We start from the raw sequence: 60,147 nt of genomic DNA, 5'->3' as shown, positions 1-60,147 counted from the left end.
TAAGAAGAGCAGATCCATGCTGCACAATTAGTTATTATGATTTGGTGTTTAAATTTTAGCATGGAAAATACCTATGGAATTGTGCCCGAGTAGGCAGTCAAAATTAGACTACCAAGAAAATAATCATTATAACTAGCAATTTAACGGTATTCTGCGCTATAATAGAACTTATTTTAACGATTCTATCAGTTCTTTTTCTGATTTTTAAGAGATACGGGATGATTATGATGACATTTCTTACAGGTCCCAACGAGACTCGAACTCGTGATCTCCTGCTTACTAGGCAGGCGCTTTGCCATCTAGGCCATAGGACCACAAAACGGCTTCATAGGACAACAATCTCAAAAGTGGTCATGACGTCACAACAGCAGTTTTACAATTGATTACCTTTATTTTAAAGTTCCCAACTGTTCCACAGCACAAAGAACAATTTACAAAAATATCAACGAGATTTTCAACGATACTACGAGTCCTGGTCTCTTACTAGGAAGAGCAGATCCATGCTGCACAATTAGTTATTATGATTTGGTGTTTAAATTTTAGCATGGAAAATACCTTTGGAATTGTGCCCGAGTAGGCAGTCAAAATTAGACTACCAAGAAAATAATCATTATAACTAGCAATTTAACGGTATTCTGCGCTATAATAGAAATTATTTTAACGATTCTATCAGTTCTTTTTCTGATTACTAAGACACGGGATGATTATGATGACATTTCTTACAGGTCCCAACGAGACTCGAACTCGTGATCTCCTGCTTACTAGGTTGGCGCTTTGCCATCTAAGCCATAGGACCACAAAACTGCTTCATAGGACAACAATATAAAAATTGGTCATGACGTCACAACAGCAGTTTTACAATTGATTACTTCTATTTTAAAGTTCCCAACTGTTCCACAGCATAAAAACAATTTACAAAAAAATCTACGAGATTTTCAACGATACTACGAGTCCTGGTCTCTTACTAGGAAGAGCAGATCCATGCTGCACAATTAGTTATTATGGTTTCGTGTTTAAATTTCAGCATGGAAAATACCTTTGGAATTGTGCCCGAGTAGGCAGTCAAAATTAGACTACCAAGAAAATAGTCATTATAACTAGCAATTTAACGGTATTCTGCGCTAAAATAGAACTTATTTTAACGATTCTATCAGTTCTTTTTCTGAATTCGAAGAGACACGGGATGATTATGATGACATTTCTTACAGGTCCCAACGAGACTCGAACTCGTGATCTCCTGCTTACTAGGCAGGCGCTTTGCCATCTAAGCCATAGGACCACAAAACGGCTTCATAGGACAACAATTTAAAAAGTGGTCATGACGTCACAACAGCAGTTTTACAATTGATTACTTCTATTTTAAAGTTCCCAACTGTTCCACAGCACAAAAACAATTTACAAAAAAATCAACGAGATTTTCAACGATACTACGAGTCCTGGTCTCTTACTAGGAAGAGCAGATCCATGCTGCACAATTAGTTATTATGATTTGGTGTTTAAATTTCAGCATGGAAAATACCTTTGGAATTGTGCCCGAGTAGGCAGTCAAAATTAGACTACCAAGAAAATAATCATTATAACTAGCAATTTAACGGTATTCTGCGCTAAAATAGATCTTATTTTAACGATTCTATCAGTTCTTTTTCTGAATTCTAAGAGACACGGGATGATTATGATGACATTTCTTACAGGTCCCAATGAGACTCGAACTCGTGATTTTCTGCTTACTAGGCAGGCGCTTTGCCATCTAAGCCATAGGACCACAAAACGGCTTCATAGGACAACAATTTAAAAAGTTGTCATGACGTCACAACAGAAGTTTTACAATTGATTACTTCTATTTTAAAGTTCCCAACTGTTCCAAACAATTTACAAAAAAATCAACGAGATTTTCAACGATACTACGAGTCCTGGTCTCTTACTAGGAAGAGCAGATCCATGCTGCACAATTAGTTATTATGATTTGGTGTTTAAATTTCAGCATGGAAAATACCTTTGGAATTGTGCCCGAGTAGGCAATCAAAATTAGACTACCAAGAAAATAATCATTATAACTAGCAATTTAACAGTATTCTGCGCTAAAATATAACTTATTTTAACGATTCTATCAGTTCGTTTTCTGAATTCTAAGAGACACGGGATGATTATGATGACATTTCTTACAGGTCCCAACGAGACTCGAACTCGTGATCTTCTGCTTACTAGGCAGGCGCTTTGCCATCTAAGCCATAGGACCACAAAACGGCTTCATAGGACAACAATCTCAAAAGTGGTCATGACGTCACAACAGCAGTTTTACAATTGATTACTTTTATTTTAAAGTTCCCAACTGTTCCACAGCACAAAGAACAATTTACAAAAATATCAACGAGATTTTCAACGATACTACGAGTCCTGGTCTCTTACTAAGAAGAGCAGATCCATGCTGCACAATTAGTTATTATGATTTGGTGTTTAAATTTTAGCATGGAAAATACCTATGGAATTGTGCCCGAGTAGGCAGTCAAAATTAGACTACCAAGAAAATAATCATTATAACTAGCAATTTAACGGTATTCTGCGCTATAATAGAACTTATTTTAACGATTCTATCAGTTTTTTTTCTGATTTCTAAGAGATACGGGATGATTATGATGACATTTCTTACAGGTCCCAACGAGACTCGAACTCGTGATCTCCTGCTTACTAGGCAGGCGCTTTGCCATCTAAGCCATAGGACCACAAAACGGCTTCATAGGACAACAATCTCAAAAGTGGTCATGACGTCACAACAGCAGTTTTACAATTGATTACTTTTATTTTAAAGTTCCCAACTGTTCCACAGCACAAAGAACAATTTACAAAAATATCAACGAGATTTTCAACGATACTACGAGTCCTGGTCTCTTACTAAGAAGAGCAGATCCATGCTGCACAATTAGTTATTATGATTTGGTGTTTAAATTTTAGCATGGAAAATACCTATGGAATTGTGCCCGAGTAGGCAGTCAAAATTAGACTACCAAGAAAATAATCATTATAACTAGCAATTTAACGGTATTCTGCGCTATAATAGAACTTATTTTAACGATTCTATCAGTTTTTTTTCTGATTTCTAAGAGATACGGGATGATTATGATGACATTTCTTACAGGTCCCAACGAGACTCGAACTCGTGATCTCCTGCTTACTAGGCAGGCGCTTTGCCATCTAGGCCATAGGACCACAATACGGCTTCATAGGACAACAATCTCAAAAGTGGTCATGACGTCACAACAGCAGTTTTACAATTGATTACTTTTATTTTAAAGTTTCCAACTGTTCCACAGCACAAAGAACAATTTACAAAAATATCAACGAGATTTTCAACGATACTACGAGTCCTGGTCTCTTACTAAGAAGAGCAGATCCACGCTGCACAATTAGTTATTATGATTTGGTGTTTAAATTTTAGCATGGAAAATACCTATGGAATTGTGCCCGAGTAGGCAGTCAAAATTAGACTACCAAGAAAATAATCATTATAACTAGCAATTTAACGGTATTCTGCGCTAAAATAGATCTTATTTTAACGATTCTATCAGTTCTTTTTCTGAAGTCTAAGAGACACGGGATGATTATGATGACATTTCTTACAGGTCCCAATGAGACTCGAACTCGTGATTTTCTGCTTACTAGGCAGGCGCTTTGCCATCTAAGCCATAGGACCACAAAACGGCTTCATAGGGCAACAATTTAAAAAGTTGTCATGACGTCACAACAGCAGTTTTACAATTGATTACTTCTATTTTAAAGTTCCCAACTGTTCCAAACAATTTACAAAAAAATCAACGAGATTTTCAACGATACTTCGAGTCCTGGTCTCTTACTAGGAAGAGCAGATCCATGCTGCACAATTAGTTATTATGATTTGGTGTTTAAATTTTAGCATGGAAAATACCTTTGGAATTGTGCCCGAGTAGGCAGTCAAAATTAGACTACCAAAAAAATAATCATTATAACTAGCAATTTAACGGTATTCTGCGCTAAAATAGATCTTATTTTAACGATTCTATCAGTTCTTTTTCTGAATTCTAAGAGACACGGGATGATTATAATGACATTTCTTACAGGTCCCAATGAGACTCGAACTCGTGATTTTCTGCTTACTAGGCAGGCGCTTTGCCATCTAAGCCATAGGACCACAAAACGGCTTCATAGGACAACAATTTAAAAAGTGGTCATGACGTCACTACAGCAGTTTTACAATTGATTACTTCTATTTTAAAGTTCCCAACTGTTCCACAGCACAAAAACAATTTACAAAAAAATCAACGAGATTTTCAACGATACTACGAATCCTGGTCTCTTACTAGGAAGAGCAGATCCATGCTGCACAATTAGTTATTATGATTTGGTGTTTAAATTTTAGCATGGAAAATACCTATGGAATTGTGCCCGCGTAGGCAGTCAAAATTAGACTACCAAGAAAATAATCATTATAACTAGCAATTTAACGGTATTCTGCGCTATAATAGAACTTATTTTAACGATTCTATTAGTTCTTTTTTTTATTTCTAAGAGACACGGGATGATTATGATGACATTTCTGACAGGTCCCAACGAGACTCGAACTCGTGATCTCCTGCTTACTAGGCAGGCGCTTTGCCATCTAAGCCATAGGACCACAAAACGGCTTCATAGGACAACAATCTCAAAAGTGGTAATGACGTCACAACAGCAGTTTTACAATTGATTACCTTTATTTTAAAGTTCCCAACTGTTCCACAGCACAAAGAACAATTTACAAAAAAATCAACGAGATTTTCAACGATACTACGAGTCATGGTCTCTTACTAGGAAGAGCAGATCCATGCTGCACAATTAGTTATTATGATTTGGTGTTTAAATTTCAGCATGGAAAATACCTTTGGAATTGTGCCCGAGTAGGCAGTCAAAATTAGACTACCAAGAAAATAATCATTATAACTAGCAATTTAACGGTATTCTGCGCTAAAATAGATCTTATTTTAACGATTCTATCAGTTCTTTTTCTGAATTCTAAGAGACACGGGATGATTATGATGACATTTCTTACAGGTCCCAATGAGACTCAAACTCGTGATTTTCTGCTTACTAGGCAGGCGCTTTGCCATCTAAGCCATAGGACCACATAACGGCTTCATAGGACAACAATTTAAAAAGTTGTCATGACGTCACAACAGCAGTTTTACAATTGATTACTTCTATTTTAAAGTTCCCAACTGTTCCAAACAATTTACAAAAAAATCAACGAGATTTTCAACGATACTACGAGTCCTGGTCTCTTACTAGGAAGAGCAGATCCATGCTGCACAATTAGTTATTATGATTTGGTGTTTAAATTTTAGCATGGAAAATACCTTTGGAATTGTGCCCGAGTAGGCAGTCAAAATTAGACTACCAAGAAAATAATCATTATAACTAGCAATTTAACGGTATTCTGCGCTAAAATAGAACTTATTTTAACGATTATATCAGTTCTTTTTCTGATTTCTAAGAGACACGGGATGATTATGATGACATTTCTTACAGGTCCCAACGAGACTCGAACTCGTGATCTCCTGCTTACTAGGCAGGCGCTTTGCCATCTAAGCCATAGGACCACAAAACGGCTTCATAGGACAACAATTTAAAAAATGGTCATGACGTCACAACAGCAGTTTTACAATTGATTACTTCTATTTTAAAGTTCCCAACTGTTCCACAGCACAAAAACAATTTACAAAAAAATCAACGAGATTTTCAACGATACTACGAGTCCTGGTCTCTTACTAGGAAGAGCAGATCCATGCTGCACAATTAGTTATTATGATTTGGTGTTTAAATTTCAGCATGGAAAATACCTTTGGAATTGTGCCCGAGTAGGCAGTCAAAATTAGACTACCAAGAAAATAATCATTATAACTAGCAATTTAACGGTATTCTGCGCTAAAATAGAACTTATTTTAACGATTCTATCAGTTCTTTTTCTGATTTCTAAGAGACACGGGATGATTATGATGACATTTCTTACAGGTCCCAACGAGACTCGAACTCGTGATCTCCTGCTTACTAGGCAGGCGCTTTGCCATCTAAGCCATAGGACCACAAAACGGCTTCATAGGACAACAATTTAAAAAATGGTCATGACGTCACAACAGCAGTTTTACAATTGATTACTTCTATTTTAAAGTTCCCAACTGTTCCACAGCACAAAAACAATTTACAAAAAAATCAACGAGATTTTCAACGATACTACGAGTCCTGGTCTCTTACTAGGAAGAGCAGATCCATGCTGCACAATTAGTTATTATGATTTGGTGTTTAAATTTCAGCATGGAAAATACCTTTGGAATTGTGCCCGAGTAGGCAGTCAAAATAAGACTACCAAGAAAATAATCATTATAACTAGCAATTTAACGGTATTCTGCGCTAAAATTGATGTTAATTTAACGATTCTATCAGTTCTTTTTCTGAATTCTAAGAGACACGGGATGATTATGATGACATTTCTTACAGGTCCCAATGAGACTCGAACTCGTGATTTCCTGCTTACTAGGCAGGCGCTTTGCCATCTAAGCCATAGGACCACAAAACGGCTTCATAGGACAACAATTTAAAAAGTGGTCATGACGTCACAACAGCAGTTTTACAATTGATTACTTCTATTTTAAAGTTCCCAACTGTTCCACAGCACAAAAACAATTTACAAAAAAATCAACGAGATTTTCAACGATACTACGAGTCCTGGTCTCTTACTAGGAAGAGCAGATCCATGCTGCACAATTAGTTATTATGATTTGGTGTTTAAATTTCAGCATGGAAAATACCTTTGGAATTGTGCCCGAGTAGGCAGTCAAAATTAGACTACCAAGAAAATAATCATTATAACTAGCAATTTAACGGTATTCTGCGATAAAATAGATCTTATTTCAACGATTCTATCAGTTCTTTTTCTGAATTCTAAGAGACACGGGATGATTATGATGACATTTCTTACAGGTCCCAATGAGACTCGAACTCGTGATTTTCTGCTTACTAGGCAGGCGCTTTGCCATCTAAGCCATAGGACCACAAAACGGCTTCATAGGACAACAACTTAAAAAGTTGTCATGACGTCACAACAGCAGTTTTACAATTGATTACTTCTATTTTAAAGTTCCCAACTGTTCCAAACAATTTACAAAAAAATCAACGAGATTTTCAACGATACTACGAGTCCTGGTCTCTTACTAGGAAGAGCAGATCCATGCTGCACAATTAGTTATTATGATTTGGTGTTTTAATTTTAGCATGGAAAATACCTATGGAATTGTGCCCTAGTAGGCAGTCAAAATTAGACTACCAAGAAAATAATCATTATAACTAGCAATTTAACGGTATTCTGCGCTATAATAGAACTTATTTTAACGATTCTATCAGTTCTTTTTCTGATTTCTAAGAGACACGGGATGATTATGATGACATTTTTTACAGGTCCCAACGAGACTCGAACTCGTGATCTCCTGCTTACTAGGCAGGCGCTTTGCCATCTAGGCCATAGGCCCACAAAACGGCTTCATAGGACAACAATTTAAAAAGTGGTCATGACGTCACAACAGCAGTTTTACAATTGATTACCTTTATTTTAAAGTTCCCAACTGTTCCACAGCACAAAGAACAATTTACAAAAATATCAACGAAATTTTCAACGATACTACGAGTCCTGGTCTCTTACTAGGAAGAGCAGATCCATGCTGCACAATTAGTTATTATGATTTGGTGTTTAAATTTTAGCATGGAAAATACCTATGGAATTGTGCCCGAGTAGGCAGTCAAAATTAGACTACCAAGAAAATAATCATTATAACTAGCAATTTAACGGTACTCTGCGCTATAATAGAACTTATTTTAACGATTCTATCAGTTCTTTTTCTGATTTCTAAGAGACACGGGATGATTATGATGACATTTCTTACAGGTCCCAATGAGACTCGAACTCGTGATTTTCTGCTTACTAGGCAGGCGCTTTGCCATCTAAGCCATAGGACCACAAAACAGCTTCATAGGACAACAATTTAAAAAGTTGTCATGACGTCACAACAGCAGTTTTACAATTGATTACTTCTATTTTAAAGTTCCCAACTGTTCCAAACAATTTACAAAAAAATCTACGAGATTTTCAACGATGCTACGAGTCCTGGTCTCTTACTAGGAAGAGCAGATCCATGCTGCACAATTAGTTATTATGGTTTCGTGTTTAAATTTCAGCATGGAAAATACCTTTGGAATTGTGCCCGAGTAGGCAGTCAAAATTAGACTACCAAGAAAATAATCATTATAACTAGCAATTTAACGGTATTTTGCGCTAAAATAGATCTTATTTTAACGATTCTATCAGTTCTTTTTCTTAATTCTAAGGGACACGGGATGATTATGATGACATTTCTTACAGGTCCCTACGAGACTCGAACTCGTGATCTCCTGCTTACTAGGCAGGCGCTTTGCCATCTAAGCCATAGGACCACAAAACGGCTTCATAGGACAACAATTTAAAAAGTGGTCATGACGTCACAACAGCAGTTTTACAATTGATTACTTCTATTTTAAAGTTCCCAACTGTTCCACAGCACAAAAACAATTTACAAAAAAATCTACGAGATTTTCAACGATGCTACGAGTCCTGGTCTCTTACTAGGAAGAGCAGATCCATGCTGCACAATTAGTTATTATGGTTTCGTGTTTAAATTTCAGAATGGAAAATACCTTTGGAATTGTGCCCGAGTAGGCAGTCAAAATTAGACTACCAAGAAAATAATCATTATAACTAGCAATTTAACGGTATTTTGCGCTAAAATAGATCTTATTTTAACGATTCTATCAGTTCTTTTTCTTAATTCTATGGGACACGGGATGATTAAGATGACATTTCTTACAGGTCCCAACGAGACTCGAACTCGTGATCTCCTGCTTACTAGGCAGGCGCTTTGCCATCTAAGCCATAGAACCACAAAACGGCTTCATAGGACAACAATATCAAAAGTGGTCATGACGTCACAACAGCAGTTTTACAATTGATTACTTCTATTTTAAAGTTCCCAACTGTTCCACAGCACAAAAACAATTTACAAAAAAATCTACGAGATTTTCAACGATACTACGAGTCCTGGTCTCTTACTGGGAAGAGCAGATCCATGCTGCTCAATTAGTTATTATGATTTGGTGTTTAAATTTTAGCATGGAAAATACCTTTGGAATTGTGCCCGAGTAGGCAGTCAAAATTAGACTTCCAAGAAAATAATCATTATAACTAGCAATTTAACGGTATTCTGCGCTATAATAGAACTTATTTTAACGATTCTATCAGTTCTTTTTCTGATTTCTAAGAGACACGGGATGATTATGATGACACTTCATACAGGTCCCAACGAGACTCGAACTCGTGATCTCCTGCTTACTAGGCAGGCGCTTTGCCATCTAAGCCATAGGACCACAAAACGGCTTCATAGGACAACAATTTAAAAAGTGGTCATGACGTCACAACAGCAGTTTTACAATTGATTACTTCTATTTTAAAGTTCCCAACTGTTCCACAGCACAAAAACAATTTACAAAAAAATCTACGAGATTTTCAACGATACTACGAGTCCTGGTCTCTTACTAGGAAGAGCAGATCCATGCTGCACAATTAGTTATTATGGTTTCGTGTTTAAATTTCAGCATGGAAAATACCTTTGGAATTGTGCCCGAGTAGGCAGTCAAAATTAGACTACCAAGAAAATAGTCATTATAACTAGCAATTTAACGGTATTCTGCGCTAAAATAGATCTTATTTTAACGATTCTATCAGTTCTTTTTCTGAATTCGAAGAGACACGGGATGATTATGATGACATTTCTTACAGGTCCCAACGAGATTCGAACTCGTGATCTCCTGCTTACTAGGCAGGCGCTTTGCCATCTAAGCCATAGGACCACAATACGGCTTCATAGGACAACAATCTCAAAAGTGGTCATGACGTCACAACAACAGTTTTACAATTGATTACCTTTATTTTAAAGTTCCCAACTGTTCCACAGCACAAAGAACAATTTACAAAAATATCAACGAGATTTTCAACGATACTACGAGTCCTGGTCTCTTACTAGGAAGAGCAGATCCATGCTGCACAATTAGTTATTATGATTTGGTGTTTAAATTTTAGCATGGAAAATACCTATGGAATTGTGCCCGAGTAGGCAGTCAAAATTAGACTACCAAGAAAATAATCATTATAACTAGCAATTTAACGGTACTCTGCGCTATAATAGAACTTATTTTAACGATTCTATCAGTTCTTTTTCTGATTTCTAAGAGACACGGGATGATTATGATGACATTTCTTACAGGTCCCAACGAGACTCGAACTCGTGATCTCCTGCTTACTAGGCAGGCGCTTTGCCATCTAAGCCATAGGACCACAAACCGGCTTCATAGGACAACAATTTAAAAAGTGGTCATGACGTCACAACAGCAGTTTTACAATTGATTACTTCTATTTTAAAGTTCCCAACTGTTCCAAACAATTTACAAAAAAATCAACGAGATTTTCAACGATACTACGAGTCCTGGTCTCTTACTAGGAAGAGCAGATCCATGCTGCACAATTAGTTATTATGATTTGGTGTTTAAATTTCAGCATGGAAGATACCTATGGAATTGTGCCCGAGTAGGCAGTCAAAATTAGACTACCAAGAAAATAATCATTATAACTAGCAATTTAACGGTATTCTGCGCTAAAATAGAACTTTTCAATAGTTATTACACTTATGAAAAGTTTACTTTTCTATTACATTCATTAATGTAATACATTTATGAATTAAATTCATTAATGTAATACACGTAATTACACATGACATTGTGTAATTACGGAACTATTTTCTTTCAGATAAATAGGTTCCAAGCAAGCAAGCAGAGCTATAGACTCCGCTGGGAGTCTACAGCTCTGAAGCGGGTGTTTTAGCACCCTAACCACTCTGTCTAAGGAAACGTGTGCTTTTGCACCCCGAACACTCTTAAGCAAGCGGGTGTTTTATAAGTACCCTGGCAATTTCGATTGTGTTCCGTATTTGGTACTATTTTCTTTCAGATAAATGAATAAACCTTTCTAAAAGAAGGTGTCGCCCTATTTGTTCTCTGGAAAATTCCGTTTTTCCCGAACTTTCTGCAGGGTGGGTGGGTGGGTAGTTATGTGAAACGTACACTGACAGAATTTTCACATGACTTTTCCTTTCTGTTACTTGCTTGTGAATGGTTGTCTGCTAGGCAACACCGTTGCCAAATGGTTTACAACCATTCACTCCATAGAAAATTATTTACTTTTCGATAGTGATTACACTTATGAAAAGTTTACTTTTCTATTACATTCATTAATGTAATACATTTATGAATTACATTCATTAATGTAATACACGTAATTACACATGACATTGTGTAATTACGGAACTATTTTCTTTCAGATAAATAGGTTCCAAGCAAGTAAGCAGAGCTATAGACTCCGCTGGGAGTCTACAGCTCTGAAGCGGGTGTTTTAGCACCCTAACCACTCTGTCTAAGGAAACGTGTGCTTTTGCACCCCGAACACTCTTAAGCAAGCGGGTGTTTTATAAGTACCCTGGCAATTTCGATTGTGTTCTGTTATGATCTAACGAGGATCGACAAACAAACTGAGGTCCGAGTTAACCAAACTGTATTGAACGACGGGATGGGAGTACTGTACAGGCAGAACACTAAGGCAAGACTGACTGGCCCATGGCCGGAAGGAAGTAGGGCCGACATGAGCCGCAAGGGGGCTCAGATGTCGAGCTACGACAGAGGGGGAGACAGGGCCTAGGCGGAGACTATAACAGCTCCCCACCAAGTTTTCATTACATGACAACTTAACAAACACAAAATTTTCGCGATCAGGATCGAATGACAATAGGGAAATCAATTTAAGCATCGTGAGGCACTTTGGGGTGTCTGTTACGGTTGCTGCGACGAGGGGGGAGATCAAAGTTAACCCGACGGCGGCGCTGGTTTGACGAATGATCCGGCGGAGGCAGTGGACCGGGCTCCTCCGGATTCGTGTCGATTGCGGGTGACGGGGCAGCTGGGTCGGCATCGGTGGCGAGCGGGGGGTAAACAAGGCGGAGGAATTTTCTGTTTCGCCAGTAAATCCGGCCACTTTGCATTTTGACGCGGTAGTCGCGGCTTTCGCCGACTGACACAATGATGCCTTGCTTGTCCCAGCGCTTAGAATCAGCGTCTTGGACACGGACAGAGTCACCAACTCGTAGCGGACGTAATGGGCGTGCATGCTGGTCGTATGCGGCTTTCACACGTTCGGCTTGATCGTCCAGGCGGTCCGATAAGTCCATCAGCTCGCGCCACTTGTTGGCAAAAGCGGTGTGATGTGCCGGCAGAATGGATCGGATGGGATGGCCGAAGACAATTTCGGCCGGCGATAGACCAGCTTCACGGGGGGTGTTGCGCCACTCCAATAGGCCCTGTTGGAAGGCGTCGGTGTCCAGATGGCCGTTTGGGGCTGCTTTTTGGACCAGATTCTTCATAGCCTTGACGGCCGCTTCTGCATGGCCATTAGATTGAGGGTAATGGGGTGTCGAATTGACGGAAATTACGCCCCAGTTCTTGAAAAAATTTAGGATTTCAGCCGATGTCAGGTTGGTGCCACCATCAGAACGTACTCGGACGGGAACACCGAAATCAGCGAAGCACCGCATGCACGACCGAATCACGTCGCGGGAACAAAGATCACGTTTCACGAATTCGAACACTGCCGGCCAACCCGATAACCGATCAGCATAGATCAAATAATGGTTGCCGGCGTGACAAAAAATGTCGACGGAGACGTCCTCAAACACGCGCGTTGGGCTGGGATCAGACATGAGAGGTTCGCGTTGGAGGCTTGGTAACGCCTTTTGGCATGTTTCACACGCTCTCACCATGTTGGTGATGTCGCTGGTTAGGCCTGGCCAATAGACGAGTTGACGGGCACGACGTTTTGTGCGCTCTATGCCCTGATGCGCAGAATGTAATTTGCGTAATGTTTCGGCACGTTTGGAGGGGGGGATCACTATACGGCTGTTGTATAACACTAGGCCGTCATCGGTCCACAGATCGTTGCGGATCTTCCAGAATCCGCGGATTGAAATCGGCCACTCTTCTTGGCGCGAAGGGAACACGTCCTGGACTGCGGCTATCAAGGCGCAATATTCATCGTCTGACGACGCTGCGGAACGTAGATCGGCCAGCAGGGGATCTGGCAAGTGTGAGGCTGGTTCAACGTCTTCATCTGACTCGATAGCTGCAACGATGTTGAAAATTGTGACGCGTGCCTGGTCGTCAAGACTTCGAATTAACATATCGTCGGGCATTGGGTCAGCAACGGGCGCGCGGGAAAGCGCGTCAGGGATGGCGTGGTCTTTACCACGGCGCCAAACGGTTTGGAAGACGTAGCGCTGTAACTTCTCCTTTAGACGCTGCAGACGGGGGTTCTCGACACAATCCAGTGTATAACGGTCCAAGATCGTTACTAACGGCTGATGATCGACGACGAGGGTAAATTTCGGGAGGCCGACCAGGTAAAGATGGCACTTTTTTGTAGCCCAAACAACCGCCAACAGCTCCAGTTCGACCATAGCATAGCGGCTCTCGGTATCTGAAACAAATCTCGAACCACACTGAATGAGCTTCCAATGGTCGCCCTGGCGCTGTAACAAAACGTATCCGAGGCCATTTTTTCTTGATGCGTCCGTCTGCAGAACTGTTTCAGCTGATGGGTCGAAGTTCGCCAAGACGGGAGGGGATATTAAAGCGCGTTTGACGGTCTCAAAAGCTTTTTCTTGGTCAGCTGACCACACAAATTGATTGCCTTGGCGTAGGAGCGGCCGCAATGGACCGGCGGCAGCTGAAATTTCATCGGAAAAGTCGGCCAGCTGACCGACCAAACCAAGAAATGATCGCAGCTGAGTGATATTGACCGGGCGTGGAAAATCAGCAATCGCCGATAGCTTTTCTGGGTCAGCAGCAATGCCGTCACTGCCTACAACATATCCGGCGAAAGGTACCGAGTTGGCCGCGAACTTGAATTTGGCCGCGCCGAGGGTGATTTTATTTTCTCGGCATGCGGTCAGAATCTCCCGGACAGCATTGTAGTGAGTCGGTAGATCAGCATGGGCGGCTAACAAATCGTCGACGACGCAATGAAGATTTGGCAAATGACCTAGTGCCGCTGCCATCCTACGGCAGAACTCGTCGCCTGTTGATGAGAGGCCCATCGGTCCACGTAAGAATTTGTATCGCCCCCACGGGGTGATAAAGGTGGTCAGGAGTTGGCTCTCTTCATCCAGCGGAATCTGCCAATATCCATGTCGGGCGTCAAACGTGCTAAAAACTTTTGCACCGCTGGCGATGCTTGATACAGCGTCTTTTGGCGAAACTAACGGGTAATAAGGGCGTTTCACGTACTGGTTGAGTTTCGTCAGGTCAGCACAGAACCGCAATTTTCCGTTCGGCTCTTCGACGATTACCATTGGATGAGTCCACAGCGTTGGTTCGGTGACCGGGGCAATGATTTGGTTGGCTTCCATGTCATCCAGCATTTGCTTAGCCCTATTACGCAAGGCATATGGAATTGGTCTAGCACCGCTTACTGCAAAAGGAACGGCGTCCGGCAGTAATTCAATTGACATTGGCGGGCCCGCCATCGTTTTCAACGGGCCTTCCTCGTCGAAGACATCTTCAAAGTCAGACAAGAGCTTTTGTTCCAAAGCTGGGATATCTGACATGTCGATTGGAGGTGGAGAGGCGGTGACAATTGTATTTATCATGATGGGTTCCGGATAGCAGGGTGGAAGAAGGCCTAGTTCTACACACACGAACCAAGAAAGCAGCATTCCGTCATGCTCGGGGCTGAACAAGATGGATGTAGTAACTGATCGGCCTCTGTAGTGTAACTGCAGTTCGAGACGACCGGCACATTCCAGTGACGAATTATTGGCCGCTGTCAGGCTATCGACACCGTTCTGCAACAGATTATTGACGTCTTCACCCATCAATCGAAGAATTGCCATACTGGCTACCGTTGCTTCCGCGCCGCTGTCCGGAATAGCGGTGGCGGTGTAGAGGTGTCCACCCGACCGATTATGAATACCGATCTGGATGGTTGGGGCACGACGTGCAGCTGCGACGTGTGCGAGGCGAATGCTTGCGAGTTTCTTGACGCTTGAGTCCTGTTTCTCGCTCCTAGCTTTATGCTTGTCACAAACCGTCGAAAAATGACCCGGCTTGCCGCAATTATGACATTCTCTACCTTTAGCTGGGCAATCTTTGCCAGAATCATGAGGGGGGTGGCCACAATTTCCGCACCTGAGTCCATCCCTGTGTTCTCCACGGCGGTGAAAATGCGTGCGGGATCGATTTCCCTTTTCCTCCGGCTGTTTTACCACGTTCACTGAAGTCGCACCAGAACGGCTCAACAAAGATTCGTTTTTGCCGGCCGCTTCTTCACTGCGGCATAGATCAACTGCGGTCTGTAGCGATGGGAACGGTGTGATAGCGAGCAGTTTTTTACGCACCTCCTGGTCACAGATGCCACTCATGACACGCGTTGTCATACGCTGATCAAAGCAATGTTGGCATAAATCAGCACACTTGGCGATGCGTTGCAGTCCAATATAAAACTCGTCGAAAGTGGCGCCGTGGTCTTGACGGTATTCTTCAAACTCGACGCGATCTAAGGCTACACTGCGTTTCTTCCGAATGTAATGTGCGATCTGTGCAAGAATTTCATCTGCCGATAAGAGGTCGTAAGGAGAGATATCAAGTACCATCTCGACCGTCTGCAGCATTTCCAAGGACAGAGTCATACGCAATGCAGCAGCTTGTTCACGTATCGGATATTCAGCAATCCGTTGAAGATAACAAAAATCGTCCCACTTGTTGCGCCAAGTCAAAAAGTCACGGTAAGAAATATCACCCGCCATTTTATCGATGCACGACACGTTGATTGGGCGGCGACGTTCGCGATGGCGATCACGGTCAAGTTCGTCCGGCACTTCACTATGGCTTCTGGGACGAACATCGGATCGACGAAGGCGATCTTCTTCCATGTGAGCCTCAAGCTCTGAGTCATGAGCCGACCTTTCGCGTTCCATGGCCGTTCGGAATTTCTGACTTTGCTCGTGCACTAAAGCGATGAGTTGGGCGTGAGAGAGGTGCTGGATTTCATCGTCGGGAATGTCAATGATCATATAGTCTCGTGGCATATCGCCAATACTGCCGATGACAGACATTTTGGCAGATAAGGACGGATAAACCACACAGGGGACACGAGATCAAAAACTGTCTAAGATGGCGGCCAACACGTGAGCCACGAGGGGAAAATGCTCTCAGAAAGCACCCACTTTAGCAAAGTAGAATTGTAGCACTCGAGTCGAAATAAGTGGTTAAGTTATCAACTGCGCCATGTTATGATCTAACGAGGATCGACAAACAAACTGAGGTCCGAGTTAACCAAACTGTATTGAACGACGGGATGGGAGTACTGTACAGGCAGAACACTAAGGCAAGACTGACTGGCCCATGGCCGGAAGGAAGTAGGGCCGACATGAGCCGCAAGGGGGCTCAGATGTCGAGCTACGACAGAGGGGGAGACAGGGCCTAGGCGGAGACTATAACATGTTCCGTATTTGGTACTATTTTCTTTCAGATAAATGAATAAACCTTTCTAAAAGAAGGTGTCGCCCTATTTGTTCTCTGGAAAATTCCGTTTTTCCCGAATTTTCTGCAGGGTGGGTGGGTGGGTAGTTATGTGAAACTTACACTGACAGAATTTTCACATGACTTTTCCTTTCTGTTACTTGCTTGTGAATGGTTGTCTGCTAGGCAACACCGTTGCCAAATGGTTTACAACCATTCACTCCATAGAAAATTATTTACTTTTCGATAGTGATTACACTTATGAAAAGTTTACTTTTCTATTACATTCATTAATGTAATACATTTATGAATTACATTCATTAATGTAATACACGTAATTACACATGACATTGTGTAATTACGGAACTATTTTCTTTCAGATAAATAGGTTCCAAGCAAGTAAGCAGAGCTATAGACTCCGCTGGGAGTCTACAGCTCTGAAGCGGGTGTTTTAGCACCCTAACCACTCTGAATGAAACGTGGCAGCAATGAAACCCATTTTTTCTCATAGTTCATATGTCTGTTTATGTAATGGTAACTAAGCTCATGTCTGGTTACATGCGGCTGTCTTCTTAGCTCATGCCTGGTTACATGCAGCTAACCTGAAGCTCATGACTGGTGACATGCAGCTATACCTAAAGCTCATGACTGGTTACTTGCAGCTTTACCTGAAGCTCATGACTGGTTACATGCAGCTATACTCGTAGTTCATGAATGGTTACATGCAACTGAATTCGTAGCTCATGACTGGTTACATGCAGCTATACCTGAAGCTCATGACTGGTTACATGCAACTTAACTCGTAGCTCATGACTGGTTACATGCAGCTAAACCTGATTAACTTGTAGCTCATGACTGGTTACATGAAGCTAAACCTGAAGCTCATGACTGGTTACATGCAGCTTTACCTGAAGCTCATGACTGGTTACATGCAGCTTTGCCTGAAGCTCATGACTGGTTACATGCAGCTATACTCGTAGTTCATCAATGGTTACATGCAACTGAACTCGTAGTCAAAATGTCTGGTTACATTGGATTACGTGCAGCTGTACCTGCAGCTCATGTCTGATTACAATGTAAAAATGTAACGATACCTGAAGCTCATATCTGATAAATGAAGCTGTACTGGTAGTCCAGGGCTGGTTACCTACTACTAAACTTATAGCTAATGTCTGGTTACATTCAACTGTCTTCGTAGCTCATGTCTGGCTACATGCAGCTATAACTACTTGCAGTCCATGACTGGTTACCTGCAACGATAAACTACTGTAGTAAATGAAAGCACTGAGTAAAAGATAACTTTCTTCTATTCTATTTTTCTACATCACGTAACACTTGATCTTTTTCCGGTGTAGTCTCTTAAAACCAGCAAGTCTTGCCTTGCTGATTGGTTTTTCGGCGTTTGAGACTCCCACTTTTTTCAAAAAATTATTGTCGTAGTAAAATTTTTTGGAGTCAATCGTTCGCCAGACAATTCTCGACAGAAAAATAAAAACTCTTTGTTAAATATGAAATTATTAAACAAAATTATGTGAAACTTACACTGACAGAATTTTCACATGACTTTTCCTTTCTGTTACTTGCTTGTGAATGGTTGTCTGCTAGGCAACACCGTTGCCAAATGGTTTACAACCATTCACTCCATAGAAAAGTAGTAACTTATTTTAACGATTTTATCAGTTCTTTTTCTGAATTCTGAGAAACACGAGATGATTATGATGACATTTCTTACAGGTCCCAAGGTCCCAACGAGACTCGAACTCGTGATCTCCTGCTTACTAGGCAGGCGCTTTGCCATCTAAGCCATAGGAACAAAAAACGGCTTCATAGGACAACAATCTCAAAAGTGGTCATGACGTCACAACAGCAGTTTTAAAATTGATTACTTTCATTTTAAAGTTCCCAACTGTTCCACAGCACAAAGAACAATTTACAAAAATATCAACGAGATTTTCAACGATACTACGAGTCCTGGTCTCTTACTAGGAAGAGCAGATCCATGCTGCACCATTAGTTATTATGATTTGGTGTTTAAATTTCAGCATGGAAGATACCTATGGAATTGTGCCCGAATAGGCAGTCAAAATTAGACTACCAAGAAAATAATCATTATAACTAGCAATTTAACGGTATTCTGCGCTAAAATAGAACTTATTTTAACGATTCTATCAGTTCTTTTTCTGAATTCTAAGAGACACGAGATGATTATGATGACATTTCTTACAGGTCCCAACGAGACTCGAACTCGTGATCTCCTGCTTACTGGGCAGACGCTTTGCCATCTAAGCCATATGACCATAAAGCGGCTTCATAGGACAACAATTTCAAAAGTGGTCATGACGTCACAACAGCAGTTTTACAATTGATTACCTTTATTTTAAAGTTCCCAACTGTTCCACAGCACAAAGAACAATTTACAAAAATATCAACGAGATTTTCAACGATACTACGAGTCCTGGTCTCTTACTAGGAAGAGCAGATCCATGCTGCACAATTAGTTATTATGATTTGGTGTTTAAATTTTAGCATGGAAAATACCTATGGAATTGTGCCCGAGTAGGCAGTTAAAATTAGACTACCAAGAAAATAATCATTATAACTAGCAATTTAACGGTATTCTGCGCTATAATAGAACTTATTTTAACGATTCTATCAGTTCTTTTTCTGATTTCTAAGAGACACGGGATGATTATGATGACATTTCATACAGGTCCCAACGAGACTCGAACTCGTGATCGCCTGCTTACTAGGCAGGCGCTTTGCCATCTAAGCCATAGGACCACAAAACGGCTTCATAGGACAACAATTTGAAAAGTGGTCATGACGTCACAACAGCAGTTTTACAATTGATTACTTCTATTTTAAAGTTCCCAACTGTTCCACAGCACAAAAACAATTTACAAAAAAATCTACGAGATTTTCAACGATACTACGAGTCCTGGTCTCTTACTAGGAAGAGCAGATCCATGCTGCACAATTAGTTATTATGGTTTCGTGTTTAAATTTCAGCATGGAAAATACCTTTGGAATTGTGCCCGAGTAGGCAGTCAAAATTAGACTACCAAGAAAATAATCATTATAACTAGCAATTTAACGGTATTTTGCGCTAAAATAGATCTTATTTTAACGATTCTATCAGTTCTTTTTCTGAATTCTAAGAGACACGGGATGATTAAGATGACATTCCTTACAGGTCCCAACGAGACTCGAACTCGTGATCTCCTGCTTACTAGGCAGGCGCTTTGCCATCTAAGCCATAGAACCACAAAACGGCTTCATAGGACAACAATCTCAAAAGTTGTCATGATTTCACAACGACGATACTACGAGTCCTGGTCTCTTACTAGGAAGAGCAGATCCATGCTGCACAATTAGTTATTATGGTTTCGTGTTTAAATTTCAGCATGGAAAATACCTTTGGAATTGTGCCCGAGTAGGCAATCAAAATTAGACTACCAAGAAAATAATCATTATAACTAGCAATTTAACGGTATTCTGCGCTAAAATAGAACTTATTTTAACGATTCTATCAGTTCGTTTTCTGAATTCTAAGAGACACGGGATGATTATGATGACATTTCTTACAGGTCCCAACGAGACTCGAACTCGTGATCTCCTGCTTACTAGGCAGGCACTTTGCCATCTAAGCCACAGGACCACAAAACGGCTTCATAGGACAACAATCTCAAAAGTGGTCATGACGTCACAACAGCAGTTTTACAATTGATTACTTTTATTTTAAAGTTCCCAACTGTTCCACAGCACAAAGAACAATTTACAAAAATATCAACGAGATTTTCAACGATACTACGAGTCCTGGTCTCTTACTAGGAAGAGCAGATCCATGCTGCACAATTAGTTATTATGATTTGGTGTTTAAATTTTAGCATGGAAAATACCTATGGAATTGTGCCCGAGTAGGCAGTCAAAATTAGACTACCAAGAAAATAATCATTATAACTAGCAATTTAACGGTATTCTGCGCTATAATAGAACTTATTTTAACGATTCTATCAGTTCTTTTTCTGATTTCTAAGAGACACGGGATGATTATGATGACATTTCTTACAGGTCCCAACGAGACTCGAACTCGTGATCTCCTGCTTACTAGGCAGGCGCTTTGCCATCTAAGCCATAGGACGACAAATCTGCTTCATAGGACAACAATCTCAAAAGTGGTCATGACGTCACAACAGCAGTTTTACAATTGATTACTTCTATTTTAAAGTTCCCAACTGTTCCAAACAATTTACAAAAAAATCAACGAGATTTTCAACGATACTACGAGTCCTGGTCTCTTACTAGGAAGAGCAGATCCATGCTGCACAATTAGTTATTATGATTTGGTGTTTAAATTTCAGCATGGAAAATACCTTTGGAATTGTGCCCGAGTAGGCAATCAAAATTAGACTACCAAGAAAATAATCATTATAACTAGCAATTTAACGGTATTCTGCGCTAAAATAGAACTTATTTTAACGATTCTATCAGTTCGTTTTCTGAATTCTAAGAGACACGGGATGATTATGATGACATTTCATACAGGTCCCAACGAGACTCGAACTCGTGATCTCCTGCTTACTAGGCAGGCACTTTGCCATCTAAGCCATAGGACCACAAAACGGCTTCATAGGACAACAATCTCAAAAGTGGTCATGACGTCACAACAGCAGTTTTACAATTGATTACTTTTATTTTAAAGTTCCCAACTGTTCCACAGCACAAAGAACAATTTACAAAAATATCAACGAGATTTTCAACGATACTACGAGTCCTGGTCTCTTACTAAGAAGAGCAGATCCATGCTGCACAATTAGTTATTATGATTTGGTGTTTGAATTTTAGCATGGAAAATACCTATGGAATTGTGCCCGAGTAGGCAGTCAAAATTAGACTACCAAGAAAATAATCATTATAACTAGCAATTTAACGGTATTCTGCGCTATAATAGAACTTATTTTAACAATTCTATCAGTTCTTTTTCTGATTTCTAAGAGACACGGGATGATTATGATGACATGTTTTACAGGTCCCAACGAGACTCGAACTCGTGATCTCCTGCTTACTAGGCAGGCGCTTTGCCATCTAAGCCATAGGACGACAAAACTGCTTCATAGGACAACAATCTCAAAAGTGGTCATGACGTCACAACAGCAGTTTTACAATTGATTACTTCTATTTTAAAGTTCCCAACTGTTCCAAACAATTTACAAAAAAATCAACGACATTTTCAACGATACTACGAGTCCTGGTCTCTTACTAGGAAGAGCAGATCCATGCTGCACAATTAGTTATTATGATTTGGTGTTTAAATTTTAGCATGGAAAATACCTTTGGAATTGTGCCCGAGTAGGCAGTCAAAATTAGACTACCAAGAAAATAATCATTATAACTAGCAATTTAACGGTATTCTGCGCTAAAATAGATCTTATTTTAACGATTCTATCAGTTCTTTTTCTGAATTCTAAGAGACACGGGATGATTATGATGACATTTCTTACAGGTCCCAACGAGACTCGAACTCGTGATCTCCTGCTTACTAGGCAGGCCCTTTGCCATCTAAGGCATAGAACCACAAAACGGCTTCATAGGACAACAATCTCAAAAGTGGTCATGACGTCACAACAGCAGTTTTACAATTGATTACCTTTATTTTAAAGTTCCCAACTGTTCCACAGCACAAAGAACAATTTACAAAAATATCAACGAGATTTTCAACGATACTACGAGTCCTGGTCTCTTACTAGGAAGAGCAGATCCATGCTGCACAATTAGTTATTATGATTTGGTGTTTAAATTTTAGCATGGAAAATACCTATGGAATTGTGCCCGAGTAGGCAGTCAAAATTAGACTACCAAGAAAATAATCATTATAACTAGCAATTTAACGGTATTCTGCGCTATAATAGAACTTATTTTAACGATTCTATCAGTTCTTTTTCTGATTTCTAAGAGACACGGGATGATTATGATGACATTTCTTACAGGTCCCAACGAGACTCGAACTCGTGATCTCCTGCTTACTAGGCAGGCGCTTTGCCATCGAAGCCATAGGACCACAAAACTGTTTCATAGGACAACAATATAAAAAGTGGTCATGACGTCACAACAGCAGTTTTACAATTGATTACTTCTATTTTAAAGTTCCCAACTGTTCCACAGCACAAAAACAATTTACAAAAAAATCTACGAGATTTTCAACGATACTACGAGTCCTGGTCTCTTACTAGGAAGAGCAGATCCATGCTGCACAATTAGTTATTATGATTTGGTGTTTAAATTTCAGCATGGAAAATACCTTTGGAATTGTGCCCGAGTAGGCAGTCAAAATTAGACTACCAAGAAAATAATCATTATAACTAGCAATTTAACGGTATTCTGCGCTAAAATAGATCTTATTTTAACGATTCTATCAGTTCTTTTTCTGATTTCTAAGAGACACGGGATGATTATGATGACATTTCTTACAGGTCCCAATGAGACTCGAACTCGTGATTTCCTGCATACCAGGCAGGCGCTTTGCCATCTAAGCCATAGGACCACAAAACGGCTTCATAGGACAACAATTTAAAAAGTGGTCATGACGTCACAACAGCAGTTTTACAATTGATTACTTCTATTTTAAAGTTCCCAACTGTTCCACAGCACAAAAACAATTTACAAAAAAATCAACGAGATTTTCAACGATACTACGAGTCCTGGTCTCTTACTAGGAAGAGCAGATCCATGCTGCACAATTAGTTATTATGATTTGGTGTTTAAATTTCAGCATGGAAAATACCTTTGGAATTGTGCCCGAGTAGGCAGTCAAAATTAGACTACCAAGAAAATAATCATTATAACTAGCAATTTAACGGTATTCTGCGCTAAAATAGATCTTATTTTAACGATTCTATCAGTTCTTTTTCTGAATTCTAAGAGACACGGGATGATTATGATGACATTTCTTACAGGTCCCAATGAGACTCGAACTCGTGATTTTCTGCATACTAGGCAGGCGCTTTGCCATCTAAGCCATAGGACCACAAAACGGCTTCATAGGACAACAATTTAAAAAGTTGTCATGACGTCACAACAGCAGTTTTACAATTGATTACTTCTATTTTAAAGTTCCCAACTGTTCCAAACAATTTACAAAAAAATCAACGAGATTTTCAACGATACTACGAGTCCTGGTCTCTTACTAGGAAGAGCAGATCCATGCTGCACAATTAGTTATTATGATTTGGTGTTTAAATTTCAGCATGGAAAATACCTTTGGAATTGTGCCCGAGTAGGCAATCAAAATTAGACTACCAAGAAAATAATCATTATAACTAGCAATTTAACGGTATTCTGCGCTAAAATAGAACTTATTTTAAGGATTCTATCAGTTCGTTTTCTGAATTCTAAGAGACACGGGATGATTATGATGACATTTCTTACAGGTCCCAACGAGACTCGAACTCGTGATCTCCTGCTTACTAGGCAGGCGCTTTGCCAACTAAGCCATAGGACCACAAAACGGCTTCATAGGACAACAATCTCAAAAGTGGTCATGACGTCACAACAGCAGTTTTACAATTGATTACTTTTATTTTAAAGTTCCCAACTGTTCCACAGCACAAAGAACAATTTACAAAAATATCAACGAGATTTTCAACGATACTACGAGTCCTGGTCTCTTACTAAGAAGAGCAGATCCACGCTGCACAATTAGTTATTATGATTTGGTGTTTAAATTTTAGCATGGAAAATACCTATGGAATTGTGCCCGAGTAGGCAGTCAAAATTAGACTACCAAGAAAATAATCATTATAACTAGCAATTTAACGGTATTCTGCGCTAAAATAGATCTTATTTTAACGATTCTATCAGTTCTTTTTCTGAATTCTAAGAGACACGGGATGATTATGATGACATTTCTTACAGGTCCCAATGAGACTCGATCTCGTTATTTCCTGCTTACTAGGCAGGCGCTTTGACATCTAAGCCATAGGACCACAAAACGGCTTCATAGGACAACAATTTAAAAAGTGGTCATGACGTCACAACAGCAGTTTTAAAATTGATTACTTCTATTTTAAAGTTCCAAACTGTTCCACAGCACAAAAACAATTTACAAAAAAATCAACGAGATTTTCAACGATACTACGAGTCCTGGTCTCTTACTAGGAAGAGCAGATCCATGCTGCACAATTAGTTATTATGATTTGGTGTTTAAATTTCAGCATGGAAAATACCTTTGGAATTGTGCCCGAGTAGGCAGTCAAAATTAGACTACCAAGAAAATAATCATTATAACTAGCAATTTAACGGTATTCTGCGCTAAAATAGATCTTATTTTAACGATTCTATCAGTTCTTTTTCTGAATTCTAAGAGACACGGGATGATTATGATGACATTTCTTACAGGTCCCAATGAGACACGAACTCGTGATTTTCTGCTTACTAGGCAGGCGCTTTGCCATCTAAGCCATACGACCACAAAACGGCTTCATAGGACAACAATTTAAAAAGTGGTCATGACGTCACAAAAGCAGTTTTACAATTGATTACTTCTATTTTAAAGTTCTCAACTGTTCCAAACAATTTACAAAAAAATCAACGAGATTTTCAACGATACTACGAGTCCTGGTCTCTTACTAGGAAGAGCAGATCCATGCTGCACAATTAGTTATTATGATTTGGTGTTTAAATTTTAGCATGGAAAATACCTATGGAATTGTGCCCGCGTAGGCAGTCAAAATTAGACTACCAAGAAAATAATCATTATAACTAGCAATTTAACGGTATTCTGCGCTATAATAGAACTTATTTTAACGATTCTATCAGTTCTTTTTCTGATTTCTAAGAGACACGGGATGATTATGATGACATTTCTGACAGGTCCCAACGAGACTCGAACTCGTGATCTTCTGCTTACTAGGCAGGCGCTTTGCCATCTAAGCCATAGGACCACAAAACGGCTTCATAGGACAACAATCTCAAAAGTGGTCATGACGTCACAACAGAGTTTTACAATTGATTACTTCTATTTTAAAGTTCCCAACTGTTCCACAGCACAAAAACAATTTACAAAAAAATCAACGAGATTTTCAACGATACTACGAGTCCTGGTCTCTTACTAGGAAGAGCAGATCCATGCTGCACAATTAGTTATTATGATTTGGTGTTTAAATTTCAGCATGGAAAATACCTTTGGAATTGTGTCCGAGTAGGCAGTCAAAATTAGACTACCAAGAAAATAATCATTATAACTAGCAATTTAACGGTATTCTGCGCTAAAATAGATCTTATTTTAACGATTCTATCAGTTCTTTTTCTGAATTCTAAGAGACACGGGATGATTATGATGACATTTCTTACAGGTTCCAATGAGACACGAACTCGTGATTTTCTGCTTACTAGGCAGGCGCTTTGCCATCTAAGCCATACGACCACAAAACGGCTTCATAGGACAACAATTTAAAAAGTGGTCATGACGTCACAAAAGCAGTTTTACAATTGATTACTTCTATTTTAAAGTTCCCAACTGTTCCAAACAATTTACAAAAAAATCAACGAGATTTTCAACGATACTACGAGTCCTGGTCTCTTACTAGGAAGAGCAGATCCATGCTGCACAATTAGTTATTATGATTTGGTGTTTAAATTTTAGCATGGAAAATACCTATGGAATTGTGCCCGCGTAGGCAGTCAAAATTAGACTACCAAGAAAATAATCATTATAACTAGCAATTTAACGGTATACTGCGCTATAATAGAACTTATTTTAACGATTCTATCAGTTCTTTTTCTGATTTCTAAGAGACACGGGATGATTATGATGACATTTCTGACAGGTCCCAACGAGACTCGAACTCGTGATCTTCTGCTTACTAGGCAGGCGCTTTGCCATCTAAGCCATAGGACCACAAAACGGCTTCATAGGACAACAATCTCAAAAGTGGTCATGACGTCACAACAGCAGTTTTACAATTGATTACTTCTATTTTAAAGTTCCCAACTGTTCCACAGCACAAAAACAATTTACAAAAAAATCAACGAGATTTTCAACGATACTACGAGTCCTGGTCTCTTACTAGGAAGAGCAGATCCATGCTGCACAATTAGTTATTATGATTTGGTGTTTAAATTTCAGCATGGAAAATACCTTTGGAATTGTGCCCGAGTAGGCAGTCAAAATTAGACTACCAAGAAAATAATCATTATAACTAGCAATTTAACGGTATTCTGCGCTATAATAGAACTTATTTTAACGATTCTATCAGTTCTTTTTCTGATTTCTAAGAGATACGGGATGATTATGATGACATTTCTTACAGGTCCCAACGAGACTCGAACTCGTGATCTCCTGGTTACTAGGCAGGCGCTTTGCCATCTAAGCCATAGGACGACAAAACTGCTTCATAGGACAACAATCTCAAAAGTGGTCATGACGTCACAACAGCAGTTTTACAATTGATTACTTCTATTTTAAAGTTCCCAACTGTTCCAAACAATTTACAAAAATATCAACGAGATTTTCAACGATACTACGAGTCCTGGTCTCTTACTAGGAAGAGCAGATCCATGCTGCACAATTAGTTATTATGATTTGGTGTTTAAATTTCAGCATGGAAAATACCTTTGGAATTGTGCCCGAGTAGGCAATCAAAATTAGACTACCAAGAAAATAATCATTATAACTAGCAATTTAACGGTATTCTGCGCTAAAATAGAACTTATTTTAACGATTCTATCAGTTCGTTTTCTGAATTCTAAGAGACACGGGATGATTATGATGACATTTCTTACAGGTCCCAACGAGACTCGAACTCGTGATCTCCTGCTTACTAGGCAGGCACTTTGCCATCTAAGCCATAGGACAACAATCTCAAAAGTGGTCATGACGTCACAACAGCAGTTTTACAATTGATTACTTTTATTTTAAAGTTCCCAACTGTTCCACAGCACAAAGAACAATTTACAAAAATATCAACGAGATTTTCAACGATACTACGAGTCCTGGTCTCTTACTAGGAAGAGCAGATCCATGCTGCACAATTAGTTATTATGATTTGGTGTTTAAATTTTAGCATGGAAAATACCTATGGAATTGTGCCCGAGTAGGCAGTCAAAATTAGACTACCAAGAAAATAATCATTATAACTAGCAATTTAACGGTATTCTGCGCTATAATAGAACTTATTTTAACAATTCTATCAGTTCTTTTTCTGATTTCTAAGAGACACGGGATGATTATGATGACATTTCTTACAGGTCCCAACGAGACTCGAACTCGTGATCTCCTGCTTACTAGGCAGGCGCTTTGCCATCTAAGCCATAGGACGACAAAACTGCTTCATAGGACAACAATCTCAAAAGTGGTCATGACGTCACAACAGCAGTTTTACAATTGATTACTTCTATTTTAAAGTTCCCAACTGTTCCAAACAATTTACAAAAAAATCAACGAGATTTTCAACGATACTACGAGTCCTGGTCTCTTACTAGGAAGAGCAGATCCATGCTGCACAATTAGTTATTATGATTTGGTGTTTAAATTTTAGCATGGAAAATACCTATGGAATTGTGCCCGAGTAGGCAGTCAAAATTAGACTACCAAGAAAATAATCATTATAACTAGCAATTTAACGGTATTCTGCGCTATAATAGAACTTATTTTAACGATTCTATCAGTTCTTTTTCTGATTTCTAAGAGACACGGGATGATTATGATGACATTTCTTACAGGTCCCAACGAGACTCGAACTCGTGATCTCCTGCTTACTAGGCAGGCGCTTTGCCATCTAAGCCATAGGACGACAAAACTGCTTCATAGGACAACAATCTCAAAAGTGGTCATGACGTCACAACAGCAGTTTTACAATTGATTACTTCTATTTTAAAGTTCCCAACTGTTCCAAACAATTTACAAAAAAATCAACGAGATTTTCAACGATACTACGAGTCCTGGTCTCTTACTAGGAAGAGCAGATCCATGCTGCACAATTAGTTATTATGATTTGGTGTTTAAATTTCAGCATGGAAAATACCTTTGGAATTGTGCCCGAGTAGGCAATCAAAATTAGACTACCAAGAAAATAATCATTATAACTAGCAATTTAACGGTATTCTGCGCTAAAATAGAACTTATTTTAACGATTCTATCAGTTCGTTTTCTGAATTCTAAGAGACACGGGATGATTATGATGACATTTCTTACAGGTCCCAACGAGACTCGAACTCGTGATCTCCTGCTTACTAGGCAGGCACTTTGCCATCTAAGCCACAGGACCACAAAACGGCTTCATAGGACAACAATCTCAAAAGTGGTCATGACGTCACAACAGCAGTTTTACAATTGATTACTTTTATTTTAAAGTTCCCAACTGTTCCACAGCACAAAGAACAATTTACAAAAATATCAACGAGATTTTCAACGATACTACGAGTCCTGGTCTCTTACTAGGAAGAGCAGATCCATGCTGCACAATTAGTTATTATGATTTGGTGTTTAAATTTTAGCATGGAAAATACCTATGGAATTGTGCCCGAGTAGGCAGTCAAAATTAGACTACCAAGAAAATAATCATTATAACTAGCAATTTAACGGTATTCTGCGCTATAATAGAACTTATTTTAACGATTCTATCAGTTCTTTTTCTGATTTCTAAGAGACACGGGATGATTATGATGACATTTCTTACAGGTCCCAACGAGACTCGAACTCGTGATCTCCTGCTTACTAGGCAGGCGCTTTGCCATCTAAGCCATAGGACGACAAATCTGCTTCATAGGACAACAATCTCAAAAGTGGTCATGACGTCACAACAGCAGTTTTACAATTGATTACTTCTATTTTAAAGTTCCCAACTGTTCCAAACAATTTACAAAAAAACTCAACGAGATTTTCAACGATACTACGAGTCCTGGTCTCTTACTAGGAAGAGCAGATCCATGCTGCACAATTAGTTATTATGATTTGGTGTTTAAATTTCAGCATGGAAAATACCTTTGGAATTGTGCCCGAGTAGGCAATCAAAATTAGACTACCAAGAAAATAATCATTATAACTAGCAATTTAACGGTATTCTGCGCTAAAATAGAACTTATTTTAACGATTCTATCAGTTCGTTTTCTGAATTCTAAGAGACACGGGATGATTATGATGACATTTCATACAGGTCCCAACGAGACTCGAACTCGTGATCTCCTGCTTACTAGGCAGGCACTTTGCCATCTAAGCCATAGGACCACAAAACGGCTTCATAGGACAACAATCTCAAAAGTGGTCATGACGTCACAACAGCAGTTTTACAATTGATTACTTTTATTTTAAAGTTCCCAACTGTTCCACAGCACAAAGAACAATTTACAAAAATATCAACGAGATTTTCAACGATACTACGAGTCCTGGTCTCTTACTAAGAAGAGCAGATCCATGCTGCACAATTAGTTATTATGATTTGGTGTTTGAATTTTAGCATGGAAAATACCTATGGAATTGTGCCCGAGTAGGCAGTCAAAATTAGACTACCAAGAAAATAATCATTATAACTAGCAATTTAACGGTATTCTGCGCTATAATAGAACTTATTTTAACAATTCTATCAGTTCTTTTTCTGATTTCTAAGAGACACGGGATGATTATGATGACATGTTTTACAGGTCCCAACGAGACTCGAACTCGTGATCTCCTGCTTACTTGGCAGGCGCTTTGCCATCTAAGCCATAGGACGACAAAACTGCTTCATAGGACAACAATCTCAAAAGTGGTCATGACGTCACAACAGCAGTTTTACAATTGATTACTTCTATTTTAAAGTTCCCAACTGTTCCAAACAATTTACAAAAAAATCAACGAGATTTTCAACGATACTACGAGTCCTGGTCTCTTACTAGGAAGAGCAGATCCATGCTGCACAATTAGTTATTATGATTTGGTGTTTAAATTTTAGCATGGAAAATACCTTTGGAATTGTGCCCGAGTAGGCAGTCAAAATTAGACTACCAAGAAAATAATCATTATAACTAGCAATTTAACGGTATTCTGCGCTAAAATAGATCTTATTTTAACGATTCTATCAGTTCTTTTTCTGAATTCTAAGAGACACGGGATGATTATGATGACATTTCTTACAGGTCCCAACGAGACTCGAACTCGTGATCTCCTGCTTACTAGGCAGGCCCTTTGCCATCTAAGGCATAGAACCACAAAACGGCTTCATAGGACAACAATCTCAAAAGTGGTCATGACGTCACAACAGCAGTTTTACAATTGATTACCTTTATTTTAAAGTTCCCAACTGTTCCACAGCACAAAGAACAATTTACAAAAATATCAACGAGATTTTCAACGATACTACGAGTCCTGGTCTCTTACTAGGAAGAGCAGATCCATGCTGCACAATTAGTTATTATGATTTGGTGTTTAAATTTTAGCATGGAAAATACCTATGGAATTGTGCCCGAGTAGGCAGTCAAAATTAGACTACCAAGAAAATAATCATTATAACTAGCAATTTAACGGTATTCTGCGCTATAATAGAACTTATTTTAACGATTCTATCAGTTCTTTTTCTGATTTCTAAGAGACACGGGATGATTATGATGACATTTCTTACAGGTCCCAACGAGACTCGAACTCGTGATCTCCTGCTTACTAGGCAGGCGCTTTGCCATCGAAGCCATAGGACCACAAAACTGTTTCATAGGACAACAATATAAAAAGTGGTCATGACGTCACAACAGCAGTTTTACAATTGATTACTTCTATTTTAAAGTTCCCAACTGTTCCACAGCACAAAAACAATTTACAAAAAAATCTACGAGATTTTCAACGATACTACGAGTCCTGGTCTCTTACTAGGAAGAGCAGATCCATGCTGCACAATTAGTTATTATGATTTGGTGTTTAAATTTCAGCATGGAAAATACCTTTGGAATTGTGCCCGAGTAGGCAGTCAAAATTAGACTACCAAGAAAATAATCATTATAACTAGCAATTTAACGGTATTCTGCGCTAAAATAGATCTTATTTTAACGATTCTATCAGTTCTTTTTCTGATTTCTAAGAGACACGGGATGATTATGATGACATTTCTTACAGGTCCCAATGAGACTCGAACTCGTGATTTCCTGCATACCAGGCAGGCGCTTTGCCATCTAAGCCATAGGACCACAAAACGGCTTCATAGGACAACAATTTAAAAAGTGGTCATGACGTCACAACAGCAGTTTTACAATTGATTACTTCTATTTTAAAGTTCCCAACTGTTCCACAGCACAAAAACAATTTACAAAAAAATCAACGAGATTTTCAACGATACTACGAGTCCTGGTCTCTTACTAGGAAGAGCAGATCCATGCTGCACAATTAGTTATTATGATTTGGTGTTTAAATTTCAGCATGGAAAATACCTTTGGAATTGTGCCCGAGTAGGCAGTCAAAATTAGACTACCAAGAAAATAATCATTATAACTAGCAATTTAACGGTATTCTGCGCTAAAATAGATCTTATTTTAACGATTCTATCAGTTCTTTTTCTGAATTCTAAGAGACACGGGATGATTATGATGACATTTCTTACAGGTCCCAATGAGACTCGAACTCGTGATTTTCTGCATACTAGGCAGGCGCTTTGCCATCTAAGCCATAGGACCACAAAACGGCTTCATAGGACAACAATTTAAAAAGTTGTCATGACGTCACAACAGCAGTTTTACAATTGATTACTTCTATTTTAAAGTTCCCAACTGTTCCAAACAATTTACAAAAAAATCAACGAGATTTTCAACGATACTACGAGTCCTGGTCTCTTACTAGGAAGAGCAGATCCATGCTGCACAATTAGTTATTATGATTTGGTGTTTAAATTTCAGCATGGAAAATACCTTTGGAATTGTGCCCGAGTAGGCAATCAAAATTAGACTACCAAGAAAATAATCATTATAACTAGCAATTTAACGGTATTCTGCGCTAAAATAGAACTTATTTTAAGGATTCTATCAGTTCGTTTTCTGAATTCTAAGAGACACGGGATGATTATGATGACATTTCTTACAGGTCCCAACGAGACTCGAACTCGTGATCTCCTGCTTACTAGGCAGGCGCTTTGCCAACTAAGCCATAGGACCACAAAACGGCTTCATAGGACAACAATCTCAAAAGTGGTCATGACGTCACAACATTAGTTTTACAATTGATTACTTTTATTTTAAAGTTCCCAACTGTTCCACAGCACAAAGAACAATTTACAAAAATATCAACGAGATTTTCAACGATACTACGAGTCCTGGTCTCTTACTAAGAAGAGCAGATCCACGCTGCACAATTAGTTATTATGATTTGGTGTTTAAATTTTAGCATGGAAAATACCTATGGAATTGTGCCCGAGTAGGCAGTCAAAATTAGACTACCAAGAAAATAATCATTATAACTAGCAATTTAACGGTATTCTGCGCTAAAATAGATCTTATTTTAACGATTCTATCAGTTCTTTTTCTGAATTCTAAGAGACACGGGATGATTATGATGACATTTCTTACAGGTCCCAATGAGACTCGATCTCGTTATTTCCTGCTTACTAGGCAGGCGCTTTGACATCTAAGCCATAGGACCACAAAACGGCTTCATAGGACAACAATTTAAAAAGTGGTCATGACGTCACAACAGCAGTTTTAAAATTGATTACTTCTATTTTAAAGTTCCAAACTGTTCCACAGCACAAAAACAATTTACAAAAAAATCAACGAGATTTTCAACGATACTACGAGTCCTGGTCTCTTACTAGGAAGAGCAGATCCATGCTGCACAATTAGTTATTATGATTTGGTGTTTAAATTTCAGCATGGAAAATACCTTTGGAATTGTGCCCGAGTAGGCAGTCAAAATTAGACTACCAAGAAAATAATCATTATAACTAGCAATTTAACGGTATTCTGCGCTAAAATAGATCTTATTTTAACGATTCTATCAGTTCTTTTTCTGAATTCTAAGAGACACGGGATGATTATGATGACATTTCTTACAGGTCCCAATGAGAGTCGAACTCGTGATTTTCTGCTTACTAGGCAGGCGCTTTGCCATCTAAGCCATAGGACCACAAAACGGCTTCATAGGACAACAATTTAAAAAGTTGTCATGACGTCACAACAGCAGTTTTACAATTGATTACTTCTATTTTAAAGTTCCCAACTGTTCCAAACAATTTACAAAAAAATCAACGAGATTTTCAACGATACTACGAGTCCTGGTCTCTTACTAGGAAGAGCAGATCCATGCTGCACAATTAGTTATTATGATTTGGTGTTTAAATTTCAGCATGGAAAATACCTTTGGAATTGTGCCCGAGTAGGCAATCAAAATTAGACTACCAAGAAAATAATCATTATAACTAGCAATTTAACGGTATTCTGCGCTAAAATAGAACTTATTTTAAGGATTCTATCAGTTCGTTTTCTGAATTCTAAGAGACACGGGATGATTATGATGACATTTCTTACAGGTCCCAACGAGACTCGAACTCGTGATCTCCTGCTTACTAGGCAGGCGCTTTGCCAACTAAGCCATAGGACCACAAAACGGCTTCATAGGACAACAATCTCAAAAGTGGTCATGACGTCACAACATTAGTTTTACAATTGATTACTTTTATTTTAAAGTTCCCAACTGTTCCACAGCACAAAGAACAATTTACAAAAATATCAACGAGATTTTCAACGATACTACGAGTCCTGGTCTCTTACTAAGAAGAGCAGATCCACGCTGCACAATTAGTTATTATGATTTGGTGTTTAAATTTTAGCATGGAAAATACCTATGGAATTGTGCCCGAGTAGGCAGTCAAAATTAGACTACCAAGAAAATAATCATTATAACTAGCAATTTAACGGTATTCTGCGCTAAAATAGATCTTATTTTAACGATTCTATCAGTTCTTTTTCTGAATTCTAAGAGACACGGGATGATTATGATGACATTTCTTACAGGTCCCAATGAGACTCGATCTCGTTATTTCCTGCTTACTAGGCAGGCGCTTTGACATCTAAGCCATAGGACCACAAAACGGCTTCATAGGACAACAATTTAAAAAGTGGTCATGACGTCACAACAGCAGTTTTAAAATTGATTACTTCTATTTTAAAGTTCCAAACTGTTCCACAGCACAAAAACAATTTACAAAAAAATCAACGAGATTTTCAACGATACTACGAGTCCTGGTCTCTTACTAGGAAGAGCAGATCCATGCTGCACAATTAGTTATTATGATTTGGTGTTTAAATTTCAGCATGGAAAATACCTTTGGAATTGTGCCCGAGTAGGCAGTCAAAATTAGACTACCAAGAAAATAATCATTATAACTAGCAATTTAACGGTATTCTGCGCTAAAATAGATCTTATTTTAACGATTCTATCAGTTCTTTTTCTGAATTCTAAGAGACACGGGATGATTATGATGACATTTCTTACAGGTCCCAATGAGAGTCGAACTCGTGATTTTCTGCTTACTAGGCAGGCGCTTTGCCATCTAAGCCATAGGACCACAAAACGGCTTCATAGGACAACAATTTAAAAAGTTGTCATGACGTCACAACAGCAGTTTTACAATTGATTACTTCTATTTTAAAGTTCCCAACTGTTCCAAACAATTTACAAAAAAATCAACGAGATTTTCAACGATACTTCGAGTCCTGGTCTCTTACTAGGAAGAGCAGATCCATGCTGCACAATTAGTTATTATGATTTGGTGTTTAAATTTTAGCATGGAAAATACCTTTGGAATTGTGCCCGAGTAGGCAGTCAAAATTAGACTACCAAGAAAATAATCATTATAACTAGCAATTTAACGGTATTCTGCGCTAAAATAGAACTTATTTTAACGATTCTATCAGTTCTTTTTCCGATTTCTAAGAGACACGGGATGATTATGATGACATTTCTTACAGGTCCCAACGAGACTCGAACTCGTGATCTCCTGCTTACTAGGCAGGCGCTTTGCCATCTAAGCCATAGGACCACAAAACGGCTTCATAGGACAACAATTTAAAAAATGGTCATGACGTCACAACAGCAGTTTTACAATTGATTACTTCTATTTTAAAGTTCCCAACTGTTCCACAGCACAAAAACAATTTACAAAAAAATCAACGAGATTTTCAACGATACTACGAGTCCTGGTCTCTTACTAGGAAGAGCAGATCCATGCTGCACAATTAGTTATTATGATTTGGTGTTTAAATTTCAGCATGGAAAATACCTTTGGAATTGTGCCCGAGTAGGCAGTCAAAATAAGACTACCAAGAAAATAATCATTATAACTAGCAATTTAACGGTATTCTGCGCTAAAATAGATCTTATTTTAACGATTCTATCAGTTCTTTGTCTGAATTCTAAGAGACACGGGATGATTATGATGACATTTCTTACAGGTCCCAATGAGACTCGAACTCGTGATTTCCTGCTTACTAGGCAGGCGCTTTGCCATCTAAGCCATAGGACCACAAAACGGCTTCATAGGACAACAATTTAAAAAGTGGTCATGACGTCACTACAGCAGTTTTACAATTGATTACTTCTATTTTAAAGTTCCCAACTGTTCCACAGCACGAAAACAATTTACAAAAAAATCAACGAGATTTTCAACGATACTACGAGTCCTGGTCTGTTACTAGGAAGAGCAGATCCATGCTGCACAATTAGTTATTATGATTTAGTGTTTAAATTTCAGCATGGAAAATACCTTTGGAATTGTGCCCGAGTAGGCAGTCAAAATTAGACTACCAAGAAAATAATCATTATAACTAGCAATTTAACGGTATTCTGCGCTAAAATAGATCTTATTTTAACGATTCTATCAGTTCTTTTTCTGAATTCTAAGAGACACGGGATGATTATGATGACATTTCTTACAGGTCCCAATGAGACTCGAACTCGTGATTTTCTGCTTACTAGGCAGGCGCTTTGCCATCTAAGCCATAGGACCATAAAACGGCTTCATAGGACAACAATTTAAAAAGTGGTCATGACGTCACTACAGCAGTTTTACAATTGATTACTTCTATTTTAAAGTTCCCAACTGTTCCACAGCACAAAAACAATTTACAAAAAAATCAACGAGATTTTCAACGATACTACGAGTCCTGGTCTCTTACTAGGAAGAGCAGATCCATGCTGCACCATTAGTTATTATGATTTGGTGTTTAAATTTTAGCATGGAAAATACCTATGGAATTGTGCCCGCGTAGGCAGTCAAAATTAGACTACCAAGAAAATAATCATTATAACTAGCAATTTAACGGTATTCTGCGCTATAATAGAACTTATTTTAACGATTCTATCAGTTCTTTTTCTGATTTCTAAGAGACACGGGATGATTATGATGACATTTCTGACAGGTCCCAACGAGACTCGAACTCGTGATCTCCTGCTTACTAGGCAGGCGCTTTGCCATCTAAGCCATAGGACCACAAAACGGCTTCATAGGACAACAATCTCAAAAGTGGTCATGACGTCACAACAGCAGTTTTACAATTGATTACCTTTATTTTAAAGTTCCCAACTGTTCCACAGCACAAAGAACAATTTACAAAAAAAATCAACGAGATTTTCAACGATACTACGAGTCATGGTCTCTTACTAGGAAGAGCAGATCCATGCTGCACAATTAGTTATTATGATTTGGTGTTTAAATTTCAGCATGGAAAATACCTTTGGAATTGTGCCCGAGTAGGCAGTCAAAATTAGACTACCAAGAAAATAATCATTATAACTAGCAATTTAACGGTATTTTGCGCTAAAATAGATCTTATTTTAACGATTCTATCAGTTCTTTTTCTTAATTCTAAGGGACACGGGATGATTATGACGACATTTCTTACAGGTCCCAACGAGACTCGAACTCGTGATCTCCTGCTTACTAGGCAGGCGCTTTGCCATCTAAGCCATAGGACCACAAAACGGCTTCATAGGACAACAATTTAAAAAGTTGTCATGACGTCACAACAGCAGTTTTACAATTGATTACTTCTATTTTAAAGTTCCCAACTGTTCCAAACAATTTACAAAAAAATCAACGAGATTTTCAACGATACTTCGAGTCCTGGTCTCTTACTAGGAAGAGCAGATCCATGCTGCACAATTAGTTATTATGATTTGGTGTTTAAATTTTAGCATGGAAAATACCTTTGGAATTGTGCCCGAGTAGGCAGTCAAAATTAGACTACCAAGAAAATAATCATTATAACTAGCAATTTAACGGTATTCTGCGCTAAAATAGAACTTATTTTAACGATTCTATCAGTTCTTTTTCCGATTTCTAAGAGACACGGGATGATTATGATGACATTTCTTACAGGTCCCAACGAGACTCGAACTCGTGATCTCCTGCTTACTAGGCAGGCGCTTTGCCATCTAAGCCATAGGACCACAAAACGGCTTCATAGGACAACAATTTAAAAAATGGTCATGACGTCACAACAGCAGTTTTACAATTGATTACTTCTATTTTAAAGTTCCCAACTGTTCCACAGCACAAAAACAATTTACAAAAAAATCAACGAGATTTTCAACGATACTACGAGTCCTGGTCTCTTACTAGGAAGAGCAGATCCATGCTGCACAATTAGTTATTATGATTTGGTGTTTAAATTTCAGCATGGAAAATACCTTTGGAATTGTGCCCGAGTAGGCAGTCAAAATAAGACTACCAAGAAAATAATCATTATTTCTAGCAATTTAACGGTATTCTGCGCTAAAATAGATCTTATTTTAACGATTCTATCAGTTCTTTGTCTGAATTCTAAGAGACACGGGATGATTATGATGACATTTCTTACAGGTCCCAATGAGACTCGAACTCGTGATTTCCTGCTTACTAGGCAGGCGCTTTGCCATCTAAGCCATAGGACCACAAAACGGCTTCATAGGACAACAATTTAAAAAGTGGTCATGACGTCACTACAGCAGTTTTACAATTGATTACTTCTATTTTAAAGTTCCCAACTGTTCCACAGCACGAAAACAATTTACAAAAAAATCAACGAGATTTTCAACGATACTACGAGTCCTGGTCTGTTACTAGGAAGAGCAGATCCATGCTGCACAATTAGTTATTATGATTTAGTGTTTAAATTTCAGCATGGAAAATACCTTTGGAATTGTGCCCGAGTAGGCAGTCAAAATTAGACTACCAAGAAAATAATCATTATAACTAGCAATTTAACGGTATTCTGCGCTAAAATAGATCTTATTTTAACGATTCTATCAGTTCTTTTTCTGAATTCTAAGAGACACGGGATGATTATGATGACATTTCTTACAGGTCCCAATGAGACTCGAACTCGTGATTTTCTGCTTACTAGGCAGGCGCTTTGCCATCTAAGCCATAGGACCATAAAACGGCTTCATAGGACAACAATTTAAAAAGTGGTCATGACGTCACTACAGCAGTTTTACAATTGATTACTTCTATTTTAAAGTTCCCAACTGTTCCACAGCACAAAAACAATTTACAAAAAAATCAACGAGATTTTCAACGATACTACGAGTCCTGGTCTCTTACTAGGAAGAGCAGATCCATGCTGCACCATTAGTTATTATGATTTGGTGTTTAAATTTTAGCATGGAAAATACCTATGGAATTGTGCCCGCGTAGGCAGTCAAAATTAGACTACCAAGAAAATAATCATTATAACTAGCAATTTAACGGTATTCTGCGCTATAATAGAACTTATTTTAACGATTCTATCAGTTCTTTTTCTGATTTCTAAGAGACACGGGATGATTATGATGACATTTCTGACAGGTCCCAACGAGACTCGAACTCGTGATCTCCTGCTTACTAGGCAGGCGCTTTGCCATCTAAGCCATAGGACCACAAAACGGCTTCATAGGACAACAATTTAAAAAATGGTCATGACGTCACAACAGCAGTTTTACAATTGATTACTCCTATTTTAAAGTTCCCAACTGTTCCACAGCACAAAAACAATTTACAAAAAAATCAACGAGATTTTCAACGATACTACGAGTCCTGGTCTCTTACTAGGAAGAGCAGATCCATGCTGCACAATTAGTTATTATGATTTGGTGTTAAAATTTCAGCATGGAAAATACCTTTGGAATTGTGCCCGAGTAGGCAGTCAAAATAAGACTACCAAGAAAATAATCATTATAACTAGCAATTTAACGGTATTCTGCGCTATAATAGAACTTATTTTAACGATTCTATCAGTTCTTTTTCCGATTTCTAAGAGACACGGGATGATTATGATGACATTTCTTACAGGTCCCAACGAGACTCGAACTCGTGATCTCCTGCTTACTAGGCAGGCGCTTTGCCATCTAAGCCATAGGACCACAAAACGGCTTCATAGGACAACAATTTAAAAAATGGTCATGACGTCACAACAGCAGTTTTACAATTGATTACTTCTATTTTAAAGTTCCCAACTGTTCCACAGCACAAAAACAATTTACAAAAAAATCAACGAGATTTTCAACGATACTACGAGTCCTGGTCTCTTACTAGGAAGAGCAGATCCATGCTGCACAATTAGTTATTATGATTTGGTGTTTAAATTTCAGCATGGAAAATACCTTTGGAATTGTGCCCGAGTAGGCAGTCAAAATAAGACTACCAAGAAAATAATCATTATAACTAGCAATTTAACGGTATTCTGCGCTATAATAGATCTTATTTTAACGATTCTATCAGTTCTTTGTCTGAATTCTAAGAGACACGGGATGATTATGATGACATTTCTTACAGGTCCCAATGAGACTCGAACTCGTGATTTCCTGCTTACTAGGCAGGCGCTTTGCCATCTAAGCCATAGGACCACAAAACGGCTTCATAGGACAACAATTTAAAAAGTGGTCATGACGTCACTACAGCAGTTTTACAATTGATTACTTCTATTTTAAAGTTCCCAACTGTTCCACAGCACGAAAACAATTTACAAAAAAATCAACGAGATTTTCAACGATACTACGAGTCCTGGTCTGTTACTAGGAAGAGCAGATCCATGCTGCACAATTAGTTATTATGATTTAGTGTTTAAATTTCAGCATGGAAAATACCTTTGGAATTGTGCCCGAGTAGGCAGTCAAAATTAGACTACCAAGAAAATAATCATTATAACTAGCAATTTAACGGTATTCTGCGCTAAAATAGATCTTATTTTAACGATTCTATCAGTTCTTTTTCTGAATTCTAAGAGACACGGGATGATTATGATGACATTTCTTACAGGTCCCAATGAGACTCGAACTCGTGATTTTCTGCTTACTAGGCAGGCGCTTTGCCATCTAAGCCATAGGACCATAAAACGGCTTCATAGGACAACAATTTAAAAAGTGGTCATGACGTCACTACAGCAGTTTTACAATTGATTACTTCTATTTTAAAGTTCCCAACTGTTCCACAGCACAAAAACAATTTACAAAAAAATCAACGAGATTTTCAACGATACTACGAGTCCTGGTCTCTTACTAGGAAGAGCAGATCCATGCTGCACCATTAGTTATTATGATTTGGTGTTTAAATTTTAGCATGGAAAATACCTATGGAATTGTGCCCGCGTAGGCAGTCAAAATTAGACTACCAAGAAAATAATCATTATAACTAGCAATTTAACGGTATTCTGCGCTATAATAGAACTTATTTTAACGATTCTATCAGTTCTTTTTCTGATTTCTAAGAGACACGGGATGATTATGATGACATTTCTGACAGGTCCCAACGAGACTCGAACTCGTGATCTCCTGCTTACTAGGCAGGCGCTTTGCCATCTAAGCCATAGGACCACAAAACGGCTTCATAGGACAACAATCTCAAAAGTGGTCATTACGTCACAACAGCAGTTTTACAATTGATTACCTTTATTTTAAAGTTCCCAACTGTTCCACAGCACAAAGAACAATTTACAAAAAAATCAACGAGATTTTCAACGATACTACGAGTCATGGTCTCTTACTAGGAAGAGCAGATCCATGCTGCACAATTAGTTATTATGATTTGGTGTTTAAATTTCAGCATGGAAAATACCTTTGGAATTGTGCCCGAGTAGGCAGTCAAAATTAGACTACCAAGAAAATAATCATTATAACTAGCAATTTAACGGTATTTTGCGCTAAAATAGATCTTATTTTAACGATTCTATCAGTTCTTTTTCTTAATTCTAAGGGACACGGGATGATTATGACGACATTTCTTACAGGTCCCAACGAGACTCGAACTCGTGATCTCCTGCTTACTAGGCAGGCGCTTTGCCATCTAAGCCATAGGACCACAAAACGGCTTCATAGGACAACAATTTAAAAAATGGTCATGACGTCACAACAGCAGTTTTACAATTGATTACTCCTATTTTAAAGTTCCCAACTGTTCCACAGCACAAAAACAATTTACAAAAAAATCAACGAGATTTTCAACGATACTACGAGTCCTGGTCTCTTACTAGGAAGAGCAGATCCATGCTGCACAATTAGTTATTATGATTTGGTGTTAAAATTTCAGCATGGAAAATACCTTTGGAATTGTGCCCGAGTAGGCAGTCAAAATAAGACTACCAAGAAAATAATCATTATAACTAGCAATTTAACGGTATTCTGCGCTATAATAGAACTTATTTTAACGATTCTATCAGTTCTTTTTCTGATTTCTAAGAGACACGGGATGATTATGATGACATTTCTGACAGGTCCCAACGAGACTCGAACTCGTGATCTCCTGCTTACTAGGCAGGCGCTTTGCCATCTAAGCCATAGGACCACAAAACGGCTTCATAGGACAACAATCTCAAAAGTGGTCATGACGTCACAACAGCAGTTTTACAATTGATTACCTTTATTTTAAAGTTCCCAACTGTTCCACAGCACAAAGAACAATTTACAAAAAAATCAACGAGATTTTCAACGATACTACGAGTCATGGTCTCTTACTAGGAAGAGCAGATCCATGCTGCACAATTAGTTATTATGATTTGGTGTTTAAATTTCAGCATGGAAAATACCTTTGGAATTGTGCCCGAGTAGGCAGTCAAAATTAGACTACCAAGAAAATAATCATTATAACTAGCAATTTAACGGTATTTTGCGCTAAAATAGATCTTATTTTAACGATTCTATCAGTTCTTTTTCTTAATTCTAAGGGACACGGGATGATTATGACGACATTTCTTACAGGTCCCAACGAGACTCGAACTCGTGATCTCCTGCTTACTAGGCAGGCGCTTTGCCATCTAAGCCATAGGACCACAAAACGGCTTCATAGGACAACAATTTAAAAAATGGTCATGACGTCACAACAGCAGTTTTACAATTGATTACTCCTATTTTAAAGTTCCCAACTGTTCCACAGCACAAAAACAATTTACAAAAAAATCAACGAGATTTTCAACGATACTACGAGTCCTGGTCTCTTACTAGGAAGAGCAGATCCATGCTGCACAATTAGTTATTATGATTTGGTGTTAAAATTTCAGCATGGAAAATACCTTTGGAATTGTGCCCGAGTAGGCAGTCAAAATAAGACTACCAAGAATATAATCATTATAACTAGCAATTTAACGGTATTCTGCGCTAAAATAGATCTTATTTTAACGATTCTATCAGTTCTTTTTCTGAATTCTAAGAGACACGGGATGATTATGATGACATTTCTTACAGGTCCCAATGAGACTCGAACTCGTGATTTCATGCTTACTAGGCAGGCGCTTTGCCATCTAAGCCATAGGACCACAAAACGGCTTCATAGGACAACAATTTAAAAAGTGGTCATGACGTCACAACAGCAGTTTTACAATTGATTACTTCTATTTTAAAGTTCCCAACTGTTCCACAGCACAAAAACAATTTACAAAAAAATCAACGAGATTTTCAACGATACTACGAGTCCTGGTCTCTTACTAGGAAGAGCAGATCCATGCTGCACAATTAGTTATTATGATTTGGTTTTTTAATTTTAGCATGGAAAATACCTATGGAATTGTGCCCTAGTAGGCAGTCAAAATTAGACTACCAAGAAAATAATCATTATAACTAGCAATTTAACGGTACTCTGCGCTATAATAGAACTTATTTTAACGATTCTATCAGTTCTTTTTCTGATTTCTAAGAGACACGGGATGATTATGATGACATTTCTTACAGGTCCCAACGAGACTCGAACTCGTGATCTCTTGCTTACTAGGCAGGCGCTTTGCCATCTAAGCCATAGGACCACAAAACGGCTTCATAGGACAACAATTTAAAAAGTGGTCATGACGTCACAACAGCAGTTTTACAATTGATTACTTCTATTTTAAAGTTCCCAACTGTTCCACAGCACAAAAACAATTTACAAAAAAATCTACGAGATTTTCAACGTTGCTACGAGTCCTGGTCTCTTACTAGGAAGAGCAGATCCATGCTGCACAATTAGTTATTATGGTTTCGTGTTTAAATTTCAGCATGGAAAATACCTTTGGAATTGTGCCCGAGTAGGCAGTCAAAATAAGACTACCAAGAAAATAATCATTATAACTAGCAATTTAACGGTATTTTGCGCTAAAATAGATCTTATTTTAACGATTCTATCAACTCTTTTTCTGAATTCTAAGAGACACGGGATGATTATGATGACATTTCTTACAGGTCCCAATGAGACTCGAACTCGTGATCTCCTGCTTACTAGGCAGGCGCTTTGCCATCTAAGCCATAGGACCACAAAACGGCTTCATAGGACAACAATTTAAAAAGTGGTCATGACGTCACAACAGCAGTTTTACAATTGATTACTTCTATTTTAAAGTTCCCAACTGTTCCACAGCACAAAAACAATTTACAAAAAAATCTACGAGATTTTCAACGATACTACGAGTCCTGGTCTCTTACTAGGAAGAGCAGATCCATGCTGCACAATTAGTTATTATGATTTGGTGTTTAAATTTTAGCATGGAAAATACCTTTGGAATTGTGCCCGAGTAGGCAGTCAAAATAAGACTACCAAGAAAATAATCATTATAACTAGCAATTTAACGGTATTCTGCGCTAAAATAGATCTTATTTTAACGATTCTATCAACTCTTTTTCTGAATTCTAAGAGACACGGGATGATTATGATGACATTTCTTACAGGTCCCAATGAGACTCGAACTCGTGATCTCCTGCTTACTAGGCAGGCGCTTTGCCATCTAAGCCATAGGACCACAAAACGGCTTCATAGGACAACAATTTAAAAAGTGGTCATGACGTCACAACAGCAGTTTTACAATTGATTACTTCTATTTTAAAGTTCCCAACTGTTCCACAGCACAAAAACAATTTACAAAAAAATCAACGAGATTTTCAACGATACTACGAGTCCTGGTCTCTTACTAGGAAGAGCAGATCCATGCTGCACAATTAGTTATTATGATTTGGTGTTTAAATTTCAGCATGGAAAATACCTTTGGAATTGTGCCCGAGTAGGCAGTCAAAATTAGACTACCAAGAAAATAATCATTATAACTAGCAATTTAACGGTATTCTGCGCTAAAATAAATCTTATTTTAACGATTCTATCAGTTCTTTTTCTGAATTCTAAGAGACACGGGATGATTATGATGACATTTCTTACAGGTCCCAATGAGACTCAAACTCGTGATTTTCTGCTTACTAGGCAGGCGCTTTGCCATCTAAGCCATAGGACCACAAAACGGCTTCATAGGACAACAATTTAAAAAGTTGTCATGACGTCACAACAGCAGTTTTACAATTGATTACTTCTATTTTAAAGTTCCCAACTGTTCCAAACAATTTACAAAAAAATCATTGAGATTTTCAACGATACTACGAGTCCTGGTCTCTTACTAGGAAGAGCAGATCCATGCTGCACCATTAGTTATTATGATTTGGTGTTTAAATTTTAGCATGGAAAATACCTATGGAATTGTGCCCGCGTAGGCAGTCAAAATTAGACTACCAAGAAAATAATCATTATAACTAGCAATTTAACGGTATTCTGCGCTATAATAGAACTTATTTTAACGATTCTATCAGTTCTTTTTCTGATTTCTAAGAGACACGGGATGATTATGATGACATTTCTGACAGGTCCCAACGAGACTCGAACTCGTGATCTCCTGCTTACTAGGCAGGCGCTTTGCCATCTAAGCCATAGGACCACAAAACGGCTTCATAGGACAACAATCTCAAAAGTGGTCATGACGTCACAACAGCAGTTTTACAATTGATTACCTTTATTTTAAAGTTCCCAACTGTTCCACAGCACAAAGAACAATTTACAAAAAAATCAACGAGATTTTCAACGATACTACGAGTCATGGTCTCTTACTAGGAAGAGCAGATCCATGCTGCACAATTAGTTATTATGATTTGGTGTTTAAATTTCAGCATGGAAAATACCTTTGGAATTGTGCCCGAGTAGGCAGTCAAAATTAGACTACCAAGAAAATAATCATTATAACTAGCAATTTAACGGTATTCTGCGCTAAAATAGATCTTATTTTAACGATTCTATCAGTTCTTTTTCTGAATTCTAAGAGACACGGGATGATTATGACGACATTTCTTACAGGTCCCAATGAGACTCGAACTCGTGATTTTCTGCTTACTAGGCAGGCGCTTTGCCATCTAAGCCATAGGACCACAAAACGGCTTCATAGGACAACAATTTAAAAAGTGGTCATGACGTCACAACAGCAGTTTTACAATTGATTACTTCTATTTTAAAGTTCCCAACTGTTCCACAGCACAAAAACAATTTACAAAAAAATCTACGAGATTTTCAACGATACTACGAGTCCTGGTCTCTTACTAGGAAGAGCAGATCCATGCTGCACAATTAGTTATTATGATTTGGTGTTTAAATTTTAGCATGGAAAATACCTATGGAATTGTGCCCGAGTAGGCAGTCAAAATAAGACTACCAAGAAAATAATCATTATAACTAGCAATTTAACGGTACTCTGCGCTATAATAGAACTTATTTTAACGATTCTATCAGTTCTTTTTCTGATTTCTAAGAGACACGGGATGATTATGATGACATTTCTTACAGGTCCCAACGAGACTCGAACTCGTGATCTCCTGCTTTCTAGGCAGGCGCTTTGCCATCTAAGCCATAGGACCACAAAACGGCTTTATAGGACAACAATTTAAAAAGTGGTCATGACGTCACAACAGCAGTTTTACAATTGATTACTTCTATTTTAAAGTTCCCAACTGTTCCACAGCACAAAAACAATTTACAAAAAAATCTACGAGATTTTCAACGATGCTACGAGTCCTGGTCTCTTACTAGGAAGAGCAGATCCATGCTGCACAATTAGTTATTATGGTTTCGTGTTTAAATTTCAGCATGGAAAATACCTTTGGAATTGTGCCCGAGTAGGCAGTCAAAATTAGACTACCAAGAAAATAATCATTATAACTAGCAATTTAACGGTATTTTGCGCTAAAATAGATCTTATTTTAACGATTCTATCAGTTCTTTTTCTTAATTCTAAGGGACACGGGATGATTATGACGACATTTCTTACAGGTCCCGACGAGACTCGAACTCGTGATCTCCTGCTTACTAGGCAGGCGCTTTGCCATCTAAGCCATAGAACCACAAAACGGCTTCATAGGACAACAATCTCAAAAGTGGTCATGACGTCACAACAGCAGTTTTACAATTGATTACTTCTATTTTAAAGTTCCCAACTGTTCCACAGCACAAAAACAATTTACAAAAAAATCTACGAGATTTTCAACGATACTACGAGTCCTGGTCTCTTACTAGGAAGAGCAGATCCATGCTGCACAATTAGTTATTATGATTTGGTGTTTAAATTTTAGCATGGAAAATACCTTTGGAATTGTGCCCGAGTAGGCAGTCAAAATAAGACTACCAAGAAAATAATCATTATAACTAGCAATTTAACGGTATTCTGCGCTAAAATAGATCTTATTTTAACGATTCTATCAACTCTTTTTCTGAATTCTAAGAGACACGGGATGATTATGATGACATTTCTTACAGGTCCCAATGAGACTCGAACTCGTGATCTCCTGCTTACTAGGCAGGCGCTTTGCCATCTAAGCCATAGGACCACAAAACGGCTTCATAGGACAACAATTTAAAAAGTGGTCATGACGTCACAACAGCAGTTTTACAATTGATTACTTCTATTTTAAAGTTCCCAACTGTTCCACAGCACAAAAACAATTTACAAAAAAATCTACGAGATTTTCAACGATGCTACGAGTCCTGGTCTCTTACTAGGAAGAGCAGATCCATGCTGCACAATTAGTTATTATGGTTTCGTGTTTAAATTTCAGCATGGAAAATACCTTTGGAATTGTGCCCGAGTAGGCAGTCAAAATTAGACTACCAAGAAAATAATCATTATAACTAGCAATTTAACGGTATTTTGCGCTAAAATAGATCTTATTTTAACGATTCTATCAACTCTTTTTCTGAATTCTAAGAGACACGGGATGATTATGATGACATTTCTTACAGGTCCCAATGAGACTCGAACTCGTGATCTCCTGCTTACTAGGCAGGCGCTTTGCCATCTAAGCCATAGGACCACAAAACGGCTTCATAGGACAACAATTTAAAAAGTGGTCATGACGTCACAACAGCAGTTTTACAATTGATTACTTCTATTTTAAAGTTCCCAACTGTTCCACAGCACAAAAACAATTTACAAAAAAATCTACGAGATTTTCAACGATACTACGAGTCCTGGTCTCTTACTAGGAAGAGCAGATCCATGCTGCACAATTAGTTATTATGATTTGGTGTTTAAATTTTAGCATGGAAAATACCTTTGGAATTGTGCCCGAGTAGGCAGTCAAAATAAGACTACCAAGAAAATAATCATTATAACTAGCAATTTAACGGTATTCTGCGCTAAAATAGATCTTATTTTAACGATTCTATCAACTCTTTTTCTGAATTCTAAGAGACACGGGATGATTATGATGACATTTCTTACAGGTCCCAATGAGACTCGAACTCGTGATCTCCTGCTTACTAGGCAGGCGCTTTGCCATCTAAGCCATAGGACCACAAAACGGCTTCATAGGACAACAATTTAAAAAGTGGTCATAACGTCACAACAGCAGTTTTACAATTGATTACTTCTATTTTAAAGTTCCCAACTGTTCCACAGCACAAAAACAATTTACAAAAAAATCTACGAGATTTTCAACGATGCTACGAGTCCTGGTCTCTTACTAGGAAGAGCAGATCCATGCTGCACAATTAGTTATTATGGTTTCGTGTTTAAATTTCAGCATGGAAAATACCTTTGGAATTGTGCCCGAGTAGGCAGTCAAATTTAGACTACCAAGAAAATAATCATTATAACTAGCAATTTAACGGTATTTTGCGCTAAAATAGATCTTATTTTAACAATTCTATCATTTCTTTTTCTTAATTCTAAGGGACACGGGATGATTATGATGACATTTCTTACAGGTCCCAAGGAGACTCGAACTCGTAATCTCCTGCTAACTAGGCAGACGCTTTGCCATCTAAGCCATAGAACCACAAAACGGCTTCATAGGACAACAATCTCAAAAGTGGTCATGACGTCACAACAGCAGTTTTACAATTGATTACTTCTATTTTAAAGTTCCCAACTGTTCCACAGCACAAAAACAATTTACAAAAAAATCTACGAGATTTTCAACGATACTACGAGTCCTGGTCTCTTACTAGGAAGAGCAGATCCATGCTGCACAATTAGTTATTATGATTTGGTGTTTAAATTTTAGCATGGAAAATACCTTTGGAATTGTGCCCGAGTAGGCAGTCAAAATAAGACTACCAAGAAAATAATCATTATAACTAGCAATTTAACGGTATTCTGCGCTAAAATAGATCTTATTTTAACGATTCTATCAGTTCTTTTTCTGAATTCTAAGAGACACGGGATGATTATGATGACATTTCTTACAGGTCCCAATGAGACTCGAACTCGTGATTTCCTGCTTACTAGGCAGGCGCTTTGCCATCTAAGCCATAGGCCCACAAAACGGCTTCATAGGACAACAATTTAAAAAGTGGTCATGACGTCACAACAGCAGTTTTACAATTGATTACTTCTATTTTAAAGTTCCCAACTGTTCCACAGCACAAAAACAATTTACAAAAAAATCAACGAGATTTTCAACGAAACTACGAGTCCTGGTCTCTTACTAGGAAGAGCAGATCCATGCTGCACAATTAGTTATTATGGTTTCGTGTTTAAATTTCAGCATGGAAAATACCTTTGGAATTGTGCCCGAGTAGGCAGTCAAAATTAGACTACCAAGAAAATAATCATTATAACTAGCAATTTAACGGTATTTTGCGCTAAAATAGATCTTATTTTAACGATTCTATCAGTTCTTTTTCTTAATTCTAAGGGACACGGGATGATTATGACGACATTTCTTACAGGTCCCAACGAGACTCGAACTCGTGATCTCCTGCTTACTAGGCAGGCGCTTTGCCATCTAAGCCATAGAACCACAAAACGGCTTCATAGGACAACAATCTCAAAAGTGGTCATGACGTCACAACAGCAGTTTTACAATTGATTACTTCTATTTTAAAGTTCCCAACTGTTCCACAGCACAAAAACAATTTACAAAAAAATCTACGAGATTTTCAACGATACTACGAGTCCTGGTCTCTTTCTAGGAAGAGCAGATCCATGCTGCACAATTAGTTATTATGATTTGGTGTTTAAATTTTAGCATGGAAAATACCTTTGGAATTGTGCCCGAGTAGGCAGTCAAAATAAGACTACCAAGAAAATAATCATTATAACTAGCAATTTAACGGTATTCTGCGCTAAAATAGATCTTATTTTAACGATTCTATCAACTCTTTTTCTGAATTCTAAGAGACACGGGCTGATTATGATGACATTTCTTACAGGTCCCAATGAGACTCGAACTCGTGATCTCCTGCTTACTAGGCAGGCGCTTTGCCATCTAAGCCATAGGACCACAAAACGGCTTCATAGGACAACAATTTAAAAAGTGGTCATGACGTCACAACAGCAGTTTTACAATTGATTACTTCTATTTTAAAGTTCCCAACTGTTCCACAGCACAAAAACAATTTACAAAAAAATCTACGAGATTTTCAACGATGCTACGAGTCCTGGTCTCTTACTAGGAAGAGCAGATCCATGCTGCACAATTAGTTATTATGGTTTCGTGTTTAAATTTCAGCATGGAAAATACCTTTGGAATTGTGCCCGAGTAGGCAGTCAAAATTAGACTACCAAGAAAATAATCATTATAACTAGCAATTTAACGGTATTTTGCGCTAAAATAGATCTTATTTTAACGATTCTATCAACTCTTTTTCTGAATTCTAAGAGACACGGGATGATTATGATGACATTTCTTACAGGTCCCAATGAGACTCGAACTCGTGATCTCCTGCTAACTAGGCAGGCGCTTTGCCATCTAAGCCATAGGACCACAAAACGGCTTCATAGGACAACAATTTAAAAAGTGGTCATGACGTCACAACAGCAGTTTTACAATTGATTACTTCTATTTTAAAGTTCCCAACTGTTCCACAGCACAAAAACAATTTACAAAAAAATCTACGAGATTTTCAACGATACTACGAGTCCTGGTCTCTTACTAGGAAAAACAGATCCATGCTGCACAATTAGTTATTATGATTTGGTGTTTAAATTTTAGCATGGAAAATACCTTTGGAATTGTGCCCGAGTAGGCAGTCAAAATAAGACTACCAAGAAAATAATCATTATAACTAGCAATTTAACGGTATTCTGCGCTAAAATAGATCTTATTTTAACGATTCTATCAACTCTTTTTCTGAATTCTAAGAGACACGGGATGATTATAATGACATTTCTTACAGGTCCCAATGAGACTCGAACTCGTGATCTCCTGCTTACTAGGCAGGCGCTTTGCCATCTAAGCCATAGGACCACAAAACGGCTTCATAGGACAACAATTTAAAAAGTGGTCATGACGTCACAACAGCAGTTTTACAATTGATTACTTCTATTTTAAAGTTCCCAACTGTTCCAAACAATTTACAAAAAAATCAACGAGATTTTCAACGATACTACGAGTCCTGGTCTCTTACTAGGAAGAGCAGATCCATGCTGCACAATTAGTTATTATGATTTGGTGTTTAAATTTTAGCATGGAAAATACCTATGGAATTGTGCCCGAGTAGGCAGTCAAAATTAGACTACCAAGAAAATAATCATTATAATTAGCAATTTAACGGTATTCTGCGCTATAATAGAACTTATTTTAACGATTCTATCAGTTCTTTTTCTGATTTCTAAGAGACACGGGATGATTATGATGACATTTCATACAGGTCCCAACAAGACTCGAACTCGTGATCTCCTGCTTACTAGGCAGGCGCTTTGCCATCTAAGCCATAGGACCACAAAACGGCTTCATAGGACAACAATTTAAAAAGTGGTCATGACGTCACAACAGCAGTTTTACAATTGATTACTTCTATTTTAAAGTTCCCAACTGTTCCACAGCACAAAAACAATTTACAAAAAAATCTACGAGATTTTCAACGATACTACGAGTCCTGGTCTCTTACTAGGAAGAGCAGATCCATGCTGCACAATTAGTTATTATGATTTGGTGTTTAAATTTTAGCATGGAAAATACCTTTGGAATTGTGCCCGAGTAGGCAGTCAAAATAAGACTACCAAGAAAATAATCATTATAACTAGCAATTTAACGGTATTCTGCGCTAAAATAGATCTTATTTTAACGATTCTATCAACTCTTTTTCTGAATTCTAAGAGACACGGGATGATTATGATGACATTTCTTACAGGTCCCAATGAGACTCGAACTCGTGATCTCCTGCTTACTAGGCAGGCGCTTTGCCATCTAAGCCATAGGACCACAAAACGGCTTCATAGGACAACAATTTAAAAAGTGGTCATAACGTCACAACAGCAGTTTTACAATTGATTACTTCTATTTTAAAGTTCCCAACTGTTCCACAGCACAAAAACAATTTACAAAAAAATCTACGAGATTTTCAACGATGCTACGAGTCCTGGTCTCTTACTAGGAAGAGCAGATCCATGCTGCACAATTAGTTATTATGGTTTCGTGTTTAAATTTCAGCATGGAAAATACCTTTGGAATTGTGCCCGAGTAGGCAGTCAAAATTAGACTACCAAGAAAATAATCATTATAACTAGCAATTTAACGGTATTTTGCGCTAAAATAGATCTTATTTTAACAATTCTATCATTTCTTTTTCTTAATTCTAAGGGACACGGGATGATTATGATGACATTTCTTACAGGTCCCAAGGAGACTCGAACTCGTAATCTCCTGCTAACTAGGCAGACGCTTTGCCATCTAAGCCATAGAACCACAAAACGGCTTCATAGGACAACAATCTCAAAAGTGGTCATGACGTCACAACAGCAGTTTTACAATTGATTACTTCTATTTTAAAGTTCCCAACTGTTCCACAGCACAAAAACAATTTACAAAAAAATCTACGAGATTTTCAACGATACTACGAGTCCTGGTCTCTTACTAGGAAGAGCAGATCCATGCTGCACAATTAGTTATTATGATTTGGTGTTTAAATTTTAGCATGGAAAATACCTTTGGAATTGTGCCCGAGTAGGCAGTCAAAATAAGACTACCAAGAAAATAATCATTATAACTAGCAATTTAACGGTATTCTGCGCTAAAATAGATCTTATTTTAACGATTCTATCAGTTCTTTTTCTGAATTCTAAGAGACACGGGATGATTATGATGACATTTCTTACAGGTCCCAATGAGACTCGAACTCGTGATTTCCTGCTTACTAGGCAGGCGCTTTGCCATCTAAGCCATAGGCCCACAAAACGGCTTCATAGGACAACAATTTAAAAAGTGGTCATGACGTCACAACAGCAGTTTTACAATTGATTACTTCTATTTTAAAGTTCCCAACTGTTCCACAGCACAAAAACAATTTACAAAAAAATCAACGAGATTTTCAACGAAACTACGAGTCCTGGTCTCTTACTAGGAAGAGCAGATCCATGCTGCACAATTAGTTATTATGGTTTCGTGTTTAAATTTCAGCATGGAAAATACCTTTGGAATTGTGCCCGAGTAGGCAGTCAAAATTAGACTACCAAGAAAATAATCATTATAACTAGCAATTTAACGGTATTTTGCGCTAAAATAGATCTTATTTTAACGATTCTATCAGTTCTTTTTCTTAATTCTAAGGGACACGGGATGATTATGACGACATTTCTTACAGGTCCCAACGAGACTCGAACTCGTGATCTCCTGCTTACTAGGCAGGCGCTTTGCCATCTAAGCCATAGAACCACAAAACGGCTTCATAGGACAACAATCTCAAAAGTGGTCATGACGTCACAACAGCAGTTTTACAATTGATTACTTCTATTTTAAAGTTCCCAACTGTTCCACAGCACAAAAACAATTTACAAAAAAATCTACGAGATTTTCAACGATACTACGAGTCCTGGTCTCTTTCTAGGAAGAGCAGATCCATGCTGCACAATTAGTTATTATGATTTGGTGTTTAAATTTTAGCATGGAAAATACCTTTGGAATTGTGCCCGAGTAGGCAGTCAAAATAAGACTACCAAGAAAATAATCATTATAACTAGCAATTTAACGGTATTCTGCGCTAAAATAGATCTTATTTTAACGATTCTATCAACTCTTTTTCTGAATTCTAAGAGACACGGGCTGATTATGATGACATTTCTTACAGGTCCCAATGAGACTCGAACTCGTGATCTCCTGCTTACTAGGCAGGCGCTTTGCCATCTAAGCCATAGGACCACAAAACGGCTTCATAGGACAACAATTTAAAAAGTGGTCATGACGTCACAACAGCAGTTTTACAATTGATTACTTCTATTTTAAAGTTCCCAACTGTTCCACAGCACAAAAACAATTTACAAAAAAATCTACGAGATTTTCAACGATGCTACGAGTCCTGGTCTCTTACTAGGAAGAGCAGATCCATGCTGCACAATTAGTTATTATGGTTTCGTGTTTAAATTTCAGCATGGAAAATACCTTTGGAATTGTGCCCGAGTAGGCAGTCAAAATTAGACTACCAAGAAAATAATCATTATAACTAGCAATTTAACGGTATTTTGCGCTAAAATAGATCTTATTTTAACGATTCTATCAACTCTTTTTCTGAATTCTAAGAGACACGGGATGATTATGATGACATTTCTTACAGGTCCCAATGAGACTCGAACTCGTGATCTCCTGCTAACTAGGCAGGCGCTTTGCCATCTAAGCCATAGGACCACAAAACGGCTTCATAGGACAACAATTTAAAAAGTGGTCATGACGTCACAACAGCAGTTTTACAATTGATTACTTCTATTTTAAAGTTCCCAACTGTTCCACAGCACAAAAACAATTTACAAAAAAATCTACGAGATTTTCAACGATACTACGAGTCCTGGTCTCTTACTAGGAAAAACAGATCCATGCTGCACAATTAGTTATTATGATTTGGTGTTTAAATTTTAGCATGGAAAATACCTTTGGAATTGTGCCCGAGTAGGCAGTCAAAATAAGACTACCAAGAAAATAATCATTATAACTAGCAATTTAACGGTATTCTGCGCTAAAATAGATCTTATTTTAACGATTCTATCAACTCTTTTTCTGAATTCTAAGAGACACGGGATGATTATAATGACATTTCTTACAGGTCCCAATGAGACTCGAACTCGTGATCTCCTGCTTACTAGGCAGGCGCTTTGCCATCTAAGCCATAGGACCACAAAACGGCTTCATAGGACAACAATTTAAAAAGTGGTCATGACGTCACAACAGCAGTTTTACAATTGATTACTTCTATTTTAAAGTTCCCAACTGTTCCAAACAATTTACAAAAAAATCAACGAGATTTTCAACGATACTACGAGTCCTGGTCTCTTACTAGGAAGAGCAGATCCATGCTGCACAATTAGTTATTATGATTTGGTGTTTAAATTTTAGCATGGAAAATACCTATGGAATTGTGCCCGAGTAGGCAGTCAAAATTAGACTACCAAGAAAATAATCATTATAATTAGCAATTTAACGGTATTCTGCGCTATAATAGAACTTATTTTAACGATTCTATCAGTTCTTTTTCTGATTTCTAAGAGACACGGGATGATTATGATGACATTTCATACAGGTCCCAACAAGACTCGAACTCGTGATCTCCTGCTTACTAGGCAGGCGCTTTGCCATCTAAGCCATAGGACCACAAAACGGCTTCATAGGACAACAATTTAAAAAGTGGTCATGACGTCACAACAGCAGTTTTACAATTGATTACTTCTATTTTAAAGTTCCCAACTGTTCCACAGCACAAAAACAATTTACAAAAAAATCTACGAGATTTTCAACGATGCTACGAGTCCTGGTCTCTTACTAGGAAGAGCAGATCCATGCTGCACAATTAGTTATTATGGTTTCGTGTTTAAATTTCAGCATGGAAAATACCTTTGGAATTGTGCCCGAGTAGGCAGTCAAAATTAGACTACCAAGAAAATAATCATTATAACTAGCAATTTAACGGTATTTTGCGCTAAAATAGATCTTATTTTAACGATTCTATCAACTCTTTTTCTGAATTCTAAGAGACACGGGATGATTATGATGACATTTCTTACAGGTCCCAATGAGACTCGAACTCGTGATCTCCTGCTAACTAGGCAGGCGCTTTGCCATCTAAGCCATAGGACCACAAAACGGCTTCATAGGACAACAATTTAAAAAGTGGTCATGACGTCACAACAGCAGTTTTACAATTGATTACTTCTATTTTAAAGTTCCCAACTGTTCCACAGCACAAAAACAATTTACAAAAAAATCTACGAGATTTTCAACGATACTACGAGTCCTGGTCTCTTACTAGGAAGAGCAGATCCATGCTGCACAATTAGTTATTATGGTTTCGTGTTTAAATTTCAGCATGGAAAATACCTTTGGAATTGTGCCCGAGTAGGCAGTCAAAATTAGACTACCAAGAAAATAGTCATTATAACTAGCAATTTAACGATATTCTGCGCTAAAATAGATCTTATTTTAACGATTCTATCAGTTCTTTTTCTGAATTCGAAGAGACACGGGATGATTATGATGACATTTCTTACAGGTCCCAACGAGATTCGAACTCGTGATCTCCTGCTTACTAGGCAGGCGCTTTGCCATCTAAGCCATAGGACCAAAATACGTCTTCATAGGACAACAATCTCAAAAGTGGTCATGACCTCACAACAGCAGTTTTACAATTGATTACTTCTATTTTAAAGTTCCCAACTGTTCCACAGCACAAAAACAATTTACAAAAAAATCTACGAGATTTTCAACGATACTACGAGTCCTGGTCTCTTACTAGGAAGAGCAGATCCATGCTGCACAATTAGTTATTATGATTTGGTGTTTAAATTTCAGCATGGAAGATACCTATGGAATTGTGCCCGAGTAGGCAGTCAAAATTAGACTACCAAGAAAATAATCATTATAACTAGCAATTTAACGGTATTCTGCGCTAAAATAGAACTTTTCAATAGTGATTACACTTATGAAAAGTTTACTTTTCTATTTCATTCATTAATGTAATACATTTATGAATTACATTCATTAATGTAATACACATAATTACACATGACATTGTGTAATTACGGAACTATTTTCTTTCAGATAAATAGGTTCCAAGCAAGCAAGCAGAGCTATAGACTCCGCTGGGAGTCTACAGCTCTGAAGCGGGTGTTTTAGCACCCTAACCACTCTGTCTAAGGAAACGTGTGCTTTTGCACCCCGAACACTCTTAAGCAAGCGGGTGTTTTATAAGTACCCTGGCAATTTCGATTGTGTTCCGTATTTGGTACTATTTTCTTTCAGATAAATGAATAAACCTTTCTAAAAGAAGGTGTCACCCTATTTGTTCTCTGGAAAATTCCGTTTTTCCCGAACTTTCTGCAGGGTGGGTGGGTGGGTAGTTATGTGAAACTTACACTGACAGAATTTTCACATGACTTTTCCTTTCTGTTACTTGCTTGTGAATGGTTGTCTGCTAGGCAACACCGTTGCCAAATGGTTTACAACCATTCACTCCATAGAAAAGTATTTACTTTTCGATAGTGATTACACTTATGAAAAGTTTACTTTTCTATTACATTCATTAATGTAATACATTTATGAATTACATTCATTAATGTAATACACGTAATTACACATGACATTGTGTAATTACGGAACTATTTTCTTTCAGATAAATAGGTTCCAAGCAAGTAAGCAGAGCTATAGACTCCGCTGGGAGTCTACAGCTCTGAAGCGGGTGTTTTAGCACCCTAACCACTCTGTCTAAGGAAACGTGTGCTTTTGCACCCCGAACACTCTTAAGCAAGCGGGTGTTTTATAAGTACCCTGGCAATTTCGATTGTGTTCCGTATTTGGTACTATTTTCTTTCAGATAAATGAATAAACCTTTCTAAAAGAAGGTGTCGCCCTATTTGTTCTCTGGAAAATTCCGTTTTTCCCGAACTTTCTGCAGGGTGGGTGGGTGGGTAGTTATGTGAAACTTACACTGACAGAATTTTCACATGACTTTTCCTTTCTGTTACTTGCTTGTGAATGGTTGTCTGCTAGGCAACACCGTTGCCAAATGGTTTACAACCATTCACTCCATAGAAAATTATTTACTTTTCGATAGTGATTACACTTATGAAAAGTTTACTTTTCTATTACATTCATTAATGTAATACATTTATGAATTACATTCATTAATGTAATACACGTAATTACACATGACATTGTGTAATTACGGAACTATTTTCTTTCAGATAAATAGGTTCCAAGCAAGTAAGCAGAGCTATAGACTCCGCTGGGAGTCTACAGCTCTGAAGCGGGTGTTTTAGCACCCTAACCACTCTGAATGAAACGTGGCAGCAATGAAACCCATTTTTTCTCATAGTTCATATGTCTGTTTATGTAATGGTAACTAAGCTCATGTCTGGTTACATGCGGCTGTCTTCTTAGCTCATGCCTGGTTACATGCAGCTAACCTGAAGCTCATGACTGGTGACATGCAGCTATACCTAAAGCTCATGACTGGTTACTTGCAGCTTTACCTGAAGCTCATGACTGGTTACATGCAGCTATACTCGTAGTTCATGAATGGTTACATGCAACTGAATTCGTAGCTCATGACTGGTTACATGCAGCTATACCTGAAGCTCATGACTGGTTACATGCAACTTAACTCGTAGCTCATGACTGGTTACATGCAGCTAAACCTGATTAACTTGTAGCTCATGACTGGTTACATGAAGCTAAACCTGAAGCTCATGACTGGTTACATGCAGCTTTACCTGAAGCTCATGACTGGTTACATGCAGCTTTGCCTGAAGCTCATGACTGGTTACATGCAGCTATACTCGTAGTTCATCAATGGTTACATGCAACTGAACTCGTAGTCAAAATGTCTGGTTACATTGGATTACGTGCAGCTGTACCTGCAGCTCATGTCTGATTACAATGTAAAAATGTAACGATACCTGAAGCTCATATCTGATAAATGAAGCTGTACTGGTAGTCCAGGGCTGGTTACCTACTACTAAACTTATAGCTAATGTCTGGTTACATTCAACTGTCTTCGTAGCTCATGTCTGGCTACATGCAGCTATAACTACTTGCAGTCCATGACTGGTTACCTGCAACGATAAACTACTGTAGTAAATGAAAGCACTGAGTAAAAGATAACTTTCTTCTATTCTATTTTTCTACATCACGTAACACTTGATCTTTTTCCGGTGTAGTCTCTTAAAACCAGCAAGTCTTGCCTTGCTGATTGGTTTTTCGGCGTTTGAGACTCCCACTTTTTTCAAAAAATTATTGTCGTAGTAAAATTTTTTGGAGTCAATCGTTCGCCAGACAATTCTCGACAGAAAAATAAAAACTCTTTGTTAAATATGAAATTATTAAACAAAATTATGTGAAACTTACACTGACAGAATTTTCACATGACTTTTCCTTTCTGTTACTTGCTTGTGAATGGTTGTCTGCTAGGCAACACCGTTGCCAAATGGTTTACAACCATTCACTCCATAGAAAAGTAGTAACTTATTTTAACGATTCTATCAGTTCTTTTTCTGAATTCTGAGAAACACGGGATGATTATGATGACATTTCTTACAGGTCCCAAGGTCCCAACGAGACTCGAACTCGTGATCTCCTGCTTACTAGGCAGGCGCTTTGCCATCTAAGCCATAGGAACAAAAAACGGCTTCATAGGACAACAATCTAAGAAGTGGTCATGACGTCACAAAAGCAGTTTTACAATTGATTACTTTTATTTTAAAGTTCCCAACTGTTCCACAGCACAAAGAACAATTTACAAAAAAATCAACGAGATTTTCAACGATACTACGAGTCCTGGTCTCTTACTAGGAAGAGCAGATCCATGC

General features: G+C 38.2%; 1 protein-coding gene and 6 non-coding genes across 7 annotated transcripts; all 7 read right to left on the bottom strand.

Moving 5' to 3' along the window:
- Nucleotides 1-9,860: 9,860 nt before the first annotated feature.
- Trnat-agu lies at nucleotides 9,861-9,933 on the bottom strand. The gene has a single exon. It is a non-coding gene; the product is annotated as a tRNA-Thr (tRNA).
- Nucleotides 9,934-11,930: 1,997 nt separating this feature from the next.
- On the bottom strand, nucleotides 11,931-16,292 carry LOC124344560 (uncharacterized protein K02A2.6-like). Its single transcript, XM_046798173.1, has one exon. The coding sequence runs from the start codon at nucleotides 16,290-16,292 to the stop codon at nucleotides 11,931-11,933; it is 4,362 nt and encodes a 1,453-aa protein (XP_046654129.1).
- A 7,831-nt stretch (nucleotides 16,293-24,123) lies between these two features.
- Trnat-agu lies at nucleotides 24,124-24,196 on the bottom strand. The gene has a single exon. It is a non-coding gene; the product is annotated as a tRNA-Thr (tRNA).
- An 8,533-nt stretch (nucleotides 24,197-32,729) lies between these two features.
- On the bottom strand, nucleotides 32,730-32,802 carry Trnat-agu. The gene has a single exon. It is a non-coding gene; the product is annotated as a tRNA-Thr (tRNA).
- Nucleotides 32,803-34,170: 1,368 nt separating this feature from the next.
- On the bottom strand, nucleotides 34,171-34,243 carry Trnat-agu. Its single transcript has one exon. It is a non-coding gene; the product is annotated as a tRNA-Thr (tRNA).
- A 12,464-nt stretch (nucleotides 34,244-46,707) lies between these two features.
- Trnas-aga lies at nucleotides 46,708-46,780 on the bottom strand. Its single transcript has one exon. It is a non-coding gene; the product is annotated as a tRNA-Ser (tRNA).
- Nucleotides 46,781-56,832: 10,052 nt separating this feature from the next.
- On the bottom strand, nucleotides 56,833-56,905 carry Trnat-agu. Its single transcript has one exon. It is a non-coding gene; the product is annotated as a tRNA-Thr (tRNA).
- Nucleotides 56,906-60,147: the final 3,242 nt, after the last annotated feature.

Source organism: Daphnia pulicaria, chromosome 1 (genome assembly GCF_021234035.1).
Source record: "Daphnia pulicaria isolate SC F1-1A chromosome 1, SC_F0-13Bv2, whole genome shotgun sequence".
NCBI lineage: Eukaryota > Metazoa > Arthropoda > Branchiopoda > Diplostraca > Daphniidae > Daphnia > Daphnia pulicaria.
The sequence above is the reverse complement of the archived record's forward strand: the minus strand, read 5'-3'. Positions and strand labels throughout refer to the sequence as shown.

Excerpts from the sequence above, each read along its gene's own strand:
- LOC124344560 (XM_046798173.1), bottom strand. The coding sequence starts at position 16,292 with ATGTCTGTCATCGGCAGTATTGGCGATATGCCACGAGACTATATGATC.